The sequence below is a fragment of the Rhynchophorus ferrugineus genome, unplaced genomic scaffold (assembly GCF_030347505.1).
Source record: "Rhynchophorus ferrugineus isolate W39M unplaced genomic scaffold, kcgeb_rfMv2 rfM9, whole genome shotgun sequence".
NCBI lineage: Eukaryota > Metazoa > Arthropoda > Insecta > Coleoptera > Curculionidae > Rhynchophorus > Rhynchophorus ferrugineus.
The window spans coordinates 5,500,643-5,572,731 of NW_027472588.1; the positions used below are offsets into that span (position 1 = coordinate 5,500,643).

At 32.1% G+C, this 72,089-nt stretch overlaps 1 protein-coding gene across 3 annotated transcripts; it reads right to left on the bottom strand.

Moving 5' to 3' along the window:
• Positions 1-6,334: 6,334 nt before the first annotated feature.
• Positions 6,335-33,337, bottom strand: LOC143203222 (uncharacterized). Of its 3 annotated transcripts, none has more exons than XM_076415364.1 (3): positions 33,049-33,337; positions 17,770-17,940; positions 6,335-7,097 (listed from the first exon to the last, which is right to left on the bottom strand). In XM_076415364.1, the coding sequence occupies exons 2-3, from the start codon at positions 17,933-17,935 to the stop codon at positions 6,910-6,912; spliced, it is 354 nt and encodes a 117-aa protein (XP_076271479.1). In that variant the 5' UTR covers positions 17,936-17,940; positions 33,049-33,337; the 3' UTR covers positions 6,335-6,909. The 3 variants fall into 3 exon arrangements, with proteins under 3 accessions (XP_076271479.1, XP_076271482.1, XP_076271480.1); XM_076415367.1 differs by lacking the exon at positions 33,049-33,337 and adding an exon at positions 31,297-31,697; XM_076415365.1 differs by lacking the exon at positions 33,049-33,337 and adding an exon at positions 26,117-26,250.
• Between the last annotated feature and the right edge of the window lie 38,752 nt (positions 33,338-72,089).

A 72,089-nucleotide genomic window follows, 5' to 3' on the forward strand; every position in this document is an offset into this window, starting at 1 on the left:
ACATTCCCTCATAAAATCACCCTTCAATCATCAATTACAAAGTTACCTGATTCTCACGCTGCATAATAATATATTCCTTGAAACCCTATTCAAGTCCACAAGAACAAATGGTTAATGATATTTCTCGCCATGATAACGCAAAAAAATGCTTACTCCCAAGCTACAAAAAGCATCCAAAAACCTTAACACAAATAAAAGAAATAATGTTCATATTCCTTGACATTTCAGGCGGCTAAAGTTTCACTTAATTTAGAAGACAAGAGAGTAGTAAATCTCATCATCATAGAAGTAAACATATAGGGTTTTTTAATGTTTACGTCTGGATTCCTACATCAGGTAAGTAGTAAATTAAATATAAATAAAATGAGTGTTAAGATTATTTAAATTTTCATTTTGACCTGAAAAAAAAAGGAATTTCTTGTCTATTTTCAATTATTTCTTTTATAAAGTTACCTGTTAGTCATTATGCATAATAATATATTCCTTGAAGCCGTATTCAAGCCAAAAAGAACCAACAGTAAATGCTATTTCCAAGTATGGTAATACTAGATAAAATACTTACACCCAAGGTACATAAAGCTTCCGAAAAGCTTAACCCAAAGAAACGAAAAAATTTTTATATTCCTTGACATTTCGGGCGGCTCAAGTTTCACTTAATGTAGACAGTCTCAATACTGAAGAATAATACATTATTAACAATTCAGATTAATACAAAATGACACTGAGAATATGAGAGTAGTTTAAAACTAATTCATTATACTAGTTAAATAAACACATTTTGATATAAATAAATAGCTTTTACTTTGCAGTAGAAATTTTTAGGTAAGGCAATAAAATACTGTCTTTGTTACTACAAAATTAACATTCTCAATTAGGTCTAATTGATAAACGTCTAAATGTTTACGTCTAGATTCCCACATCGGGTAAGTAGTAAAATAAATATCCATAAAATTAGTATTAAGATGATTTAAATTTTCATTTTCGCCTAAAAAAAAAGGAAATTTTTTGCCTATTTTTATTTTAGTTATTTATTTTCTTTTCACCAACAAAATAACTAGGTGATAAATCTATCATATTAGCAAAACGTTGTAATAATCTCTGCTTTACTAAACATGAAGAACTACTGCTACAACAACTACATAAACAGTAACAACTAAAAATCCAAGATATTTGTTTTATTGATTGGAGGGCAATTTATCAGTAAAATTCCTTTCGTATGACATAATTGGTTTGGTTTTCACATTTTTCTTGGTCGATATTTTTATTGGTCGACGACGATCACAATGGTCACCCACGAAGACACACTTCTTAATCACAGTGACGAAAACAACTCATTATACCCAAAGAAATGCCTAGAGTTTTACCTAAATATATCATATTCGGTTCTTTTCACTCGCAGGCTGTTTAAACCATTTTTTTCAGTTCCGTAAATGTTTTAATAGTATGTAATTTTTCGTACTTTTAAGATTACTATTTATGTAATGACAGTCTGAAAGAGGACAGGAGGATGTTCGATAATGATTTAGGCGGATATAATCACTGGAAAAAATTGTTCATTTCTGATTTCAGAAGCATCAGAATTATCACCAAACATCTTCCTTGACCAGCAAAATATAACTACCAGCAGATAGTGAGGATTTCACTCTACAACATTATTGAAGAAAATGGCGGATGCAAATGGCAACATTACGTTGGAAACTATTCAGATGCTCTACGATTTATTCCTTGAAGAAATGCAGCTAAATTAAATAATAAATAGATATTTTGTATATATCAACGGTCATATCTTATCCCTCTCCTGTATATTCTGAATAATAATGCGTTTGTGACAATGTTATGAATAGTCACGTCCTTTTTACTTGGTTTTCTAACACATAATCCGTAAAGAAATGTTGTTGTTTGTTGAAAATTTTAAACAAGTGTTTTCAGAGGCATCTTTTTATAACAATATGATTGGATTGAGATATTTTTCAATAACCAAAAGCAAGTGATAGTCAGAAGAGACTACACATAAACTATAACATGCATGCCCAAGGTGTCGATTTTGATGTTTTCATTGTAAATAAAGTAAATTTTGAACTAATTCATGATAATATATTTTATACACAGTAGCCCATTTGCGAAATATCGGAAAAGCAGTATATAAAATATGGAGAAAAGATAACTTACGAGAAATTCTAAAAATATACGTACATCTTTTAAGTTTTCGTTATTTTTTATCGAAAGAAACCCGGTACCGGAACAAACGTCTTTGTAAACTCATAAGAATAAATGTTGAAAGGGCACTAAAAGCTCCAGTAAACTTTAGTAACTTTACGTTTACGATAAAGTTCAATTCTCCTGAAAATATTTAGTAAAAGCCTGCTTAAAGTACTTAAACAAACTGATACCGGACTTTTTGCCTGGATATTTTCTGTAAAAACAAGTAATAAAACAACTTTATATTGCTGAAGTACTTGACTAAATAGTTTACTTGACAATATATATGTAAGATAGACTCTAACATTGTATTAATATCTTTTATACTGTTAACATATACATTTGGTTTGGAAAAGGTTTTGATTCAAATTATTATTTATTTATTAATTAACAATTTTGATATTAATATTTGTTTTTTACTTTATTAATATATTATTGCTAGTAGTTGCCTACTAACTTCTTACAGTTCTTCTAGTTCTACAGTGATCCCAGTGGTCCTTATTTAGTTTTTAATAAAATTAAATAAAATTTAGTAGCATTTTTGCTGACATAAAAACTGAATGAGAATTTTCATTACATGTGCGTATATTACATGTGCATATGTTACATATACGAGATAGCTTCGTATCGTTAAATATACAGTATAAATCATAAGAATATATCGAATAAATCTTGCTTGCAATATTACTTGTATATGTTTTAGTACTTAGTCATTTTGATGTTGCACTCTCTAGTTCTTACTAGCATGCAGTTGAAAGATATTTATAGTTCTCAGTTTACAAACCGTCGTTTTCGAAGATTTTAATATGGGCTGAGCAGCTACTGATTCTATTATTTAACTTTTAGTCGTATTTACCTTTTCAATTTGTTAAGGGAATATACACATATTATGTAATTCATTTCAATTATCTGTAGATTTTAATGAAAGAGTTGCAGTTAAAATTACAATTAGTAATTGCACCTAAGAAATATGACCTGTTAGAAAATTTCGCATCTAAAAAAAAAGGAAATCTGTCATCATTTTACCTCCAACTCTCTAGTGATTCGGACGTGTAAAACATGGTTACGGATGTATCTATTTCAGTTCCATTCTATATTTAAATGTTTTGTGCATTTTTGATTTTTTAATTATTTAATTATTACATTGTTACTAGTCGTTTCCGACTAACCGACTAACCTACAATTTGTCTTTATGATAACTTAGATCTAGGTATGTATCTAGGAGGACCCATCCGCTATATGTTAGACTCTGGTGAATTAATGTTAATATACATATCACTGCTGTATTTTTATTAACCTCACCTCACTACACAACACTACACAAGATCACATGGTTTGATTCTTTTGAGCCTGTGTCCTCTGTACTCTGCTGGCACCCGAAGGTTACAATACTTCAATATTCTCATAAGAATGGAGTCTTTATACCCTCTTAAAATTCTCTTGATTTCTTGACTGACTGTGGGTATCTGAAGGTCTCGATGTATGTAGTCATTCCTGTAGTATTTGGGTGCGCCCACAATACACCTCAGCACTTTGTTCAAAAAAATTGTATTTTGTTTATGATACTCTTTGCTAAACATCCCCATAATTGAATATGTCCATATAGGCTTTAGTACATACATTTTCCTATATTCAATTTCAGTTCTTTTCTTTTATTCTTTATATGTTCCGAGATATTGAGCGTTGTTGCTATATGGAATGATAGTATTATTTAATGTTACATTTACGGGCTGATTGTATGTGAACTGCACATGTACAGATTTATTTTCACACGTGCTATACTTGCTTTAGCTTCTTTTGTTGTAGAGTGTGCTTCTTCTTGTTTAATTCTAAACATTCTGGCTGTAATGTACGATTTTAGTAGTTCGGTATGTTGTTTTCGTAACATTTTCTGTAGTTTATGAACAAGGCCTTCATGCTAAACCTTATCGAAAGCTTGTGTTACATCTAAGAATATAGCTGATCATACCCATTTACTTTCGTAGGCTTTTTCAATAACATCTGTTATTCTCTGGCCCTGGTCAATTTTTTTCTCTTTATGATCGGTTTTATTCTTTTCAACAGGAGTTTTTCAAAAAACTTAGATATACCTGGCAGCAGTAATATAGGTTTATAGGCTTTTATTTCGTTTGGATTTCGGGCATAATGCGCATATTGTGACACATGTTCAAACAGATATGCCGCGTCCAATTTTTCAAGCATCCTGCCTCGTATTTCTTATGTAAAACTTTCAATAATATGGATATTTTCTCAATAGACCCATATTTGCATAATATTTGTCTGTACAATTTTTAAACGATTATTTTCAATCGATCAAAGAGTTGGGATAAATATCTATTACAAATCTCATAAATTAACCTCACCGTCATCATTTTAAGAAGATAATTTACTTTTCCCCGGATGTTAAACGGGCACTTCGCCACAGTGAAACGGAACGCCCCGAAAAAGCAACACGAATGGAAATTTTATTATTTTTATGATCAAGTTACTGTGAAATTGCTTTTTGTAAAGGTCTTCAAATAAAATAAAATTTATGCCGCGCCGAATGGAACGCAATTCGCCGGAAAACGAACGGCGAAACTTAAAATTAAGATTTTCGTTTCGCCACGAGCGTTTCCCGCGGCCCGTGTTCCTCGGAAAAACGCAAAATAAACCTGGCGATGTTTATTTTTACTTACCTGCATCGGAATCAACAAGAACAGGAAACAAGACGGAAGTGCCTGGAATGAAACTTTCAATTGCCGATGGGATGTTATTTTCCCAATAAAACTACTGCTTTTAAATGATTTATTTAATTAATTTAGGAATGCTGAATATTTTGTCTTGATAAAAATCATCCATTATACAACTCTAAATAATTGGTTTCTGCCTTCATCCTAAAATGTACTTCATGATTCATTTAACTTCTTAGGGTAGATGATGTGGCTCGGTGAATGAAGGTAAAACGAAATGAAACAGTGGTGATTACATTATGTGGCCGTTATTTATTGTTAATTTAAAAAAATGTGAAAAATACAATTAGATAAAACGGATGGCAGCGGTGTTACCTGGAGACGAGGCTTGGGCAGTCGATGGTGGCACGTCTAAACCAAACGAGGTTTGAGCACTGAATGAATCAAAATACCCTTTAATAACATCCCAGACAAACGTCTCGGGGTTGCCAGTTATTCGTTATCGGGTTCTAGTTGGAGCTGCTGGCACCCCGCGCGTGTTCAACATCTGGTATTATATTTCTGGGTATTTTGTAGACCACGATGTAAATCGCCCTTTATTTATTAGTCTTCGTGGAAAAACGTCATTCAATAATTAAATTGTTGAACGAGCTGTGTGTGGTGTGGTCTAATTTTGTTGAAACGGCATATTTCAGCAAAAGCAATGTAGTTCATGCTCTTCCATTTTAGAAAATTTAGAATCATGTCTTGGTACGTTCAGCAGTAATAGTAACTGCAACACCTTGGTCATTTTCAAAATAATAGGCACCAATGATGTTTCCAGTATGAATACCACGCCATACAGTTGTTTTTAGTGGATGCAATGATGTTTCATGAATTAATTGAGGATTCTGTGTTCCCCAAAACCGACTGTTCTGTTTATTGATGTAATCACTGAGAAGAAAATATGCTTCATTGCTCATTGAACGAGACATGTCTGCTGTCGTGCCGTACTGTCGATTTTTGACACAACTTCCGCTGAGTGGCAATAATGGAATGATTATTTTCAACAAATATTGTTTGTCACTATTTCTGCTCGTTCTTGTGGCGTATATTTATCCATAATAAAATTTTTACGTCTACACAACACAACGGTTAAAGTGAAACTGAGCTTAACGTTACTTAACTAAGATGACGCGCAATCAAAATGGTAAAGGGACTTTTGCTCCAGTTTAATGTGAAATCAAAATAGCGGGTAGCGGGAATTCTGCCCCACTCTATATATGTCACTGAATTCCTGCTAAAGGATTGGACTAAATTTTATGTCATTTATGTGTTTATATACATTCCAGAATGGTTTAGATTCACAACCGGGTCCAACAGGTAGCTCAATGGAAACTGCATAAAAGGTAACGGGACTTTTGCCGCACGTTGTATAAGGACAGAAAAATTATATGTATAAAGGAGAAATAAAAAATAATGTCTACAAATAACAAGTGTTTATTTTACAACAAGAAATAAATGTACACATGAACAGCTCAGTCTCATATTCAATCAATAGAATTTATATAAGAAAATTTCGAGAAAATATGTTAACATCAAGATTTAAAATGTAAGATACTTTCACCTATACTAAAATTTATATATAGTTTATAGTCACGTATGTTATATCGTTGACTAAGAAAAATTTACATATAATAGAATAGTTTTCAATTAATACAATTATGGTTTCTTTCAAACCATATACTTTTGGGTTTATTTCCTATTGTGTTGCTATATTATTTTTGAACCGTTTCCGTCTATTGTAAACTATTTTATAAATTGTTCTTAGTCGAATTATTGAAAATACTAGTCTATTACTTGAACCATTTAGTTCTGTTCACGAAATAACGTAAATTGAATGTCACTCCACTGTGGCATATTACATAAATATAGTAAATCTTCCACCAAATCTATTCGATTGCAAATCGGTCGCACGATAACCGACAAACAACTTTCTCCCCATTATTCGAAAGGAAAGTTACGCAAATACCGCAATGTTCATCGCAGAATATAGTTTCTATGATACCGTCACCGCGTAATACTTCCAGTTTTGGGATTCCACACGTCTGAGCGCGTGCTTCGCAATCAGAAGAACTATGACGACAGCGAAGCAGAGGTTGCTACTGATGTTCAACAGGTACGTGGTTGTGTTGGAGAGGAAGGTCAACATTTTATCGGTCAGGCATTCTATGTTACGAATTATTTCTGAAAATAAAAAAAAGTGTTAGAAAAATGTAAGAACGACTTTTTTCTTCAGCTTTCCTTGAAAATGTTCTCCCTTAAGAAAGAACAAAAACAATAACCATGGAATAAAGAAATTTAGAAGTGAAAGTTATATGGAAAAATCGGGTCCCATGTTTAAGCTTTTCGGACTCCCCGTTACGCGGCCAAATGTAAATAAAAAATGCAACAGCTATATGTGTGTTTCTCTCTCGTTCGGCTTGGGTATTAATAATTCTAACCCAAGCAGTTAACGGCCATTTTTAGGTGATATTTTCGATATATTATTTTTATGTATATTTAATAATTACTTTATATTATTCTGTGTTTTTTAATTTATTAGTGTAATAAAAAAAACGTAAGGAGATCTCTTATGATCTCCTATGTAGGTCCAGGAAAGTTTGTAATCATTTTAAAGATGAAGACTGCAGACCAAAATGTGGAAAGCCATGGCTGAAACAAGATGTAATTCTTACTTGTAATTTAAATAGTAAATATTTTGTTAAATAGTAATGACTTATTTTATTGAAATAATTAAGCAATATTTATTGAGATTCTTTAGCTTTACTACAAGACAAGGAAAATATGCCCCCAAAGGCAATATTACAATCAAATAACTTTTAGGCTCAGGCCGATAGATATATAGGAAATTCTTCTACGCCAAGAAGACCCATAGTAAGTACATAATGAGAAACTTATGTTTACTATTAGAGAATGGAGGTTCTAACTTGAAATGTATATGTTCATTTACAGATAACCCAGCCTGTCCCATCAGCTTCATTTCAGGTTGGATGAAAAACTAATGGCCTTATCCTTATTGAAATGCAGTGACAGAGGATATAAACTGCTATCGAAGATATTCTGCTTGCCTTCTAGAAGAACATTAATGCAGATACTGAATAAGGTTCCTTTTTGTTGCTGGACTAACCTCTAATTTTGGTGGTAAGTTCAGAAACTTGACTGTACAGACCGAACTGCAGTTGTTATATTTGATAAAATATTCCTCAATTTAGGTAGGTTGTTAATTTAGTTGATTCTAAAAAATAATACAACAGAACCATTAATAGTTATATTATCTTATTTTAATGTTTGTTTGAGGTTTGTTTTAAATATTAGAGAGAAGATAATATCAGTGGATTACGTGTTTTGGGTAGTGGAGATATCTCTGTGATTATATCAATGTCTTTGTGGTCAAGGAAGGTCAAGGAAAGTTAATGTAATTGTGCGAAATTAAAAGATTGTTTTTTCATTTCCCGCTAAAATTTTTTACTTTACATTTTTAATTTCCCGCCATAACTAACTGTCATACTTAGAACCAATTTTTAACATAGGCGGTGCGCTTCTAAATTTCTTAATTCTATGACAATAACTAAGATTGTTATTAGCCATGGTTATTCTATCATAGTTATTGACCGCCATTGTCGTTGTTATTTATATTATCAATATCTGTCGAGACAATTATATATCGGTACTATTATTCATCAGTACTATGATATATTGTTGGGATAATTACAAATTCTTCTTATCTTTCATATGTATTTTTAATTTCACCCTTGTTAGTGTCAGCACAGGTACGTAAATTATCCATACATAAGTTGATGCTGTAGAAGAGAATACTGAAACTGTGAAACATTGGGCTGAGAAGCATTGTGGATGTACCCTGATACTATAAGAATGATTACCGGGACCTTGGATTTCCAACTGTCATATATGAGGAAAGTCCTCACTTCCATATAAACGGCGAAGTTCTCTAAATGATAAAAACACTATATAGTGTTGTTAAATTTTATTTTATTAGAGATTAAGTAAATACCAATAGGCCTTCCTAGATAACTACCTAGTTTTAAAATATTATAAAGACAAATTGTCAGTCAGTCGCTAACGACTAGTAATATTATATTAAGAAATAAAAATAACTAGTAAAACAAACTACTACAAACTATACATCGCGTGCGTTTTAAGACATGCCTCGACCTCACACGTGCCACCTAATTATATTTCAAATATTTATGTTGTTTTGTGATCATTCCCCTACGTATTATTTTATACCTTTTGTATATATTATTGAAAAATAATGTCAGGATTACTAATTAGCAATTCCCAGCATAATAATTATTTTCAATTAGTCAATAAGTAATTATTCTTGTTTAAGTGGAAAAGGATTGAAAACGTTTTGAAAAACTCTCATAAGAACAGCTAAAGGAAACCTGGATTTTATTACCAAGGACGGAAAATTCGAAAAAGAAATGATAAATACTGTAACACTTCTACCACTTCTTCAGAATATTGTAATTCACTGGTGGATGATCTAGTTCACGTGATTAAAATCGAGTAGGATTATAATATAAATATTTTGTTACACTTCTGATCATATAGAAGGTAGTAAAGATTGAATTATTGTAACGACATATATCTGTAATTGTATGTAACTGTACTTGTGTTACTATGAAGCTTCATTTAGAAAAATGTTTGAGTTCTTTGTAAGAAATAATGTACCAAATAATGAAAGAAACGATGTTTGGCAAACACGACCGATGTAGCTTTTCATTCAACCAATGTTTTAGATATTTCCACGGGCTTCAGAAAGATTTAGCCAGGCCCTCTGATGAACCTGTAATACTTCGTTTATTTTCTCCAATACTTATCTCAAACGCATCAATTTATGGCGCCCTTAAGGATCATCTATGATATATTATTATGGGGGATTAGAGTTATCGAATCGGTCTCATCACATATTTTCTTCAGATATGATTTTTATTTTTACAATTACTCCATACAACTTATAACCGTCTTTAGAGCTCACACGACTCAAGACTTGAATAGCAGAAAGGAGTTATATTGATACAAGATTGCTAATACTTGTATGTTACGTTTCCAGCGGATGTTCAATAATACGACAAGATTTTTGAAGTTTTAAATGAGACTGTATAATTGTATAGTATTTGAACTGACGGCAAGTTCTTTTAATATTAATGTATTGTATTATCAAGATTTTACGTTTCCAGACGTTTACATGCAAAAGTAAAGATCCAAAAAAGACTCAGAGTGTAAATGGCTACTACAACAATGGCATTTGGGACAATTTTATGTCATTGCTTATATTTAACAGACAAAACGAAAAGGTTTCTGTACCATATTGTGATTGGTATTGAAAAGTGGACCTACCTAACGACAATCTAAAGGGCAAAAACTTATGAATTAGTCCAGAAAAGCTATCCACATCAACATCAAAACGGTATATTCATGATCATAACCTCTTACTGTGAATATGTTAATCAGTTAATATGATAACAACATGATATAATGGTTTGATGAAGTATTGACCTGAAAGTACATAAAATATGTAATTAATTTTTTTCCAAACAAGCTCTTCAAAACATTCAATCTACTCAAAACAATGCGTCCGTTTTACAACGAAAATCCTTACAAAAACGACCCGTTTTAAAGTTTAATATCCATTTTTGAAACCCAACTGAACACAATGCCGCTTTGTCTCGATACGTTTGTATAAAATCTAGTTGAGTTACGAGCAACAGGTATTCTTTATTAAACTAGCGTGGCAGCGGCCTTTCGAGACCGCGGCAGCACTGAAATTACCTTTCTTTTTTTCCGTTGTTTCCATTCTCCTAACATACTATGTTTTATTAACCATTTCTAAATCACTAGTGGGTAATAATATATCCAATGAAACGAATGAGAAGTTAACATTTTTAATTAATTACATCTTACATTAGATATGTTTAGTAAAATCTTAATTTACAAATTAATTTATTACTACTGTTATGTTGTACTTGAATTAATACACAAGCAAGACGAGTACGGTGCTAATGAATCAGTAAAACCAGTCAACATCCTGTGAGACGTCCAGGAATATTGATTTCGACGTTTTAAAAATGGTGATTTCGACACCGAAGACAAAGAGCTTTCCGGGCAGCCAAAAAATGAAGACCAGGATTTGAAGGCTTTACTTGATGATGATCCGAGTAGAACACAAGAAGTATATGCAGAACTGTCGAAGGTAAAACAAGAAACAATGTCCAACTATCTGAAGAACATGGGAATGATACAAAAGCTTGGTTATTTTGTGCCGTATGAATTAATGCCAAGATACATTGAAACGTATTTGGTCATGTGTGAAATGCTCCTTCAACAGCAATATCGGAAAGATTTTTTGGATCGTATTGTTACTGGCGATGAAAACTATGATAAACACCATGGGAACCATATGGTTATGTATCAAAATCAACGGCAAAGTCGAATATCCATGGCTCCAAGATAATAAAACCAAACAAAACCACCACTGGGGATCGCTATCGACTACAATAGATGCGTTTGAGCCGAGCCCTCCGTGAAAAACGGCCTGAATACAAGCAAAGGAACAACAATGTTATTATTCAGCATGCTCGACCACATGTCACAAAACCGGTGGAAACATATTACCTTGCTCCTTCTGATTACCACGTGTTCCGACATATGAAGATATAGAGATAAAAACTAAGAAGCAACCAGGAAAATGTAACTCGCAAATAGTAATATTACTAAGTGGACCTAGATATGGAGAATAAAGAGTCTCGGCGCAAACTTGGTTGGAAGAAGCAGCTCAAGAAGTAAATAAAAGAACCTTAATTAAAATACAAAAAACTGTATTGGTTATTTTTAAGAAAATCTAAATTATCCCTATAAATAATTCTATGAGTTGCTGTTGTACAAGAATTCATTTGTGCATTTAAGAATAAAGTCTACTGGATGGACCCAGATACTATAACAACAATTACTTAAACCCAGGCCATCATTAGGAGAGATTACAACCGTCATAAAGCAAATTAAGAGATTAGAAACAAGATATAAGGACTCCATGAGACTCAACTTTTTCTTTTTGCTTCAACTGTATTTTTTCTCTTCAAAAAGTAGTATTTTATCAACACACGAAATTCCTTTTTATCCATTTTTTTCACAATAACAGAAGTTACTTCACTCAAATGCTGTAAAATTGATACACGTATCTTTTGAGGTTTAGGGCTAACCATAAAAACATATGGACATACTTCTAGTAGCGCCATCTATGTGTCAGGCCGGGGATTTCAGGTCAATTGAACCTGTTACAACAACTTATTTTGTACGGATAATTTAGACTTTCTTCCAATTAAGTTCCAATACATTTCTCTTTATTTCAGTGTTAAATTATGAATCATGTAATCTTATATCCTATAAGATACATCCTATATCGATTACAAGAGACTGTAACTTGATGTCCTTATTTCACTCCAACGTACATTCTTGATGACTTACAGCAAACGGCGTGATCGATTAGTAGCGGAGCGAAAACTAATTACGTCGTATCCTACAAACAGTGGTCCCGTTGTTTTTATTTATACGGTTTTTTTCTCGTTTTTGGCGTGATTTCCCAAAGGGTCGGTTTATAACGGCCTAGTTAATTGCTGTCTCCTCGCTGGTCGACGAACGCTACACATATCCGGACGGTTTTATTTTTGTTTACTTCATTCGCACTCTGATGAGAGAAATTCGAATAATAATCGGGCTAAAACCGTTTGATGACGCGGCGAGGGTTCGCAAAATGGGAAAAAGGTTACGTGGAAGGACTAATTTCGGATTGCTGATTGTTCGGCAATCGCTTTGTTGTGTCCGAATATAACGAGGACAAAACAAAGCTACAGGTCGTTAAACAAAAATGTTAATGAAAAACAGACGCGAACAATACGTTTTTTAAGGGTCCCGCAATTTATTATTTATGTTTTATATCTCAAAAGTTTAACTAAAGTAAATCAATACATGTATAGTAAAACCTTACTCTGAAACCTTTCCAATATTTCCATATTGTTTTGCTCCATAATTGAATATTGTACATCTAAATTAGCCTGATGATAGATCTGTATACTATAATTTCGCTCTAATTGCTTAAATGGGACTGACGTCCTGTTAACCGATTTATACTATAGATACCACCTGTTAAGTTGTTTCTGTTTGCTCCAAATGTGATTCTGCCAAGTTAACACATGGTCCAAGCAAAAGCTCAGGTATTTTGCATGTTCCTCTTGTAGTCTGTTTTCATCACAATATTTTACCGACAAAGAGTTATTTTCCATTGGTTAAGCTATTTCTTGATTTTAATGACATTATATTAGGTTAGGGACTAGTATGTCTTGTATTGTAAACTGTAAATTGTAAATATTTAAAATATTACAAAATATTCAATATAAAGGGAATGACTAAAACAGACAATTCTAAGAAATCAAGAATTGAGGGTATTGTAACATTTGTAGTCATAATACACGAGTATCTGCAATACCAACATGTTTATTTAAAATCATTTAAAACCAATTAATTTAAAAAAATTATTAATTAAGATTTATTGTAGAACTTCTTTGCCAATTAAAAATATGATGATTCCAAACTTTTCAAGGGTAGTATATATGTTAGTTGTTTATGTTCACTCCTATTTATCTAATGAGAAAGAAAAAGGCAATTTTAATTGATCTTCAACTATTCTAGCTAGTAGAAAATCGCCGTTAATTATTATACGCCTCCATTAAAGAACTATGACTGGTTATTATGCCGAAGTGTTAAGCGATGGGCCGATAAGAGGGTGGTAGGAAAATAGTTGACGACGGTGTTAATTTGAATTTCACGGTTGCCCGCTAGGTGGATTAATTGTATGAATCTGTTGAAGTTAATAGCGAAACAGGTAGGTGTGTCTAAAAATCATTTTACACTAGAGGGTAATTGGATTTGATTAAAATGACTCTGTTACTGATAATGGGCTTTATGGTGTGAAAAAACAGATTAGTTTGAAAGTTATTCATTTAACGTAAATGACATTGTTTTAGCCACTGAAAAAAAATCATTCTGGCTATTAAAAATACCTTCCCTCTAGAGTCATACAATTAACACAAAGCTTCTCTGACATTGTTGAACCCTTTTTATTTTCCTATAACAAATGCAACAAATAGTGAAAATAAATGATTCTGCAATAATACCAATACAAGAATTTGTTAAATTGAACATCCAGGTTTTTCGAACTTTACTGTCTGATTTCACCGAAATGCTAAATCAGTAAAAAAGTTCATATTTTCATGATTTATTTTTTGTTTGATGAGCAGCCCACATACCTTGCATTGTTATATATATCAAATATCTATAATGGGATTCACGAGCGCAAAATTTCCTTTAAAGTGTTTCAGTCATCTAGCTTATCTAGTAGTTATCATTCTTCAATCTTAATTCCCTGATAGTTTAGCTTTCTACTATTAGGGAAAACGAAACAAATTAAAAAAATAAAACAAAATGAAGAAAATATAACATTTACGGTCTCAACTCAAGAAAATATGTTAGCAATTTTTCACAATGTTTTATTGAGAAATAGTAATAGTTAGAAGTGCTAATTATAATATTATTAGTATTAATTAGAAATATTAACAAACGTGTGCAACAAAATGAATACGTTCCATCAAGAGCAAAAGAGAAGGAATAAAAGGAACAAATATAGTTAGAAATGCAAAATTAAAACAAGCTACATCAAACTATCATCAAAGTTATTACTACTACTATTATTTAACTCTTTCTTCTTATTTACGAATAACCCTTTTGGCTTTTCTTTGTAGTCAGGATGTTTTTGTTCCAAATGCCGCCGCAACTTTGAAGATTTTGATTCGTTTGAGCGTTTGACATGGAAAATTACACATAATGGTTGGTTATCTGTGCCCATAAAGCCGGATTGAATGTAACATTTGTTTTTGAGAGAGAATTTCAGATAAGCTGATCTTTCGTACGCATCGTACCTGTAAAGGCAAAATACTCAATTGTTAAATTTATTAAGGCTGGATAATTTTGTTAATAACTTCTTAAATTGGTACTTAATTTCAAAGGTTTGGTTTATTTTAGTAATTAATTTTAATAGTTTTGTGTAATTTTGGTGAAAAAATATCTTGTATAATTGCATAAAATATATAAAATTGAATATTTTTTCTTGTACAGATACGATTCGCACTGGTAAATGAAACCCCTGCCATATGGGCTGTGGTGCTGACCGAGAGAGTGAAGGACATAAAATACCAAAAGACTTTTTTATATTTTACAGTCTCCTTTTGCCTACGAGGGTTTATCTGGACTGGACCTACAGTTTAACGTGTGCTCCGAACAGTCCTCGGCATTAAGACTACAGACTGCCGAGTGACCAACTTAGAAATCATCCCAGAAGACATCCGGTCTTACCCAGCCTGGTTACTGGCGTGACTTTAAAGTCTTCTTTTACCAACTAGAAGTTTATTTGGACTGGACCTACAGTTTAACGTGGGCTCCAAACAATGGTCCTCAGCATTAAGTCTACCGACTGGCCGGTGACCAACATAGAAATCATCCCAGAAGACATCCGGTCTTACCCAACCTGGTTACTGGCGTGACTAGGATCATTTTTCTTGTCGGATTGTGCACTCTTGCCTAAGGGCAATGACAAACATAAATTTACGATCATGTCCCAGCAGGAGTCGAACTCGCGACTATCGCAACAGTAGGAGGACCATGCTGTCGCCTTTACTACTCTATCACTCAAACCGGCTTGTTAAGGATTAGCTTACCTGAATTTTTTTTATTTCGTTTTCTCTACGTTGCTAGCTCAAGTACTATCAACTGTTGCTGCAAGCTGGTATTTATTTTAACGGCCCGATACCGGGTCGCAACCCGTCAAATGGAAAACACTGTTGAATACTATTTTATTTATCCCTTGTATGAGATAAAGGGTAAAAAAGGTGTAAATTATCTGCTAGCTTTTCTTAAACTCGAAAAATTCGTGGTTCTAACAACAGATGCGTCAGGACAGATAAACAACGGGGTTCCATCAATTCATCGACCTACACGTTCGCATACACGACCGTCAACCACACAGAAAAACGTATTTTTCCAATTTCCCAAAAAGCTTTTTTTATTAATACTTTCGGTCGCTCATATTTGCATTCTCCTAAACATATCTGGAACCTGTTTATTTAACTTATGTTTATTTAACCATAAAAAAAAAGTTTATTTATTGGCGTACTTTTTTCCGGGACCCGTTCTCTTTATCCCGATATATTCATTCGTGTTCTAGCATCGTGTTTATTCAACAAAATGGAAAATAAAAATACGCGATTTTCTGGGCATTCTCGAGTTTGGTCTGGTCAATTAATTGCAGGATTTACCGTCATTTCATGGTTAGACGGGCATGATCATAATAGTGCCCTATTCCAACAGATCCAAAGGTGAACATGAGATACCAAGTGTACCGGAAAATCATTACGGCTTTTTGTATCAGAAGTATGCAATGATATGATTTGACACATATAGTCTATTCAAAACAGTAGTGTCACACGTGATCAATATGTGTCTGTCAAAAGTTTCGCCGCGGTTTCTATTGAAAATATTATAGCTGCACTGAATATTAGTACGGAAACGGTCACTAAGATATCTCAAAATATAAAAAACTATATAGTCTTAAATTCACCAAAAAGAAACCGTGTTTATGCGAAACAAGTGACGAATCAAGATCAGCTTGATGTTAACTGTATCAGACATCAAATATACGAAATGTATAAAAACAGTAAGTAGTTTTTCCAATCAAAACATAACTTAGTACAATTATTTCAGAGAAAATTTTTAGTCTGGAAACTATCCATAAAAAGCCAAAATATATATAGCCATAAAATATATATAGCAAGTGGTGTAAAGATATCCCACGAAGGGATTTAATGGAACTTCCAGAGATTTCCTTTAAAATAATACAATTTTTAAAAACATATAACAAAATCAAGGCACAATTATTATATCAATTTATATATTTAAATGAGACATGAATAACTATCGATTAGGTTTTGTTAGTCATAACATTTATTAATAGTTCATTGCATACATATAGTTCTTCATGCTGGAAACAGGAATGGTTGTATTCCTGGTGCAGAATTAGTATTTTCCTCTGAAGCTAAGGGTGATTACCATGGATAAATGAACAATAACTTGTTTTTGCAGTATTTTGAAAACCAGCTTTTAAAGAACTTCGAAGAACCATCAGCTATTATTATGTACAATGCGCCATATCTACCATATATATAGTAAACTGGTGGGGAAAATCCCAACAAGTGCATCAACAAAGGCTGCAATTAAGGAATGGCTTAAAGCACATAAAATAAGTTTAGAGGAAACCATGTTAAAGAGTGAACTATTTCAAATTGTTACTCGGTAAATATAAATTAATTATTAAATTGCGTTTTATGTAATTTACTTTATTAATAGGCCTGAGAAAATATATAGACTAGATTAGATTATTGAACGTTATGGCCTCAGAGTATTACGTCTCCTCCCTATCACTGCATATTTAATTCAATTGAGCGGATATGGGGTATTGCAAAGAATTAATACAATAAACATTCAGGTCAGGGAGGATATTCAAACCAGAACTGTCTGGATTTATGGAAAGAAGCATTGTCGAAAATAACACCTTCGGTTTGTGTGAGCTCGATCAGACATATTGAAGAAGAAATTGACAAATTATTATTTATTAATTATTATTTTGTGTAGACATATGCCAAAAAAGTCGAACTTAACAAGTTAGTAACAGAAAAAAACAATAATAAACGAACAATAAATGAAAAATTGTCAGTAATTAATAGCCTACCTTCCTGGGAAAATTTATTGGACACTAGCTTGGAAGCAACGACTTTCGCCAGGTTAGAAATCCTATAAACTATTCTGCTTGCTGTCGCTGAGTAATACTTAATAAAGGTCATCAGGATCCCCAAGTACACCCATGTCATATAAGCAACAGGCTCTTCTTTTTCCATTGTATCTGAAATAATGGAAACAACGTTTATTTTAGGGACTAGTTCAAATAAATAACTTTAACAATAATGTGCGTCCATTGCGTATATACATTACAAAAACAATTTCAAGTCAAAAATATCTGAAAAATAACTACTACCCATCTACAGGATACATTCCATAAAAAATATCTCCGGATTTGGCACATGCGCACTATCCCGCATAGAAAACCAATCCAAAACTTGTCGACTCTACCGGTACAGTCGATGAAGTCAATGCAATAAAAAAATCTTGAATATTTAGATTTTGTGTTACATTAATAATTTTATAGTAATAATAATTAAATTTTTGTGTTATTCTTGGTGGTTTAACATACATTGGTTTTAAAATACGGAAGAACAAGGGTAAGTGTAGAAAATAAGGTTAAACCTTTGATAGTTATACGATCCAAACAGCATCAATTTTATTTGTAGTGGGAATATTAGCTGCCAAATTTACAACATATCATTTTTATCAACCAATCATTATTATCAACTAAAATTTCATCCTAAAGAGAACAGAGAAGAAAATGATTCTATATATTCTATATTTGATTCAACTGGTGTAAAGATATCCCACGAAGGGGCTTAAAGGAACTTGCAAAGATGTATAAAATAATACAATTTTTAAAAACATATAACAAAATCAAGGAAAAATTATCATATCTATTTATATATTTAAATGAGACATGAGTGACTATCGATTAGTCATAACATTTATTAATAGTTCATTGCAGACAAATAGTTCTTCATGCTGGAAACAGGAATGGTTGTATTCCTGATGCAGAATTAGTATTTTCCTCTGAAGCTAAGGGTGATTACAATGGATTTTTGAAAAATAACTTGTTTTTGCAGTAGTTTGAAAACCAGCTTTTAAAGAACTTGGAGGAACCATCAGTTATGTACAATGCACCATATCTACCATATACATATAGTACACTGATGGAGAAAATCCTAACAAGTACAAAAAAGCCTTCGAGGCTGCAACTAAGGAATAGCTTAAAGTACATAAAATAAATTTCGAGGAAACCATGTTAAAGAATGAACTATTTCAATATCATTTAAATATAAATGATGATATTTATATATTATTATCAACCAAACTTTAATGCTAAAAAGAACAGAGAAGAAAATGATTCTTGTTGTGATGGAATTAGTCAAGTCATTAATGAGGTTTTTCCATCAAAAATAGTAGCAAAAATTACAGTAACGGCTAATAATTGGACATTAATTATAAACATACTATATTTTATCAATGATTGAATATTTATGTTATAGGTGAGATGTAGCTAGAATGAGAAAATAGCGTTGAGGGTGAAAGACGAGGAATGTAAAATTCAGAGAATCAGAGAAGAAGAAATTAGACAGCATTTTGCTAAGGTGTAAGAAAGTGTACAGTGATACTATGAAATAATTAAATTTGCCAATAAAAGTAGACCTGGATCAAATAAACAATATATAAAACTATCAACGACACCCTAATGACCTAATGACAATGAAAATACAATGCATTAATATACAAGAGTATAGGTAAATAAATGACTGTTTTGTAAAAATATTGGTGTATTGACTGAGATATAGTTCAGCTTAAAAGTACGATCATCCATTCGTTTTAGGCTAGTAAATATACAATATCTTAATCGAAAGTTCGAGGTAGTCAATTCATTAATGGGGTTTATGGATCAAAAATAGTAGCGATCATAGCTGATCATATTTGCAGATTTTTATGAGAAATTCATTGCTTTCATATATAGTAGTGGCTTTTTCGTTTGGGTTTAACTATATTGCCTGGGTTTGATCTAAACGATTTTGGTCTTTTTTGAGGTAATGTTTATTTATATGGCTCTTGCAGTTCTTGTTAATTGTTCAAATATGAAGTTAATTTAATATCGTGTTTTTATAAAACTAGAGAGTTATATAGGCATTATTTTTATTACTTCATTTTATACAATAATTTTTCAAATAAAATGTGTTATTTTAAAAAATGTTTATTTCCTTCCATATATATAGTTTCAACATTAAATCAATTATTTACCAACACTGTGTATATCTATAAAAAAGTAATTTAGATGTAAAAAAAGACTAAGTAAAGGAAGCTGTATATACCCATGCCCCAAACTTTTATTATCCTCTGTGTCAAAAATCAATGGAGCCCAGTAAGCGTACGCGCCAAATCCAGAGACATTTGTTGAGTAAGATATACTCCTATCTACTATGGCTGTTGCATTAGTGTCTTGCACTCAAATGCTGATACATGATAAAAAATGTAAGCTTAAAGCAGTGTTCACAATTCAAAGTCAACTCACTTAATTCCCACTATCAGTTGTTCTGGTCATTGGGTCACATAAACTGACTGAATGACATCATTTTTAAATTTGTTTTTTAGTATGGAAACGAAAACCACCAGAAAATAGTGAGAAATTAAAAAAAAATAACAATAATTTAAAATAAAACTTCCATTTCAAATAAAACACTCAAAAAGTCACGACAGTCTATCTCTTTAATACTAAATATTTATATTATATCAATGTTCTGATAGTGTTGTATCATTTTAACCTATATTAACGGATTTAAAGCTTTACCTTTTTCTAAATTTTACAAAGAAAAACATATAGCTATTTATTTTTCGATCAATAAATTTGATAAGCTTCAAAGGATTCACCCAAATCGATGTGTAATTTATTAAGAGTTTTACGTATTTTTTTCGATATCGCATTAACTGAAATATTAATGTAGGAGTTATTTTTGTAATTTTCGACGAACATTTCAATCAATCATTATTGGGACGAAATATTATTTATTATCTGAAACATGGAATGAATAATAGATTAACTTTCGGTGAATGAAATGTTTTTTACATAGTAATTTTCACGTATCTAATTGGCCGAAAGTTGGGTTCCTTTACATTTCGATAAGTTTTAAGATAATATTTGCAGGAGACCAACACTATGGACTGGCAACTTAAATTTTTCATCAAAAATTTAACACATCACCCAATAATATCACGTATCACCCCAGCCGTCTTATTTTACTGATTTAAGTTCATCGGACCAAAACTGAAACCCGATAAAATTGAAAGGAGCGATTTCAAATAAGATTATTACAACGTGGGGCAAAAGTCCCGCTATCATTTTTATTGCCTGTAATTTTGCTCAAAGAAAAAATAAGTCAGTTTGGTTTTCATAAAAAGTTTATTTGATCTTTACGTTTTTTTTTTTTCGTTATTATTGAGAAATTATTTCGGCTAAATGATGACCGCGATTCGCTATGCAACTTTCGTCTCTTTTTAAGGTATTTTTCATGACATCCTGCAACATCTGAGGCAGACTTTCTTCAGTTTCGTGACGAATAATGTCTTTAAGATGTTGGTGATGTTGATAGTTTGGTGATTATTCACATCAAATTTTGATTTAAAAAAAAAATAAGAAAATGTATAGTGTTGTTAAATTCGAAGATCTGGCTGGCCATGCTAAATCGACACTTCGCGAAGTTAGTCTTCCTGGAAAAAACGTCATTCAATAATTGAATTATTGAACGAGCTATATGTGTTGTGGCCATATCTTGCTGAAACCACATGTCCTCTAGTCCTTGCTCTTCCATTTCAGACACAAGAACATTTCGAATCTTGACTTGGTACAGTTCAGTAGCAACAGTAACTGCAACACCTTGGTAATTTTCAAAAAAATAGGGACCAATGATGTTTCCAGCACGAATACCACATTATACGGTTGTTTTTAGTGAATGCAATGTTGTTTCATGAATTAATTAAGGATTCTCTGTTTCCCAAAACCGTTGTTCTGTTTATTGACCTGAGAATGAACTTCATCATTCATTATCAATTTAGACAAAAATATTCAGTTTCACCAGACAGCCTTAGGATTGCATTACTGTACTCAACTCGTCGATCAGGATCTCTCGGTAGCATTTTTTGGACTAATTGAATTTTTATTACGGCAAAATTTTCAAATTAGTTTTCAAAATTCACCTTAAACTATGTGCAGAAATGTGTAACTGGGAAACGCGTCTTCGAATTGATGTTTCTGGAGATTCTAGAACACTATCGCGCACCAGAGCCACATTTTCAGCGTTACGAGATGTCCGTTGTCTGCCAGAGCGAGGCCTCTCTGCTGTCGTTTTGTACTGTCAAAAATTCGCATGTGAACGATAAATCGTGGTCTTGTGAGGCACTGGACGATTAGGATATTTTTGACGCATTTCCGCTCAGTGGCAATAATGGAACGATTATTTTCAATAAATATTGTCACTATTTCCACTCGTTCTTGTGGCGTATATTTATCCATAATAAAATATGGTAGCGGGACTTTTGCTCCACCTGTTATTTTATATGTATTATTATTAATCATTAATAAATATTGAACACATATTTGTCATTCAACCTGTGTCATTCATAATCCCGCCAGTTTTTCCCACTCTGGCTCAAATTTGTTGACCCGATTGGTGGCTTCTCCCTTCGTCGTACTGAAGGTCATGCGGCAAACATTGAAAATTCTGTGTAAATTCGCCCGAAATGCCCAGCTCTATACTCATCATTAAATGAATAGTGCTATAACTTATTGAACAATTTAATATAGAAAACTATAATGATATATAATATTTATTGAGACGACAACTTGTAGATTTTTTTCCAATTAATATAAATCATATGTTTATATTAAATTTTTCTCATTATTATTATCACCTTATTGTTATTATGTGTCAAGCCAATCAAACGCCATTTCCAGGAAGTCTCTGTTGTTATAGTACGACCTATTTTATCTTGACGGTTGATCCACTTGCGGCCGCAGAAATATCGACATCATACTTCGCCATCATTTCGTCAGTCCGACATTATTTTATCTGAACGATATCTTACTCGAATGCCTGTAAAAAACAGATAAAAAGAATCTGCCGCTGGGAAAAAAAGAAAACCATCAATAAATTTCTTTGTTAGCGGCGGCCCTTCCAGAAATTGAAAACCGGAGGCTTTTTTCCGAACTCGGGCATTTATCAGTTCCATGTGATATCGGAGCTTTTTTATTCTCTTTGATGGCGACAATTTAGAAAAATTGATATTTTCTTGTAGGGCAACTCCACAAGGGCCAATATAAAAATCCGCCATCAATCAAACGTTTAAATCCCGCGACATTATCAATTTTAAGTAATCGAATTTTCGCTTAAAAATCGTTCCAATATTGCGCTGCATTTTTCTTTTTTCGAATGTATAATGATCTTTTAGAATCCCTATGTTAAAACCGCAATAACTTCAGGCTGAGGAAGAAATGACAGCAGTCCCACCACCAGAAATAACAATTTTGCATTTATAATGTTCTACCGACGAACGTTTATCTTTCAACATACCTCATTGAACAAGTATTACTAGAGATATGCTACTCTAAAGCCATCTAATAAGAGAAACCGAAACTAGCTTTTCCTCAACCTTAAACATATTAGGCCCTTGCATGTATTGTGGTTATTTTATCACTTTAAGGTAGTTATACCGAAAAAATATCAATATATCGATAAATAAAATAAATAAAAATAAAAATAGTCAAAAAGTCAAAACAGTAGGAAGACCGTCCTGTCGTCTTTACCACTAAGCCAACTGAGCCGGCTTTCTTTTCTATTGATCGAACGACTTTTCAATGTTTCTGGAAACATAGCGTTACCGTGCAGAAATAACGATGTTAGTTCGATAGAGACAAAATGATTGAACTATTTTCGCGTTTTTTGAGAATTTTGAAACAGTTCTGCATAGAACTGAACTAGTAGAATCCGTTCAGAAGGCGGTATACCTAGTCAGTTCGCTGGTTTTAGAAGAAATTTCAATTTTTAGAAAAAAACAACCGTTTCTTCTTTTGTCTTTTGTAAAAATAAAATATCAAAAAAGTTAGGTTAACATTGTTTAAGTTGTCATTTTCATCAATATATAATGTAAATAATAATATATAAATAATAACAGCAAATGAAAATACAGCAAGTACTTAATATCACAGAGAACTGTACAGTTTATGTGATCAGAAACCACAAGAATCTATAAACTAATATAAATCTAAAGATGTTGACAATGATGTAAGTCATATTTTTAATTGTTCTTCATTCTTCATTTTATTGCTTCACATTTCTGTACTTTCTCTTTACATTAACTGTTCCTTAAACTCAGCTCATTTAGGACTTTAACAACCAACAGTGGAAAAAATATTGAGTTAAATTTATTGTTTCTAAACTTAGAGTGCCAGACAAATTTAATTTTACAACCTCTGATTATATTTTGTTTAAAAAAATCTTATTATTATAATTTTTATCACAGTAATATTTATTCTATTTTATATTTAGCTTAAATATTGGTTTCTAAAAGAAAATAAAGAAAGGTAAATGGATAATTTCCTTCAACGTCTATCTGAAACAACTAATTCTATCACGTCTGGTGACACGTTTCCATCTTTTGGTTTAACACAAGTAATTTTAGGCCTTAATGGAAAAATCTTGTCGGATAGAGCCATATAAACGACGAAATAAAAGATAAGCAAAAGCAAAGACGTGCCTCGGCGGAAACCTTTTGGAAAACTCACAGTCACCGACACGATTTTCTCCCTTTATAGATAGAAAATATTTTAAGGCATTTTGGTGGGTATTTTTACTGATGGAAGTTCATTAAAATATTAAAATTGTTTGGGCGCTAGATTTGTTTTAGTCGACCTAATAAGATGACCATATTATTATTTTTATCACACAGTTTTACCAATCTGAACCACAGTTCTTAACAAGTAACAAACTGAGAATATAAAGCCAATTTTTTAGGTTCAGTTATGTTGTTATTCCGTTTCTCAAACCGCTGCCTATTATACTAAATCATGTCTATTATCCTGGTCATGTTTTTATTGTAAATAAAGAGACTGTAAATATATTGTTTAATAGACGTATTCATAATAATATAGCCTGTATAAAACTAGAATGTTTCATAACTGACGCAGTGTATAGAATTTTGGTGAGATTTTAGGCTCTGATTTTTTAATTCATTCGATTAGTCGATGTTAAATTGAAAATGGTTGAGGGCTCAATAGAGTTCTGGCAAAAAACATTCGCAGTTCATGCTATAAGTTGCCCTGAAGTTGCTTTAAGTCACCTAGCTATGAAATATTGAAACCGCTTTGTCAACTAAATACTTGATACTAAAGCTTCTAATTCCGGGCATAGAAAATATATATATAAAATATATATATAAAATATATATATAAATATATATATATATATATATATATATATATTAAAAATATTAAAAACTTATAGCTAACCAGAGATGACAACCACTTAACTGATTCATGTTTTCATAGATAATAAGTTATACTGCTACAATAAGTTATTACACTTTATTTATCTGATAAATTCAAGTATTATTATACATAAATTTAAAAAAACCATACGGTATAAATACTCATATTTTGCTCATATTTATATTCATTTCAGAAAATCGCCAACAAAATAAAACGTTCCGAATAGATTCGCCAATTCGGAAAACGTTTTATTCTTCTTATTTATTTGTTTTTCGTAGGTTCTACATAAGATACTCTCTTTGTATATTTTATAGCAAAAAATGTCACAATAATTACAATAATCAAATGGATATAATGACTCTTTTCCATCACGAATCTTAATATTCTTCTATCAATTCCTTCAGCCAAATCAAACTCTTAATAGAAAATATAATTTCGCCCATTTCAAGGGACCAACTCTACGGGCTGATCATTCATATCATATCATATAGTTCCCCAACCGCCCCATTTTCCTGATTTGCGTCCCTCGGACCAAAACTGAAAACCCGACAAAATTGAAGGGACTGTCTTACTATTTTTTGATCACCGTAATTTAGCACTAAATACAAAACAAGACCCATTGTTTTAACGCTTTAATAAACTAACGAATATACGATTAACATAATATTTTTCAAACAATAGCTAATTTACATTTCAATTATACAAAAACGTAGGCGAAATGTCAACGAGTAAAATAATTAAATAAAATATGAAGCCTAATCACAGGGATGATTAATTTGGCTGTTGAATCGTCGAAGAAACAAAATTTAGTAGGATTTTTTAACAACTTAACACGAAATTATGATGTGTCAATGTAAATTGTCGAGTATCTCGCTGCAATTAAAACAGAACTCACCTTTGTCACTGAATGACTGGTAGAACGCGACACCGTTACAGAAAATAGTGACTCGATTCGACGTCTGGCGTCGAAGTAACGTCGAATACTGTGTGTCTAAACCGTCGAGTCAAGCTCAAGGTTTGGCGCTATATTTCGCGATTATTTCGTTATCAGCACTTTAGCAGCGAGCTAATTTATATTGTTATCTTGATGTTCATATCGGTCAAACAAATATTACGGAAATGTGCGATTACGAATTAAATCACCTGATTCGTATACATATTTCTTATATAATTTATATTTATTGTTATTATTTGTACATTCTGTTACGAAGGTTGCTCGAAACGTGCAAACATAACAAAACTTGAGATTGAAAGATTCAAAAACTTAAGTAAAACATATTTTTATATTGGCTGCCACATTTTGTAAATTCGTAAATAGACTCAGGCAATATTTTCCTTCTCATTTTATTCTAGTTAAAAAGAGATACAATGCTATCTGATGTTGTCCGGTTGCCAAATGTCCGCAAAATTCTTCAAAATATTAATATTACAGGTTTTCAACCGGCCAACGTTCTTTTAACGTTTTCCTTTTTTAATTTTAACGTTAAAAAGTGACATAATGCTGTCTGATTAGTTCGAACGCGTAAACGAACGAGCCTGTCAAGGTCGTCCGATTATCAGACGTATGCAAAATTCTTGAAAGCAATGGTAATACGAAGTTATAACTCTAATCTATAAACTACTATGGGTGTATAAATAATTGTAGTTTTTTGATTTACTATAATGTTAAGATAAATTATATTTGATAACATTTTTGTTCAATTATTTTATTTAAATTTGAATTTTGTTCTATGTCAATGCCAACTAAACTAAAACTCAGAGATGATCAGACAACATTGCAACGATTAGATGTATGTCACAAATTTAAATGACGTATGTACAAAATAACTTTAAACCAAGTATATGGTGTATTTTAATACCGATTTATTCAATGTTTATTTACATAATATTGATGTATGATATGTATATGATGATGTATTGATACATAAATGTATCTTATATAACTAGATTCTTCTTTCTTTATATACCTCTGATCTTTATATTTTGTAGGCTCCAAACATATACACTATTATCTGCAACAGTGTCTAATCAGACGTATATATCTACACATTTAGTTTTTAATAAACACCATAAATAATGATACTAATGTTGATACATACAACTTTAACATACCTTACCAAACAGTGTTAAATAACTAGTTACATTTTAAATTATCTGTCATTACGTGAGTTTTAAGAATTACACTGTGCTTCTAATTTTATTTATATTACACATTACAACTTTATAATTTTTAGTCAGATTTTAGTTATGTTCTCGAATATATTTTTCTTATCTTATTCACTTTCCTGTAATCTGTGAAGCGACCTATAGGGCAAAAAGTATCCAGCTTTATTACATGATTATTGCATTAGTAGTTATTGTACCTTTCTATATTGGATATAGTAAAAAATACTTATATCTACGACTATTTAATAGTATAATATTCTAAAATTTCCTTCTGATTATATATCCTGCGGTGATAAATATTTAATTGAAAAATTCTTCATGATCTTGATATTTTTCCAACTCATATTAGGTGACAGGAAGAATAAAACCTCAATATTTGTTAAAACATGTCGCGTCACCTGTAAAGTTTCCGGTTTCGCCAATAAATGAACTTGATTTTATTGTATACTTTTATATAAGCCGTATATGACTTCATAGAATATCTTTCTTATCTTATTCACTTTCCTGTAATTTGTGAAGCGACCTATAGGGCAAAAAGTATCCAGCTTTATTACATGATTATTGCATTAGTAGTTATTGTACCTTTCTATATTGGATATAGTAAAAAAATACTTATATGTACGACTATTTAATAGTATAATATTCTAAAATTTCTTTCTGATTATATATCCTGCGGTGATAAATATTTAATTGACATTGATATTTTTCTAACTCATATTAGGTGACAGGAAGAATAAAACCTCAATATTTGTTAAAACATGTCGCGTTACCTGTAAAGTTTCCGGTTTCGCCAATAAATTAACTTGATTTTGTTGTATACTTTTATATAAGCCGTATATGACTTCATAGAAAATCTTAAATTTATTCAGTATACATCTTTTCAGGTTTGTTAATAAATAATGATCAATGGATGATTGATGCAGCAGGTATCTCAACATTGCGATCGAAATCGAACATTTTTATTAATGAAAATATGCATTAATGATGACGTGACTTTTACTTTGAATATAAATTTTATTCTAGTTATATATAATATAAGACATGTAAAAAATTGATAATTTTTTTATTTTATACCGGTAGGAAATTACAGAATTTCAGAGCATTGATGTTATTTAAATGTATAATGCTTGTTTCTTATATTTCGGGATTTTCTAGATTCATGCGTCAATATGAATGTAGCAATGGAGAAAGCTAATTAAAACGTGCTCAGAATATTCTGTTTGTGCTTGAATGATTTTAAAAGCAAAAAATGATGCAGAACGATATCTACATTTTGAATTTCATAATTGTTTGTTCATATTTTATCGATAAAACTAAAAAAAATGGTGCATTTTTATAAAAATAATTGAAATGATAACGTTTGTTTGATTATTTCATATGGTGTGATCCTTAGGCTCTTTAGATAAAGTTGAAATAGCTTTCGATAAAAATGCCTCATTCAGTTTTTTTATGATACAAGTATTTATAATTTTAAAAATTCAATCTAATTAGATAATATTTATTTTATTAAATTTCGCGGTATTTTATGTGTAACAATCATCAGGAATATGTATAACAAATATTAACACGAATTGTTTCATAATGTTTTAAACTATCCAAGAATAATAATTATGTCACAAATGCATGTATTTAAATTGTATAACTAATTCACAGTAAACCTAGAAGTTGTACTTGACTTGTTCTTTTATCATTTTTTCGATGTGAAACATGATGGTCAAATGGATATGAGTCTGAATTTCTTCATAAGAGATATGTAAGTACTTGATAATAGATGGATACTGTGTTTTTATCATGTTTTATGTACAAATTATATCAACATATCCGACAGAGTAGTCATATTTCATTTTATGTATAAAACAAAAAAAAAAAATATATATATATATATATATTTATATATATTACTCAGACTTCTAATATATGTTGATGAATAACTGTAGAATCATTTTAAATTCAGAGAATTCAGATTATTAATCAACCCATTCAAATAAAAATTACAAAAGTGTATTATTCTATTTATCATACTTTATAAAAGATGAGAGAAATTCTGAAACAGATATGATGTCAACATATTAAAATACAAGTAAAATTCATAGGTTATGTTATAAGAAAAAATGTAATAATATTTTCATTGTATTTTTAATTAAGTTATAAGTATTGCTAAAACTAAATTATTAAGTTATACTATTATGTGTTAGGTGTGGAGAGTGCAATCCATATTTTAATGTCTAAACATAATAATTAATATTCTTTCAATAAACTTTTCAGTAAAAAGAAGTGGACATATATATTAAATCTTACAAGGCCAGACTCGGCAGTTAATGTTAATGCATTATTTTCATATTAATTTCAAGCAGTTTTGTTCAAGATTTTGTATTATTTTTGGTTATTCTCCTATTGTTGAAACAATTAAATATTGTTGGAGTTGTGGTAAGGTGGGATAAAAAATTGCTTAAGAAAAGTATGAACAAATAATGTTACATTGTAGGCACATTTGTAGAGATAACAAATTAACGTCTTCTATATATCTCAATATCTTTAACATATCCCCCCGGTATATATCAACAAAATTCGAAAACATCAAAAATCGTCCCTCGTCTACAAGATATTTAGAATTTCGAAATTATTTTATGTTTTTGTGATCATTATTTTCTTTTTTATCACTATTGATCACTATTTTCTGCTTGATGTCTGGTGATCAGAGTATAGTTAAGAAAAATTGTTCTTGCTTAACTGAAATTGAACTGATTGTAATTGGTATATTTCTGAATACATAATATATCATCATTCTAGAGCCAATTCTAAAGCTCATTAAGATTGTTTTGTACGTTTTAGTGGTATTAATTTTTGCCCTAACTGCATATTGCAGGTTATAAATAGGTTAAATTTTGCATCATATAAAATAGCTTCTCAGAAGTTTACTTTCTCATTTTTTTGGTGAGCTGTCATGCCCCATGCGGGATACAATAACAAATACAAAACAGTAGATAAACGAAAGCCATAAAAGCAAACTAAAAATGAGCTATTTTTAAAGCAATTTCCTTTAGAATTTTAAGTAAAGAAATTATCAGCAGGGTGTATCTATTGTTTTTGTAATATATATTGTAAGTGAGAAATATGGATAAAAGAGATGAATATGAATACATAAATGAAGTAGTGAAAATATCCATCAGTTAAAATGAAACTAACTACATAATTTGCCTAGATGGACCACATGGGACAAACAGAAGGAATTAGGAATTATTAACAGTAAATTTGTAAACATTTTAAAGCATTCATAAAAATTAAGTTGTGTAACGATTAATGTAATAAGATATATATGACTATATAATATTTTTTGATCTTTGTATCAATATCTTGATTATTTACTTTATTGACCTAAGTTTTGAAAAAAATATATTTTAGTTCCATATTTATATTTAGAACATAAAAGTAAAGAAGGATCATGTATACTTATATATGATGCTCTGAAGTTGTTACAGTTCTGAAAATAGTTTAGTGGCCTAGTAATTTAAACTTAAGATATAATTAAATTAAATTAAATAATTATAATTAAATTAATTATAATTAAATTAATTAAATCAATACTTAATTATTGAAATGTAATAATTAAAGAAATTATATTTAATTAAATGCCATTTAAAAAAGGATAGTGTGTGTTAGTTCTTGATATAGTAGTTTTAATGTGTTTTAATATAGGGACATTTACTCTGTTATAAGAGAAACATCATTAACTTAATTATTTAATTGTGATCGAATTTCGATCGCAATTCAACGATCAATATATGGTTTAACAAAATATATGCAAACTGAGCAACTTTATATCACTTAATTATTATATGTTTGTTAGTCATAGTTAAAAACAAAATAATTTAATACAAAATAAAATACGTGGATTACATTTTCACTCACCGAATATACTGCCAGCAAGTACTTAAATAACAAAATAATACTGTGCACGAAAATAATACGGAACCATATTAAAATGTTCAATTGTTATTCAACGATATACAATGAATATGTAAACACATTCCTTTCGAATTGGCTTACTCACGCTTTCCTTTATAACAATTTAATCATTTTTGGAATACCTTGAGAACGGACGTGATACACAACGAACTTGACGCATTCTTGTCTCCGAAACGATCGATTAACACATGGCTCGCACCATAATCAAGAAGGCTTTGCTCACAATTGTTTTACGTTGAGACCGAAAATGAATGGGAACACGTTTTATCGACTTTTTTGCGAGAATAATGGCAGCGTAAATACAGGCATTTGTTTTAGTACCTTTTTCTTTGGCCGAAATAAACCGGGCGACTAATGACGCGGCTCTGCGGCCACTGAATGAAAGTGCGATGTTAAAAACGCCGCTATTACCAGCTAAATACTTTCTTTTTTCTATTCGCGAAAAAATATCGGGGTTAGGTAACCGAATAAATGTGTTTTTTTGCGTGTTATGTAACGCAATCTGGCTGGGTTTATGTATATGTGTCGATTACTTAATGTTTGTGGTTTTATGAGATGATTTGTATTTGCATTTATATTAGCTGATCATATATAACGCTGACATTTAAAATCAGATACAGATATTTATTAATTGTTTGCGTGTATTTCATTTTAAACAGGCATTAAAATAATCTAGTATCTAATAACTACTTAAATACAGTTTCATTAGTTTTCTCTAATTTTTATATATCAGAAAAATAGATAAATATCGGTATTCGGCAATTTCTAGGACACTAACAAAATTAAAATGTAAACACGCTTCGCAAAACAAGGATATATTCCCTCGGGAGAGACGATAAGGAATATACCTATTAAAAAAACGACTATATATAACAACTACTTCAAAACAGTTTCATTATTTTTGTGTTATTCAGAGAAATATATATATATATATATATATATATATATATATATATATATATATATATATATATATATATATATATTATATATAAGTATAAGTATTCGACAATTACTAGGATACTAACAAAATTAAAATATAAACAGGCTTCCCACAAGGAAATATTCCCTCAGGAGATACAATAAGGAATATATTTATAAAATAGAATATATCTATCAACTACTTAAAAAGAGTTTCATTAGTCTGATTTCTATATATCAGAGAAATAGATACATATCAGTATTCGACAATTGCTAGGATACTAACAAAATTAAAATATAAAAAGGCTTCCCACAAGGAAATATTCCTTCAGGAGAGATAATGAGGTATACATCCATAAAAAAGAAGAATATTTCCATCAACTACTTAAAATCAGTATCATTATTTTCTCTTATTTTTATATATCATAAAAATAGATAAATATAAGTTTTCGACAATTACTGGTACACTAACAAGAAAAACTTTTACACACGCTTAGAGATACTAGATATTAGAGAATATTTCCATCAACTACTTAAAATCGTATCATTATTCTCTCTTATTTTTATATATCATAAGAGATATATTTATAAAAAAGAATATATCTATGAACTACTTAAAAACAAATTCATTCATTTTCCCTTATTTTAATATATCATAAAAATAGAAGATGAACATTAGTATCCGATAATTACTACTATACTAACAAGAAATTTTTTAACACGCTTCCCACAACAACAATTTTCCCTCGGGATAACGACACCGATTATACTTACATCGACTTTAACAGGATCGCGAACACGATCAAGTTAAATGCAACGAGGCGAGGATCCTTCCGAATAGCACATTACAACGGCTTTTTAAACACCGTCTTCATCTAGATGACTAGGCTTTGTCGTCGACAGGATTTTTACCAACGCCTATTCTCCTTTTCGCTGTGACGGGATTCCAGGATGACGTACGGAACGATACGCGATTGTCGTTAAAAAGTTGAAAGCGAATCGGGTACCCACCCGTTATTCACTGGGTTGGTTTGTGTTGCGAACGCGAGACAACAGTCTAGCGCACAATTGCGTGCGAAATAATCGATGACGTACCTACTCCTTCTTACTGTCAAGGTTTTCCTTTTTAAATCTGTATCGTTAACGGTTTAATAGAATGGTAGCGTTTAAGGCAAGGTTATTTTACAGTTCCTACTTATTTTGCATCTATTAATCTAATAATTTTTGTATAGAGAGTTACTTATTGAGTTTTTGTAATAATAATATTTTAACAGCAACTGCACATAATTTTTTTATTATTTTTTACAGCAATCTATTAAATTAATACTAAGAACCTATTTGTTTTATCCTAATTTGCTACGATAGTGAATTGAAAAGGCGCCGGCCGCATAGATGGCGCAACTAGAATTAAATCCATATGTTTTTTAGTTAGCCCTAATCATCAAAAGATACGTGTATATGTTGGATAGCGGTCGGATCATTAGTTTGTGAATTATAGCATTTTGAGTGAAGCAACTTTTGTTAGTATTGAAAAAATGGATAAAAAGGAATTTCGCCTGTTGACAAAATATTGCATTTTAAAGGGAAAAAATACAGTTAAAGCAAAAACTTGGTTTGATGCCGAGTTGCCGGACACTGCTCCAGTAAAATCCACCATCAAGGATTGGTATGCTAGTTTAGACGTGCTGAAATGAGCACCGAAGACGGTGAACGCAGTGGACGCCCAAAAGAGGTTGTTACCGACGAAAACATAAAATTCACAAAATGATCTTGAATTACTGTAAATTGAAATTGAATGAAATAGCAGACACTCTAAAAATATCAACTGAACGTGTACATCATATTATTCACGAATATTTGGGTATGAGAAAGCTCTGTGCAAAGTGAGCGCAGGGCAAGCTCACTTTTGACCAAAACTAACGACGAATTGATGATTCGAAGCAGTGTTTGAAGATGGTCATGCGTAATAAACCTGAATTTTTGTGTCGATATGTGACAACGAATAAAGCATGGCTCCATCATTTCACTCCGAAGTCCAATCGACAGTCATTCGTGTGGACTGTCACTATGAACCCGCTCCAAAGCTTGGGAAAACGCAACAGTCGACTGGCAAGGTTATGGCGTCTGTATTTTCAGATGCGCATGGAATAATTTTCATTGACTACCTTGAAAAGAAGGGCCATCAACAGCGACTATTGCATAGCGTTATTTCACCGTTTGAAGTACAAAATCGCCAAAAAAACGGCCGCATTTGAACAAAAAGAAAGTGCTGCTTCACCAAGACAATGCACCATGTCACAAGTCAGTGGAAACGATGGCAAAATCCATGTTTTACTCTCTTTAATCTTTTGATTAAGCCATCATTATCTAGTAGGTGAAGAACCTCTACATTGATGTGCTAATTAAGCTTGAACTCCGTATGCAGATTATCACTACGAATGAACCATGGAGCATTAACAATATCTCGCAGTACGTTGTTTTGGAATATTTTAATGATATTTCTATTGATTTTGCTGATAAAACTACAGCGTTAAAACCATAAATCCAAACAGGTTTCAAGCATTGTTGGTGAAGCAGCAGCAGGTCTGAATATCAAATTAATAAGCGGTAAATTTTTATTGTACCTCAGCTTGAGTTCTTCATATATATTCTTAATATGAAGCCTCCATCTGAGTTTAACAACAATGGTCATGTCAAGACGTTTGGCTGTATTTCCATACGGGATTACTTGTTGATTTATATATCCTGGATTGTGCTTGATTCTTTTGTTGATCAAATCAATATGTATTGATTTATTTTAATTCATCTTGATCTGCGATTTTCCTAGCCAGCTTTCTACTTCAGTAGTAACTGTTTGTAACATTTTCATTGAATATAAGCAAGTCCGGAGAATACAGTAGATAAAGAAGTGGTTCCAATATACTTCTCTTTATAACACCAGGTTTTATTTTCTGAAGTCAGTCAGGATGCCAACCTCTTATTCGGCACGGAGAAGTATTTTAATCTCATATCTTAAACCCTCATGCCAAACTTTATAGGAAGCTTGAGCAACCTCTAAAAATATCGCAGAACAAACTTTATTTTCTTCTAGTGATTTTGTATGACATGCATTGATTGTTGATATTACATATTTAAATTATGTTTTAGTTTTTATTTATAGTTTGATTTTAGTTACATTCTCGAATTTATTTTGTATCAGTTTCATTCTCGAATTTATATTTAATACACTCAATCTGTCTCAGTTGCGCCATAAATTGTTCATATCCTAGATTATCAATAAAAAAGTAGTGTTTTATTTTTTTCTGAATTGTATTAAATTATCAAAACCTTGTATAAGAAATCACGTGAAAACATAAACACAGAATTAACAAATAGTGAACACAACCAGAAGTAGATTATCAAATAGGGCATGCTTATTGATAATTGATGAGCGAAATCGTAATTGTTATTGAGAAAAATTAACAGAAACGATAGCAAAACTAATAGGGGCCGGCTAGATTGGCGCAGTGGTAAGGGGGACAGAACGGACCATCTACTGTTGTAATAGTCGAATCCTGCTGAGGCATTTATGTAAAAGTAAATTTATGTTTATGATTGTTTAATATTTGTTATTGTCCTAGGCAATAGTGTAAAATCCGACAAAGAAAATGATGTCAGTCACGCCAATAACCAAGCTGGGGAAGACCAGATGTCTTCTGGAATGATTTTTAAATAGGTCGTTCGCCAGTCGGTAGGTTTAATGCAGAGGACCATGGTTCGGAGGCCACGTTAAACAGTGTATGTATATATATATATATATATATATATATATATATATATATATATATATATATATATATATATATACATATATATATATATATGTATATATATATATATATATATATATATATATATATATATATATATATATATATATGTATATATATATATATATATATATATATATATATATATATATATATATATATATATATATATATATACATATATATATATATATATATGTATATATATATATATATATATATATATATATATATATGTATATATATATATATATATATATATATATATATATGTATATATATATATATATATATATATATATATATATGTATATATATATATATATATATATATATATATATATATATATATATATATATATATATAAAACTAATAGGATTGATATTATTACCGCACTATTAATTCTAACTTCATACGAAATAAACAAACATTTCTATCGACCTAAAAAGAATCGGTCCTACCGCCCCCCATAACCGTAAGCCTAAATATTAAACGTCCCCACCTAAAACAACGACAGTCTTATCAAAATAGCTTAACAAGCTCGAAACATAAACTCCCTCCTCGCCTCCTTATCGGCGACAGATATCGTCCCGCTCGTAAAAACAAAAGGCCGACGTTACTTAACAGGAAATTTCTTTTCGGCGAAGGTGCTACTAAAAAAATATGTTTTAAAACGTACCCGTGAAATCCAACGTGAGTAAGAGACCGAAAAGGGCATAAAGGGTCCTCGGGCTTTTTTTGTGTATGCTGCTGAACGAGGAGGGATTTTTCCGAGGAATAAGGGGCGAAATACTGATGGGCAGGTGGATAATTACTTACTGGGTCGTTTGGTTTACGAGTGGGTGTGAAGATAAGCACTTGAACACGGTGTAATTAATTTAAAAATTCGCTGCCGCACTGATACGTATGGTAATCATGAAATAATAAAATAAGTGAGGTGTATCTTGTCATGTAAAAAATACCTTCTGTAAACCAATCTGATAATCTTCATCAATAAGCAGGTCAAAGATCATAAAATGGGAACAGAAAAACCCTTATTTTACCGTTTGTTTTTGTTGAAAAATATTTTTATTTTTTAAATTTTTTATTTAAATATATTTCAAAGCCTCCTTTTAAGAACTAGAGGTTTATCTGGACTGGACCAATAGTATAACGTGGGCTCCGAACCACGATCCTCGGCATTAAGCCTACCGACTGGCGAGTGACCAACTTAGAAATCATCCCAGAAGATATCTGGTTTTAGCCAGCCTGGTTATTGGCGTGACTGGGATCATTTTCCTTGTCGGATTTTACATTCTTGCCTAGGAAAAGCAGCAGGATTCGAACCCGCGACTATCGCAAGAGTAGGTGAACTGTCCTGTCGCCTTTACCACTGTGCCACCAAGCCAAGCATTAAGTTATTATTTACTGCTAAATCATTATTTTTACAGTCGGGACATAAAAATGTTTTAGTTTCGTCTTGGACTTTGCAAATGGGGTTTTTACATGTATTGCACAATATTTTAGTCTTTCTATCCCGTGATCTGGCAAAAGCTGCATCTTCGATTTGCTAAATGTTGAATCTCTAGCATGATTTTCTCGAATAGTGACATTGCTGTTCGCAAGAAATAAACCTGTTGCAGTTGTTTGCGAAAAGTATTGCTATTTTGCTACTTGTTCAGAACGTTTGGGAGTGCCAGAAGTTCTTGTGCCAAGGTTTTCGGTCATTACATTTCCGATTCGGAAAATTTTTAGTGTATATGATTCAGGCGTTGAATGCAGCCATATCAATAATTTTCATAAAACTCCCAAATCGCCATCTTCTAATTGAACGAACACATTGACGTAGTGGCGCGTAGGATTTCGATACGCTGCAGGCCGTGTGGGGAAACAAAGGTACCCCATGTAATTAAATTCAGTTATTCGTCGCAAATTCCAACTAAATTAAATAAATTGTTTAAAAATTGGCTTAGTCATATATTTTCTAAGACTATCTGGAAGGATAAATCAACGAAACATTTGGAGATTGAAGTTATTAAAAAAAAACCGTATCTGGGGTACCTAAAATACACAGCACGATCACGGAAAGGTTAATAGAGAGAAAGAGCGACTCAGTGAAGGGCGATACGAAGCGAAACTGGGGGTCATTATAATAAAAATATATTATAAAATATAAATTATAAAAATAGTTAAAAGTCATCCCTATATATATCTGAGAATTTACAACAAGCGCCATTTTATTGTCGTCTTCTTTCCATTGAAAAAGATCTGCAGGTAAAGCCCTTATTATTACTTACATTTGCTTTTAGAAGAGCTGCATTTTTTCGCGGAATATTGCAACTAGCTTCCAATTGTATATGGTCCCATACTTACATCAAAATATTCTCCAATTCCTCTAATTATATTACAGATTGAAATCTATACGATGTCAAGATCATCAACGATATCAATATGTTTGATGTTATTCTGTTGTTTATTAAACCAAACCCAAACTTTTTTGAATATGTGTATGGGTACATTATTGTCTGAGAACGTGGCAGTATCTGAGGGTAATAATAGTAGAAAGAATTTTATTGTTGAGGAGTTTAAGATATTCATTCACAATAATCCAATCATTGATGCGAATGAGTGGACCAACTGAATGCGATATTGCCGCTCAAATCGTAGCAAAACCTTCCCCATGTTTAGTAGTAGGGAGGAAACAATCGGGATGGCAGGTTTCTTTAGGTATTCTCCATTCAAAAATCTGACTGTTCGAAAAAAAAAAGGAAACAATGATTCCTCGTATTATACCACATTCTTCTAATCATCAAGTATTCAAGTTTTATGATCATTGCAGCACTTCTTTCTTAGTACATAGTGCCAAGTGTATTAGTGAAGTATCAGTTTCAGATATCCCAGAAGACAAACAGCATCCAGGAGCAGTAAAATATATTGTAGACGTGGAATTACAGGGGCTGGTGGACGAAGATTCTTAACAAAATCAGAAAGAACTTGCCCACTCATTATAGATTCGATCGACCTTGAAAATGGTTGAAGAAAAATAACATTGGCTACCGAGAGGGACTACGGTTTTTTTCTCACGTCAGTAGCTGCTTCTATAACATAAGAATAAGGGTGTTACTTAACTTATCAACAAAACTACTTAAATTATATCATTATATCCGCTCAATAGTTCAAAACTTATCTTGGAACCCCATGATGGACCATTTTGTCCCCTCCGCCGCAATCACCAAATATTGCTCTTTTGGATTATCAACTCTTTCGATCAACGGTATACGATCTTGCTGAACAGCAGCTTTGTTCTTCTCAATATATTAGGAATTTAATCTTGGACCTCCACTAAAAAAGATGAATTTTATGTAGTTTCCTAAAGGTATGGAGAAAGCAGACTATAAAAAACTTTAAATAAACATTAGTTAATTACAATAAACAATATATTTATCCACAAAATTGACAGAACTGAACGTAAAACCGATATTTTAATCATCTCTCGTAATTTTGAGCAAACCAATGGTTTTCATTCTAAAATCCATTGTTCACTGCATTGTACGGTATGGGTGAAATGTTTATGATTAAGTTTTTGTGTCGTTAAAATGAAATTCTCTTTGCATCTATTATTAAGTGTGAAATATATCCTGCCGGCTTGGTTGGCGCAGCGGTAAAAGCGAAAGCGGTCCTCCTGCTGTTGATGTAGCCGTGGGTTCGAATCCTGCTGGGAATGAGGCATGGTCGTAAATCTATGTTTGTCATTGTTTAACATTTGTGATTGCCCTTAGTTTAGAGTGCAAAATCGGACAAGGAAAAATGTCAGTCACGCCAGTATCCAGGCTGGGTAAGACCGGATATCTTCTGGGATGATCTCCAAGTTGGTCACTCGCCACTCGGAAAGTTTAATGCCGAGGCCCGATGTTCGTTATCCACATTAAACGGTAGATCCAGTCCAGATAAACCATCGTTGGTAAAAAGTAGACTCTAAAATATTAACATATATATTAACAACATATTATTTATTATGTATCCTATCTGTGCGAATTCGTGAACAAATTCATGTTTAACTGGGAGTTCCTTTAAACCAATGCTTCATTAAAGAGATTTTACTGGATCATTTAACATGATGCTTTGTTTTCCACTGCATTAATTAAATTTTAATTATGTATATTTAATCTCAAACATTAATTAAACTTCTCTTATATTATTGACAGCCTTACATGAGTTTTAAAATAAGACAATTTCGTCGAACAGAAGAGACTTTTTAGATCTATTAAACTACAATTTTGTTACTATTGCTACAAAGAAATTCGAGACTAAAATAATAATAACCCCAACTCTTGTCATCTAGAAATCTAAGTCTTCTTGCCGTATTTGATTAAATTTTATTTTATTAAAACCAACTCGGAGAATAATTGTTATCGATTGAGAGAAATCACAAATAATACCATACCATTCATTCGATACAATACGATGAATAAGAATAAATAAAGCTTCGAGCTCTTTATTATATTCTATTATTTCTGAAATAATGCGTTGAGTAAATACCAATATCGATTTTGAAATTGTTATAGCCGTCAGAGTTTATATAATATATTAAAGTCAGTGCATTCGATATTCATATACGAATTGTATTAAATCATATACAATATAATGTTAAAATGATTTTATCGATTTTTTAATATACATTATATAAAAGTCCTTGACAGGCATGTTTATAATATTAAAAATGTTCAAATAACGGTGCGGTACTTAATATTTTATATAGGATGTTTCTCAGGTTCAATCTTAATTTTAAAGAAGCTGAAAAGAGACTTATTATGGGATTACTTTATTTATTATGAGACAGGTCTTAATATTTTAATAAATTATGACTAAGATTCTTACTATTTTCTGATTGAAGTAGTATAAGGATTTGTCATTAACAATTAGGTCAATATTTTAAAAAAATATTGCTTAATAAAATATAGCTAATAATAAAACAGATTCAGACAAGACACACAACAAACAACCAGGTCCATAGAATGCTGGGTATTATTAAAAGTTATTTAGAGGACGAAAAAAATATTTAAAAAATATTTAATTATTAAAAGTTTAGCGCAAGTGAATGATATACTGATATAACAGGTCAATCGACTTGACACATATATTGCGCTATTATAATTAAATCCATATGTTTTTTAGTTTGCCCTGACCCTCAAAAGACAAGCGTGTATAAAGTTGACAGCTGTCGTATCATTAGTTTGTGAATTATAGCATTTTGAGTGAAGCAACTTTTGTTATTGTGAAAAAAATGGATAAAAAGAATTTCGCGTGTTGATAAAATATTGCTTTTTGAAAGGAAAAAATACAGCTGAAGCAAAAGCTTGGCTTGATGCCTAGTTTCCGGACACTCCTCAAGGAATGGTATGCTATGTTTAGACGTGGTGAAATGAGTACCGAAGACGGTGAACGCAGTGGATGTCCAAAAGAGGTTGTTACCGACGAAAACATTTAAAAAATCCACAAAATGATTTTGAATGAGCGTAAATTGAAATTGAATGAAATAGCAGACACTCCAAAGATATCAACTGAATGCGTACATCATATTATTCACGAATATTTGGGTGTGAGAAAGCTCTGTGCAAAGTGGATGCTGCGCGAGCTCACTTTAAAAAAAAACGACGAGTTGATGATTCGGAGCAGTGTTTCAAGATGATCAAACGTAATAAATCCGAGTTTTTGCGTCGATATGTGACAATGGATGAAACATGACTCCATCAATTCACTCCGAAGTCCAATCGACAGTCATCCAAGTGGACTGTACACGATGAACACGTTCCAAAGCGTGGGAAAGCACAACAGTCGGCTCGCAAAGTTATGGCGTCTGTAATTTGGGATGCGCATGGAATTATTTTCATTGACTACCTTGAAAAAGGAAGGACCATCCACAGCGACTATTACAGAGCGTTTTTTGGAGCGTTTGAAGGACGAAATCGCCGAGAAACGGCTGCATTGGAAGGAGAAGAAAGTGCTGCTTCACCAAGACATTGCACCGTGTCGAATTGCTTCCTCATCCACCGTATTCTCCAGATATCGCTCCCAGCGATTATTTCCTGTTCTCAAACCTCAAAAGAATGCTCGCTGGGAACATATTTTAATCGAATGAAGAGATCATCGCCGAAACTGAGGCCTATTTTGAAGCAAAGGACAAATCGTACTTCGAAAATGCTATCGAAAAGTTGGAGGGTCGCTACAATCAGTGTATCACACTTGAAAGGAATTATGTTGAATAAAAAAATTAATTTTGGCAAAAAATGTGTTTTACAGTGGTAGGTCGGGGACTTTTCGACTAACCTATTATTATATGTATGGATGTGTATAGCTCTACGAGTTATGGGGTTGAATATTGGGTAACAACATTAGGAAATTTCAAAAAATTCAGAACAGCTGTGAATCTTTACTACTAAAGAAGATGAATTAAAATCTAGACGCTCTGCAATTTCTAGTTAGACAAACACATCACCCGCAAACTAAAATAGAATAAACGTTGGGAAACTTGTGTAACAAAGTGTGAATGAAATATGTAAAACAAGAAGATAGAATTAGAAGTTATCGTTTTATTAGCTTTACAAACCCTTATATGTTAGGAAAAAATAAATGGTAGGCCTTAGGCTCATTATCACAATTTTACTACGATATCGTACTGAATAGTTTAAATCATAACGCTTTAATATTGTACATAATCTGGAGTAATTACACAACGATCGCTCGAAAGTAATTATTAAACAATTTAGTTTACCCACTAATGCAACTGAAAATGAAATACTCTAATACGAAACTAAATTATTTATGGTGAAATTGGAGACCTATGTAATATACGTTGAAAATTGTATTATGCTTTCTGTTACAATTATCGCAAATGCAAATGGAATCAAGCTCGGATAACGTTACTTTGAAATAATTATTATACAATTTACATTTAGAATAGTTAAAAATAAAAGAGAAATTATTAGCTTAAAAAGTTTTGAGTTTTATTTTGTATACGGGTATTTAGTCTGACAAAATGGTACAATATATTTTATTTACCGATTATAGAAAGAAAAAACCTATTACATACATACCGCTTTTAGTTTATTAACAAACATTAAACAATTGACTAGTTGCATAGAATAATAAAGGTAATTGAAAAAGCCTATGAAGGTAAAAAGCTACGTTCAGCTATATTCTTAGATGTAGCAGAAAGTTTCGATAAGGTATGTCATGACAAATTTGTTCATAAGCTACAGAAAATATTACTGAAACAACGCACTGAGCTATTAAATTCTTACAGCCAGAAAGTTTAGAGTGAAACAAGAGAAAGCCTACTCCACAATAATAGAAGCTATAGTAGGTGTACCACAAAAAGGTCTATTGGGGTCAATTCTTTACCTACTCTACACATTTCATGTACCACAAGTGGAAAATATTACGATGGCTACATTTGCTGATGATTCTGAACTTCTTGCCAATAGAGAAGAAGCCACATGAATATTACAACAGGTAAGTGACAATGTAAATAATTGGACCTAAACCTTAAAAACAGAAATCAACGAAACTAAATATGTGCAAGTGCAGTTAAGGTGTAACCAAACCATAGAAGCACCAATAATAATAAATAATGTATCATTCCATATAGCATCAACGCTAAGTATCTCGGAATGAATCTTGAGGTAACACTTCGCTGGAAGAAATATGTAAAAAAGAAAAGGAAATAATTAATTACAGTTAACATACAGGAAAATATAATGGTTAATTGGAAAAAATCACCATGGGCATGGTCGTAAATTTATGTTTGTGATTGTTTAATATTTGTGATTGTCCTAGGCGAGAGTGCAAAATCCCACAAGGAAAATGAAAGTTGGCCCCTCGCCAGTCTGTAGCCTTAATGTCGAGGTCCGTAGTTCGAAGCCCACGTTAAACTGTAGGTCCTGTTCAGATAAACCCTCGTTAGCAAAAAGAAGACTTTAAATATATAAAAAGAGTAATATTGGGAAAAACGTGTTTAATGTTTGCTCACTAAAACAGCTCTCTATCCCAATATAGTTTAAATCTTGAAAAATGGTCTTTAAGTTTAAGTTTAAGAAATTAGTTTTGCAAATGCAAAAAGAAACAAAAACAACATTATCGATAATTATACAATTCATTGTTGCATTTTTTGTGAAACATGGAATGCAATTCTATCGGGTCCGGATGGTTTGCGTAAATTGACATATATCGAGTTTTGTGAACCCGTCAAACGCGGCGTAATTAAAATATTAAGTCCTGCATAATCATTAATTTGCATATTTAGTCCGGTGATGTAGTAACTGGCACGATAATTAACCAAATTTGAATAAATAAATTTAATGTTTTTACATTAAACAATAAATGATTATCATTGAATTAAAAAAAAAACGTCACGTTATTATTAATGTTAATCATATATATATATATATATATATATATATATATATATATATATATATATATATATATATATATATATATATATATATATATATATATATATATATATATATATATATATATATATATATATATATATACATAATATATTATTATATTAATTAATGATTTTGTTATATATATATAACAAAATGACAAAACAAATAGTTGAGCTGCGAATATATTTTTGTTGTTTTTCATAGTAATCACCACGATGATCGATATACTTTTGCATACGCTTAAACAAATTTTCAAAGCATTTATTCCATTCCGAATGAGGTGTCTTTAAAACATGATTTTTGAACGCTTCAGTAGCTTGTTCGAGCAATGAAAATCGTTGACTACGCTGTTTATTCTCCATGGAGAAGAAATCATTGGGTGCCAAATCAGGGCTGTACAGTGGATGACCCATCAATTCGATGTTTCGAGTGCTCAAATAGTCTCTTGCTTGAGCCGATGTGTGAGCGCTCGCATTGCCACGATGAAGAATAATCCGGCGTCTCTTGTTTGTTTTCCTTATTTCACCGAAGACTTCCGGCAAACAAATGCTTGTGTACCAATCAGAATGTACTGTTCTACGATCCTCTATAGGCACTTTTGCATTATGACCAGTTCTCCCGAAGAAACAGGCCATCATTTTCTTAGAAGTGCTTCGTGCGCGAGCAACTTTTGATGGATTTGGTTCATCTTGGAACACCCATAAGTTCGACTGCTGCTTACTTTCGGGCTCATACGAATATATCCATGATTTGTCACATGTCACGATTTTATAAACGTCTTTCGAAGCACCTCGATAGAATTTCTTAAGCATTTCTTTGCAACAATCGACACCAGCCTTTTTTTGAGCGATTGTCAAATTGTGTGGGATCCAACGCGAACATAACTTTCGCACAGCTAAGTGTTCATGTAAAATCGCATATATGTTAGTGTAATTAATGCTTAGAGATGCCTCAATCTCACAATAGGTGAGATGACGATTTTGCTTAATCATTTCGCACACAGCATCGAAGATTTCTGGCACAACAGCCAATTTTGGAAGACCCTTACGAAACTCGTCGGACAACGAACTACGAAAATCAAATTAAGTTGATTGATGCACTCTTGTTTTGATAATCCATGTCGAAAATCGTAAAAAATCATCGCACGAAAATGTTCACGATTCAATTCCATTTTTTGCCGAGACGAACCTTTCAACTAAATATAAAATAAACAAATAGCGTCCATCCGACAAAATGTTCTGAATACGTATATCATCAAAAATGTCAAACTTTACCATGGAACCGTCGATGGGCTCATATGACAACAGTGTTGCCAATTCCCGAAATATAAATAGTGACCATCGTATATAAAGTTTGGCTGGAACCGAGTTAAGGTCCGGATTATACGGAGGAAGCATCAAAACGTCATAACCAATCTCTGAGATAAGACTCTCCAATTATTCAATCTTGCTCGTTTTCCTTTATCTCTAAACTTCAGATTCAGATCAGATTAGTTGATGTGAGTATAATAAACAATTTCTTTCCAATAGTCAACTTCATTAGTGTTAATTAATTATTTTTACTATAATATACTTCCATGTGTAAATATTACTAATGAGGTTCGCTTTTTTTTTTGGAAAAACAAACAATCTTCATACAAAAGATGTACCAGGCATACTTATCTCATCTCATTTTACTGACCTTAACCTCATCTAAAATTATACAAGTTACCTACTTCCAGATATAATAGCCTAATAGATTTATATTTACAAACGCTAAGCATTCACCAAACAAAAAATGTGAAGCACGGTTTCGATAATTCTGTGTGTAAGGCAAAGTCTAGTATGTCTTGTCAGTGAAATTATGTTTCAAATGTTCGAAAGGAAGTCATTTCTGCATCGAAAAGTAACAGGTGATGAAAAATAGATCCGTTTCGAAAATCCCAAGCGAAAAATATCATAGAAACAGTTAAAACTAATCGATGCCGACAAAAAATTATCAATTTTAACTGTGCATTGATCGAAAAACGTCCGCATAATGCTCAAAAACATGATTAGGTGATTTGTGACAAAACCACTCAAAGAAGTGTTCAAATCACTTGTATGAAAAAGCATCCCCAGTTTTTTCCAGAGCTGGCTCCATCAGACACACGCTTGCAGAGCAACACTTCCCTAATTTCGAAGAAGTTAAAGAATAGCTCGATCAATAGTTTACCTGAAAGGATAAACCGAGACCATTCATACATTTTCCTGACAGATGAGCAAAAGATATACAATTAAAAGGCGATATATTTTGAATTAATGATTTTTAACCAACCATCCTAAGTAACGTTAGTAAAAAAACGAAAAAGAATTACCGACACGCTGAGTAATTAATGATACCAATAGAACTTCAGATAATACATAATACAAGAAAATAGATATGGGAATTATTATCGCTATTTCTACCGTTCTTTCTCTTAAATAAACGATTCTTAAGGAAAAACATTGTGTTTGTAGAAAAAAGGACCCGAACAGGAAAAAAAAGAAAACTTCGATTATATTTCAATAAAGCCATAAATAAGTTGTTTTAAATAATATATTTGTTCTGTCCGGACCCTTATCACTCACTTTTCCAACCTTGACTTGACCGGGTGTATTTTCTTGGTCGTCTCGGAAATCCTCCAACTATAAAATTCCACCAAATAGGTAAATAAATAACTGGCGTGTGCTGATAGCTATTAAGGCCAGTTCCTTTATTAGACAGTTGTAGGCATCCAAATAAGTTCTCTTCCGTCTTTTGTTTCTGAATGTTTTAACATAAATTGAGACCGGAATTCATTTTCTTTACGCACACGTACGTGATGCTTCGTTCCAAAATGATAATAAATACAAGTTTAAAAGTTTGAAAGCAAATTAATTGTCGTTTTCTCTGCACGTAAAGTTATTACTTTGTTCGCTTAGAAATCTATTATTCATAATCCATGAATGCGGTGTCAATGGGTCCGTGAATCCTAAACACACCTGTTGATAATATTCGACTATAAAAAATATTGTCATCATTCAAAAATATCTTTTATATTTACAAATGCCCGCGTGTATTTTGACCAGTAATCTATATTGGTGAAAATGTAAAGTATTATATAAAAATACAAATTAAAGTTAAATTACCTAACATATATGTTAAATTCAATTATATATACATTTCTACACGTAAAATCACATTTTTCCATTGAGTATTATTGAGTTATTCAGTGTAAACTCATGCTAATCATGGAAGGCCCAAAATTACGTTTTCCTTTTGCTGTTTGTCCAGCGAACATTTTTGGAAACTCAAAAACTATATATTCCAGTTGTAGGTTTTTTCAAATTATTAACAAAGAACGACCTGGATAACCGCAAAAGTTCGAAGATAATGAATTGCAACACTTGTTGGATGAAAATCTTGATCAAATTCTCGAAAAACTGTCAGTCAAATTATAAGTCGATTGGTTGTAGATAGAATTGATTGAAAATTCCCTTTCGAAGCATTTCAACATCGCGGTTTCATTCCTTGCCAGGCAAAATAAGTTGTAACTCCAATAAGAAGTCCTGTCTCACTCTGCGTACTCACCCTACGTAGCGCCTTCTGATTACTACCTGTTCAGATTGATGGAGCGTGGTTTTGGCTGTTTCCAAATGCTAAAGAAGTGCTAAATTGGATCGATGATTGGATGCCAAACCATGTTCTTTGGACATATCACAGACATATTGCTGATTATCACAAGCAATTGTCAAATTAAGAATATTAGAGGTGCCAAAAACATCAATATTGTTTGGATAAATATAATAAATCAAATAATAATTCTTTTAGGTTTATTTGACAATGATAATTACAAAAAATTACAGGATAAACGTTGATTGAAATCTAGATAGAAAATATGAACAAAATGCTTCATTTCGGAATAGAGAGGGTGAATACAAAGAGAAATACAATACAAAGCGGGTGACGAATCACCTTAAGGTTAGCGAGCAAATTTCCGAAATGTATAAAAATATTGAGTAGTTCTTTCAATACAAACATAATTTAACACTATTATTTCAAAGAAAGATGTTAGTTTGGAAAGCATTCGTAGAACTTAGCGGTATGTAGTTTCTGAAGAATGTAAGACATTCTTTCATACAGTGTTAATATAAGATTGCAGTGGTGTAAAGATAACCCTCGAAGAAATCTAATGGGATGGTCTAATGGAATTGACAAAACCCTTATAAAGAGTGCAAAGGTGATGCCCTAAAGCAATAGTTAGAATAACGTTTTATTAGGTTTTGTTAGTCATAATATTTTCTAATAAATCATTGCAGATATATAATATATTGTTAATAATGGAAACAGGTATGACTATATTCCTGGATATCAGTTAGTGTTTAGACACTACGTAAATATATATTAAATGTTTGTATTTTATGTAATTTACTTTATTTAGAAACAAGCAAGGTATAATACAAAGACAAAGAAGCATTACTAACAATAATAGCTTCGGTTTAACTAAACACCATCAGATAGATAGAAGAAGAAATTGACATATGGTGGAATTGTGAACAGGATATCGATATCATTAATAATCGATAGATATTACAAAATACTCAGTGATAAGGGAGGCAACAAATAAATATGAGTGTATAATTTATATATGCAAACTGTAAAAAATAGTATTTTGTAGTGTGAAAGATTTATGCGCATAAATATATGTGTAATAGTTCAAAATACACATGAGCATTAGGTTAGAATTTATGAGAAGATAATTAATGACAACTAACTCTTTTGCAGATATGGCGAATGGATTAGAGAGAACGAAATTTTATTCCAAATTTTAGTTTTAGGGAGATATAAATGTATACAGGTTGCAGCAATAGAATCTAAGGAGAAATACGATGACATCAAAATTAGTTGACACGGGAGCAAAGGAACGAAGGAAACAAAAACTATACATAAGAAGATAAATATACTCTCTAATGAAAGTAAAATGCATTATTTTGATACACGATTAATAAGTTAATAGGCCTCCAGAGAATACCACTACATAAAAGGTGCCTGGAACTCTAACTCACAGGTGGTATGACAAGGTGTTCAATGTAAATATAAGGAAACATAACTATATGCATTAGATGCACTATAATGTTAAAATAAATTATATTTTATAATGTTGTTTTTGGTTTATTCACATTAATGTTTTGTTACCAGTCAAAATAAACGAAATCTTAAATTTGATGGGACAACGTTATACTATATATTTTGATGACGTACATTGGCTGTTCTATAGGAAGGACTATATTTATATGTGAATCTGACAGAAACTAAAGAGAATTTATTGAGAATTACGAATTGACTTGAATGTTTGAATAAGAAAAGTCAGAATTAAAATAAATAAAAAATTGTTGAGGATTAATGGCTCAAATGTAAAGCCTGTCAAAATATATATTAAATATTGCTTGTAGAAAGTTGCGTACATCACTACATAGTATAAAACAAAGTCGCCTTTTCTGTCCCTATATCCCTATGTGCGCTTAAATCTTTAAAACTACGCAACGGATTTTGATGCGGTTTTTTTCAATAGATAGAGTGATTCAAGAGGAAGGTTTATATGTATAATACATGCATAATATACTAAGGCAACATTGCTAATTTTAGAGGTTTCTAACGTGATGTCGTAAATTAACCTATTTTTTTAGGCTTATTTAGCAATTAGCAAAAACGCTGCCTAACCCTACGAGTTAGATCAAATTAATGTACTACAGTATTGTACACCATAAAAAGGTCTACAAAAAAGTCCGCGATGGTATATGTTTATCTTTTAGGGATAACCCACATTAACCATTTTTATTGTTTACCTTTTACATGAGAAAATGGCTTATTTACGAAGCTATTTTAAGCAATACGGCATTAATCCTTATCGAATTAAGTACCTTAAATACAGTGTGCAATTAATATAGATCAATATGGTTCCTTACAGCATGTAAATTAAACAAATATTTTCGGAGATATTACAAATTTAAAATTTGCTTTTAAAAATGTGTAATGTAATAAAAATTGCATGAATTTAGATATTCCAAAGATAGCAGGAAATCTTCATAGTAAGTATAGGGGAAGAGGAATTGTTTTACTCCAAATTTAATGCGTGCAGGCCAAGGGCAGTAATGAATGAACCAAAAATACTGGATCGATTTTAATCATGTTTTCATTGAGTGACATAGGCATATATATTTTATGCCCGTGCAAAGTCGGAGCGGGCCGCTATGTTTTTATATACAACGTTCATATTTTTTCTGTAGTGTATTTAATTTAGTATCAGCATTGCACCCGTGCGAAGCCGGGGCGGGTAACTAGTAATGGATATAACTAAAATATGGAGGTCCACTACAGGGAAAACTAGTACCTTTTTAACCGACTTCGAAAAAGGAGGAGGTTATGTATGTATCTATGTTCGGTGGTATATATTTTTTGTAAATGTATGTTCTCCGATCTCTCCGTCAATTATGGACCGATTTTCAAAATTATTTTTTATTCGAAAGAGTACACTTTCGAGTCTCATTGGAACCAAGTCAGTATCGGATCGGGGGAAGGGGGGAAAATCGAGGGGAACCCTCAAATTTCAAAGGCACGTACAAAGTCTTCACATATATTTTATCTAATCATTTTTTAAGTTACCGATTTCAAACTAATCAGGTGGTAGTAGTTAAAATAATATTGTAAATAGATAAATAGGTTTAGGTAAGCATTAAGCTAAATTGACTGTATACATTAGAATATAATGTACGTGTAGTCGATAGGTTAAATAAGTTTTTTAATTATTTTTTCTTACTTATTATAACGAATATTAGGTACACATTTTAATTTAAAACTTTTTACTGCGTTAAAAATGTAAGTTTGATTATTTTTTTAATTTTTAGTGAATTCCTAATTTATTTTTTAAAGTCGGTTCACAACGATGCATTTCTGGTAAATAAAGGTCAAAGACTCGACGAACCGAATACAGCATAGCGTCATTGAACGAAACAAAAACTGTCTTATTAGCCGTTGGATAAGACCCGAACGAAATATATAAAAATCGAAAACAAACAAGAATTTTTCCGATTTCCTCGACCAGCTTTTCGACACCCCCGTCCCGTTTTATCCCCCTGTCGGAGAAACCGCAAATTTTTTAGTTCCCCCGAATCGGTTTTCGATTTCCAACTCCGTTCTCCCGTTCCCCGTCGCTTTTATTTCATCTAAAATGCCGTGATATTCCATTAGCGTGGAAAGTGGACCGAAATTCTTTAACACGAACAGGACCGAAGCCAAATTCCCACCATTTTACCCTTGCAAATCGCAAAAAATTTATATATAAATATTGTTTTATCGATAAACGGTTCTATTTTAAAGGGGAACAGCGAAATGGATTGTGAATTAGTTTTAAAGGAGGTTTTCGTACATAAATTTATCGAGAAGCTGGACAAAATCAGGGAGGAAAATGAAAGACCGGTAATTAGGCAACTAAGGTGAAAATAAGAAAACAAGATTCAATGTATATGTTCAAAGGTGGGTTGTAAGGACGGAAAATGGAGATGATTTGAAACATGATATTCAAAGTTTCACGCAACGCAGCCTAGGTAGTATTCGTAAAAATCCAGAAAATTCAGGATCTTTCCAATTGATATTAAAGATACTGAAAATAAACAGCCAACCATGAGGAATAAAAAAAACTAGTTAAACTGAAAAAAGTATATACGGTAAATACAGGAAAAAGCAAATAAAATGGAAAGTTGTAAAGATAGGAATTGGTAATTTGGCACTATCGTGAGATATGTGGACATGAAAATAGAGAAAATAATGAAAATCGAGAAATGGCATTCCCTATTGTAAGATATCAATATATAGTAAGTATATAGTAATATATCTGTAAGATAACAATATTCTTTTATCGCAACCAAATGTGGTTTATATCATTCTCTCTATTTTGTTTTAATTATTGATAGATGATTTGTTCGACATAAAATTGGGAAAATACTACCATAAGGAAAGACAAAGACTTGTGGAGTGCATATATATAAGACATATATATAGACATTAAAATAACTATAAAAATATTACTTAAATTACTTTTCATTAAATTTAAATTCCATAGTTTCAGTACTCAAAATTCAAAAAAAAATAATTCAATATTCAACGTGATAGGTCTTAATTACTACACAACTGAATATAATGATAAAATACCGGAGTATAGACGTATATGAATGTTCGTATATGAAAACAACGAATTATTCAAATAAAATAGGTTTGAATTTAATATTTGGCTTAGCATGTATATTCAAACAATAACGAACCCAATTAGATTATGCATCTACGAATTTAAATTTTAAGCCGTCATTTTGCGGTACAACGTTGCCAGATTTTTATTTAAAAAATTACGTGTCCTTAGTTAGTTTGCCTTTAGGCAGAGTGCTGGCCAGGTCCAATGAAAATATAACCTAAATATTTGTGTATATATTTTGTATGACCGATATGATCACCATCAAATCAAGCATATTTTATATTATAGGAATGAATTTCTGTAACGCATATTATACAAAAATTTTAGGCTACATGTACCCTCGTTTTCTTAAGAAGGGTGGCAAAACTTTCGCAAAGCTTACTACTATAATTCCTTTAAAATTAATTCACAGTTTTCAAGTATTTCCATATCAAAACATTCTTCCTTAAATATGATTACCTTTAGGACACCAGAGACACCAGAGAAAACAATCAAAAACACCATTTAACTATATCAGAAGAACTGCAGTCATTTTCCTAAACAATCCCCTTAAGGGGCGACTTTAACGTCCGCCTCCCTAGCAGGAAACGGTCGTATTTCCTCGAACTATCCCAACTTCCAGAATAGCGTTCCAATTTAAATCCCTATCCCATCCCTCGCTTTTATTTCATCGATAATGCCGTCGTGTTCCATTAGGCCGGAAAGTGGACCGAAATTTCTTAAACTAAACAGAACTGAATACCATTTACCGCCCTCCATCATTCCCTCTCCTCATTCTAAACGCCCGGCCGAAAAAAAACTTTCCTCAAAAACGCCGGTGAAGGGGAAGGGATCGAAACTTCGGCGAGCAGACGTCGTTGTCGAATTTATCGGATTCCCGTTTAACCTGAACGGACAAAACGGATGAATTAATGTACAATGAGGCAGTAAAACTGACGATGGCGATATAAATAAGGCCGAATGGTTTTTGCCGCCTCCATAAGACCGATCTGGTTCGGTTTCGAGGTATTGCCGTTGCGTTATTGTTCGAAGGAAGCCATTAAATATTCGGCAAGGTTATATTTTATATGGATTCGGGGAAGTTTATTTCAAAATTGGCTGAAAAGTTAATACTTAATCGCGACAGAGTTGAATGTTGAAACAATTAGAGTTTGGGTCCTTAAGATAGTGAACTAATTATCTGAGGATATAAGAGACTATTCTTTATTATTGTTAAGGAAGCTGAGCTTCTAGTAAGCACAATAATAAAGTAATTAACTGAAATTCTTTCTACGTATAAATTTCTGGAAGATATCGATATTTTCATTATTGCAAGGATGTATCCAAATTCTTGTAAGGACGTTTATCTATAATATCGATCTAGTAATATACAGGATATGGACCTGACATATACACAATATTTACTTCTAAAACAGCTGCATTCCTTCGCGAGATAGTGTCTAAATTTCTAATGAAACGTTATTCCATTCTTAAACCAAAAAATCAACCACCTGCTTCAATGATCATGGAGATGGAAATCTACTCATCTCTGTCCACTCTAAAACTCCCCATAAAGCTTCAATTATATTGTGGTCTGGCGATTCTGTCAACTAGGGAAGATGTATGATGATGTTTTGTTGCCCATCGAACACCACCTTGGATCATTGCAGAGTTTGACTGCATTATACTAGTCACAGAAAGAACTTTATAATTGAGAACGTCAAGTTACTCATTCATAGTAATGCGGTGATTGATGTGAATAAGAAAACCAGTTGTATACAATGATATTGTCGCTGAAATCATAATAAAACCTGTTCGGTTTCTAGTCTTCTTTTGTGGTTCTTTATACATAAAACCATTTGTAGAAAACAATATGAACGATGATTCATCGAACCATACCAGATTCTTCCAGTCATCGAGTGTCCCGATTTTATGACAGTTTGTGAGCTTATTGTGCACTAAAATATAGTATACAAAACTTGGAAAGTTATCTTAGCAATACAAACGCTTAAAGATTTTTGCCAAAATAGAACAAGATCTACTATATTGCATAGTATTGACCTAATTTGGTCTATTCCACATCAGGATTGTAAAATAATTATAAGGGATTCAATTATTTGAATATTTTTTATACTATTGGCAAATAAATAGAAATATGAGTAAGAACAACACACAAGTCGATGAAAATGATGGCTAAATTGAATAAATTGTACTTCTAACTGATATGCAAACCAGAGCTGATGGAGACCTATAGTAACTATTAACAGTTTTCAGGCCTCAAGAAAAAGGTTTCGGTCAAATAAACAAATGATTATCTATTTATATAGGCGATGAAAAGTGCTGAACTCTATACATCACTTTTGAAAAAAAGCATCCAAATATAAATTTTGCTTAATCTTTATTATTTTATAAAGTAAAATAAGTCCAATATTACTTGAAAAAACTATTTAAAACTGTTCTAGTGCAGCTTAAATCCACTGAGATGTTTGTGGTGGATATATTCGTATGACAGAATTTATTGGCAGTGAATTAATATAATAATCAAAACTACCTTTCACCCAAAATATTTATGATTTCAAATTTAATTTAAATGGGTTCTATTAAACTTCAAATTTCTGTCATTGGAAAAATACACTTTAAATATACACATTAACAGTCAGTAACTGGGTTAACAATTCGGTCAATAACATTACTTTTGTATAAAAAAAAACAGGGGAAGTTTGATTTGAATTTTGTTGCTGTTGTTGCTCTAGTGAAAACTGTTAAATGCAAATAAATAGAAAATTCTATTCCATCTAAGAACAAAAAAACATCATTTGGATGACCTCAAAATTAATGAGTAAAAACACTTTAAAAATAATAATATACCCAACTTGATAAAAACAAAAAAGTCAGAACTCACATGATGTGCTTCAGCTTCTACAAAAATATATTTAATTATTAAAATAAAAAAATAAAACATACAAGCTATCGGATAGCATCAGGAAATTATTACTTAGCAGGACTAAACTTAGATGACAGGACAGCTCCCACAACCTCAAAGCCGTTAAATCGCGCCCTGACCACGCATATGATTTAAGTGGAAACAGTAATCCAGGGCTCGATAATTACAGACTTAATTGATGTCATTAATGGTATTTTAACATTCATACAGGGCGAACTATATTTCGTTGTTGTTTAAAGAAGTATCTGAAACTGAAAAACCTGGAAAATATTTTTAGGCAAAACAGATTCGTCAAATAATTCTTACCAAAAAAATATGCAAAAAATTTAATTCACAAATACCATTAGTTGATAAAGAAGTTATCTGCGCTCTCAGTCTAGAGCGATAAATCATGAAATTTGAATCCCGATTCCTCACAGTCTCCTGAAACAATTCGTTTCATCTGTAAGTCGAAAATTAAAGCCGAGAATCCATTAAGTTTAATGCAGTAGATTTCTCTGGAGCAGTCCGCTAGTCAGCCATCATCTTACAGAACAAAACTCCATCGTTTTAGCGGCAAAAGTAGATGAATGATAAATGCTGCCAATTACAAACGGATGCCAGCTGGCCAACCGAATGCCAACGCATAAATTCAAAAACTAAATTTAATAAATCCGAAAAAACGGAACCGCTTGCGATTCATAAGCAATTAAACTGAGCTAAGAGTAATATGTCGTTTATTGCAGAACATTTGTAGAAGTTAGATAAATTTTTAGTAATATTTATCTTATTTTTATAATTAAGCTGAGTACTGTAAAATATCTCATTAATATTATTAGAATGATTATTAATAAATGAAATGAATTAATTATTGCAGGTTCTAGCAATAAAATTATTGTCATTCCAAACAAATATAGATCATAATATATAGTAGATTGAAACTAACAGTGAAATCAAGTCATCAAGATCTTTAACGTATTGCCTGCCCCAATTTGTAAATTCGTTTTAGAACCAGACAATATTTTCCTTCTCATATTATTTCAGTTCAAAAGAGATACAACGCCACGAGATAACGGAGGCTCCCTCTTGTCTTGTCTAAGGCATTTAGAGAGGTAAGTAAAATTTAATGTAAATATAATAAAATTTAACGTTAACCAACATATTTTTATGACTATATAATTAATTGTAACTATTTGCATTGTTACTTGTCATATTTTTTCACATGAAAATGAAGGATACTATTTATCTGGAAAATCGCTACAGCGGAAGAAAATTAGGGTTTTCTTTTATTATTCATTTATGACTTTTCTTAGTGAGACGAGTGGAGAACTACGGAAACTCGTCGGAGAGTTTGGTCGTTGCAAATATTATCGCTAAAGTTTCAGTCTATATATAGTTTTCTCGAAAAAAAATACAAATAAAACTATAAGGAAATATATAAATTTCAATAACTTTATTTAGTATTATCTTTTCAAAATAAAGGCGAAATCATATTTGTATTGTAGTACAAGGAACCAGTCAATTTCCATACCTATTACGCTAATATAATGTTATTTATCAAATCGTTTCATAATGTCACCGTTTATGAGTAGCACTTTATAATTTATATTACAACGTGGTCATCATAAACAAGTAAATTATGCCAATATATTTTCCAAAAATTAATTTAGTCATTAAATCTAAATATCAGTCTAGTATAATGTATATCATTATTACGTTGTTCCGAAATACCATCATCATACCATATATATATTTAGATGATTACTATTATTAGCACTTGAAAGTTGTGCTTTAGTATCTGTCGGTCATTTCCGGCTGGAAAAGCACTCCAAGTGTTGGAACTCGCTCAGTGAAAATTAAGGCCTTTCTTTATTGTTCATTTAAGAACCTTCAGTGCCAGATAACTTTGGTCAGCTCGGAAAATCCCAAAGGAATCTACTCGGGATTGTTCTGGATAGTTTGGAGGAAGTTTGCCTCTATAAGGGACTTTTCTATTGTTAAGAGAATCGTTTTGATATATATATATATATATATATATATATATATATATATATATATATATGTATATAATATTCTCTTCTATTATTGTAGTATTTCTTATTGAAATGACTAGCAAATTTATGTTTATTCTGCTCAAACTAGTTTGTGTTCTTCTTGTTGTTGTCAGGACTATGTAAGCAATACTGTTTAAAATGTACTCCTTTACCCTTGTTTCAAATATTATATTCGTCTGTAACATTATATTAATTCATTTATATCTAAAAAAAACCTTAATTGAAGTTGTGTGATAGTAAATTTATTTAAAATGATATAAATGTTATGTATTAACATCACTGAAATGAACTGATATAATAAAAAAAAGTAAAATTAAGTTATACTTAACTTTTAGGGTAACAGAATTTGAAACAAAAATCACACAACCTAAGTTAACTTGAAGTAACTCAAGATTTAAGTTGCTTAAATTAATTTAAAATGTTTCTTTATGATTATTGCGTTAATTTTGAGGCATCATATATAGGGAATGGATAAGACAATTTGCTTTTAAAACAGCTGCAATTGTTCGCAAAATTGATTTACAGAGTATCTGAATTTTCCAATCTGAAGTTTCCAATATATGTCTCATTTTTTTGTGCAAAGATATCCGCAATTTGCTTCAGTGATGGGAGATAGAAATCTACTTTTCACTCTTTGCTCTAAAACTCCCTATAATGATTCAATTATGTTGAGGACTTAGGTTTGATCATATTATTTGATGATGCTGCTCAAACCAAGAATTAATCCTTATGGCTGTGTGTATCCATGCATTATTATTTTATAATATGGCAGTATTTGGCAGTCACTTTCTAGATATCCCAAGATTAATTTCCAGTAATCTGGCTAGTAAAGTGTATGACAGGACCAAGATATACTAAGTTTGTGTGCTCAAACTAGTTTGTGTTCTTCTTGTTGTTGTCAGGACTATGTAAGCAATACTGTTTAAAAGGTACTCTTTTACCCTTGTTTCAGATATTATGTTCGTCTGTAAAATTTTATTAATTCATTTATATCTGAAAAAACCCTCATTGAAGCTATGTGATAACAAATTTATCTAAATTGATATAAATGTTATGTATTAACATCACTGAAATGAACTGATATAATAAAAAAAAGTAAAATTAAGTTATACTTAACTTTTAGGGTAACAGAATTTGAAACAAAAATCACATAACCTAAGTTAACTTGAAGTAAATGGTGTTGATTAAGAATTAAAATATTCGAAAGAAGGTATTTTATTTCAAGATTTAAGTTGTTTAAATTAATTTAAAATGTTTTTTTTTAAATGATTATTGCGTTAATTTTGAGGCATCATATATAGGGAATGGATAGGACAATTTGCTTTTAAAACAGCTGCAATTATTCGCAAAATTGATTTTCAGAGTATCTGAATAGTTTCCAATATATGTCTCATTTTTTTGTGCAAATATATCCGCAAATTGCTTCAGTGATGGGAAATGGAAATCTACTTTTCACTCTTTGCTCTAAAACTCCCTATAATGATTCAATTATGGTGAGGACTTAGGTTTGATCATATTGTTTGATGATGCTGCTCAAACTAAGAATTAATCTTTATGGCTGTGTGTATCGGTGCATTATTATTTTATAATATTGCAGTATTTGGCAGTCACTTTCTAAATATTCCAAGATCAATTTCCAGTAATCTGGCTAGTAAAGTGTATGACAGGACCAAGATATACCAAGCTAAATATACCGTGTTAAATACCAAGATATAGCCGCTTAAATCAAAACGGAACCTTCCCCATGCTTTAGTGTAGGAAGCAGGCAATCCGGATCGTCTTCTGTTGGGGTTATCCATCCATAAACTCGGTTATTTGTCGAAAATAATACAAACGATGATTCGTCTGATTACACCACATGGTTCGATTCATCATGGGTCTAGATTTTATGGTCATGACATCACTTATTTCTCGCAACTTAGCGTTGGTTCCCGTAATAAAGAATTTCGCAATTTCAGCTCTTCCATGAATGTTAGCTCTATGGAGCTCTCCCCATACTGTTGTTATCAAAACGGTATTACTTAAGTAATTTTGAGTTCTATTGTTACTTTTGTCTGGTAAACTATTTCTATTAATTTATGAAATAACAATATTAAATACAATATCAATAAAACAATTTGCCTCGGTATAAATAAAAAATATGTTTAAAATTAATATATTAGGGCAATATAAAGTTAAGACAACGACAAATCAGACCATTTTATAGACGCCATAAAACTACAGACTTTCAAAAATGTAATATTTAGATTAGTTGGCGAGCCCGAACCCAACCTATCCAGTCGCCAGTCGGGATAAAGATCCACCCGACATTAACATTCACAAAATAAATAATCCAGATTGGCAGCCGCTCGTGAAAGTTTCAACAACCGCCTTTATTACATAATTCCATTTTATATGTTTTCGTTCTGATCTCTTAAGCTAACATTATGAATTATTTCTGCGGGGGGACTGGGTGGCGCGAGGTTTCTAGAGAGGAGTTCTTGAATGTTCTCAGTTAATTTGGTTCTGTATTTATTTTTAATTTTATCTAGTCGGCAGATTGGATCCCTCCAGGTCGCGATGGGAGGTCGAGATCCGAAATTAGTAGACCGGATTAATTAATGGCGTTAATTTTTAATTTGTTATGATGTGTAAAATTTCCGCGAATCGTTTTAATTCATCTCCAAAACAAAATACAAGCAAATACATTATTTTTCTGTGTCTTAATCTCCTCTTTACGAAGTTTTAACTAATGATCGCCCTGTGGTCGAAATTCGACCACAATTTGTTATGTTATCCATTACTTTATACAATATTCAGTTAGTTCTTTATTAACAAATGCAATGTCTGTTTACCACTCATCAAACTATATCAAAATCTGATTTCTAAATTCTAAATAGCCTGTTAACCTAGAGGACACGCGATTCTTGTTATTCTCGAATTTTGTTAATTTATATTAACAGGTCAATTGAAACGTCCCCAGCCTGACACATAGATGGCGCTATTAAAATTAATTCCATATTTTTTTAGTTAGCCCTAACCCTCAAAAGATGCATGTATAAATTTGACAGCTGTCGGATCATTAGATTGTGAATTATGGCATTTTGAGTGAAGCAACTTTTGTTATTGTGAAAAATGTGGATAAAAAGGAATTTTGCGTGTTGAGAAAATATTGCTTTTGATGCCGATTTTCCAGACACTGCCCCAGGAAAATCAATCATCAACGATTGGTATGCTAAGTTTAGACGTGGTGAAATGAGCACGGAAGACGATGAACGCAGTGGATGCCCAAAAGAGGTTGTCAACGACGGAAATATTTAAAAGATCCACAAAATGATTTTGAATGACCGTAAGTTGAAATTGAATGAAATAGCAGACACTCTAAAGATATCAACTGAACGTGTACATTATGTTATTCACGAATATTTGGGTATGAGAAAGTTTTGTGCAGAATGGGTGCCGCGCGAGCTCACTTTTGACCCAAAACAACGATGAATTGACGATTAGGGGCAGTGTTTGAAAATGATTTAAGTGTAATAAACCCCAGTTTATACGTTGATATGTGACGATGGATGAAACGTGGCACCATCATGTCACTCCGAAGTCTAATAGACAATCATCCGAGTAGACTGCGCACGATGAACCCGCTCCAAAGCGTGGAAAACACAACAGTCGGTTAGCAAGGTTATAGGGTCTGTATTTTGGGATGCGCATAGGATAATTTTCATTAACTATCTTGAGAAAGGAAACACCATCAACAGTGATTATTACATAACGTCACTGGACCGTTTGAAGGACGAAATCGCCGAAGTCAGTGAAAACGATAGGAATGATCCATGAATTGGGCTTCGAATTGCTTTCTCATCCAACGTATTCTCCAGATCTGGCCCCAGTGACTATTTCCTGTTCTCAGATCTCAAAAGGATGCTCGCTATGAAGAAATATTCGTCGGATGAAGAGGTGATCGCCGAAACTGAGGCCTATTTTGAGGCAAAGGATAAATCGTACTACAAAAATGGTATCGAAAAGTTGGAGGGTCTCTGTAATCAGTGTATCACCCCTGAAGGGAATTGCGTTGAATAAAAAAGACAAATTTTGACAAAAAAATGTGTTTTATTATGGTAATCCAGAGACTTTTCAATTGGCCGGTTATAATGAAATTTTCACATATAACAGGTGTTTCTTTCACCGCTGCATATACTTTCCGATAAACTGAACATACTCATATTATTCTTAATAGGCTTTGTCACACTCGATTTAAGCTTTATTATCGTTGCAAATGCAAAATTTAGGGATTTGCCTTCCAATTCAAAATTATTGGACGGCATTTTGTGGTACAACGTTAACAGATTTAGATTTTAGAAAACTACACGTCCGTAGTTGATTTCGTATAACAAAAACGACGAATAATCTACAGTATAAAAGTTTTGAGTTGGCAGCGCGACGGCCAGATCCCATGAAAATACAGCCTAAATTATTTGTTAATATATTTGTCAACAATCTGACTGCTATTCCTGGTTGCATGATTTGGGCGTATTTAATATTATTGGAATTTATTTATTTGTAGCGTATACTGAACTAATTTCTAGACCCAAAAATTTTTCCTCGATATAAGGTTTAACCGTGCCAAATTTCACGCGTCCATATTTTTGTTACTTTTTATCTGAACTGGACCTACTGTTTAACATGGGCTCCAAATCACGGTCCTCGACATTAAGCCTACCAACTGAGAAGTGGCCAACTTTAGCGACTAACTCAAAAGGCCTTTGGTCCTACTGGAGCGGATTGGATTTCCTTTTCCGAATTTTTCACCCTTTTCGTCCGGATTATCACAACTGTAAACACTCATAAATATAAATTTACCACACCCATGCCCCATCAGGATTCAAATCATCAGGCCTTTTGAGTTGGTTGCTAAAGTTGGCCACTCCCCAGTTGGTAGGCTTAATTTTGAGGACCGTGATTTCGCCTATCACAACACTAGGAGGACCGTCATTTCGCATTAACCATTGTATCAACCAAACCGGCAACTGTAGTATTTATTCACAATACTTATACATCGTATCCACTAGAAATATATTCATTTATACTCTTTTACACTCTGAACTAAAATTCTAATGAAAATGGGCTTCGCCACTGCAGATTTCATAGGTTTTTCTTTAAACTTAAAATTGAATCTTGAAAAGATGAATACGTATGCTTTTCTTCAAAAATAAGTGAATTGGATCTGTAATAATTATAATCTGTAAGATCCATTATATTCTGAGAAGGGGAAAGAAAATCCTCGTCATGTGCCTTCATAATTTATTTGAAAAGTATCAAAAATATTTCGAATATGCCAAGAATCTTTTCACATGTTGATTGTGTTTTCCTTGATTTTTTTTAATCAGTATATGGTTACTTATTTTATTACAAAATACATAAAGCATAAATAGAGTATTGAACTTTAAGTTGCAAATTAAAATAAAGATATTAATTTTTACACGACGAATTTTTATTTTGAGATTGAAATTTTAAAATGGGATTGGGGCGCAAAATGATCGGTACGAAAAGTTATAGTTTATGAAGTAGTGTATCCACTTTTTTTGGGATCTCCTGGTCATCATAAACACCTAACGTACAAAAAGAATTTCGGCGAAGAAATATCGATACTGTTAAAAATAAGTATTGTTATATCTTGCGCGCCGATATGTAAAAATATTGACAGTTCGCGTCCAATATCTCTACTCTGGCATCCGCTTAATAATTTAATAGATATACGTTAAAAGACCACCGTTCACAATTGAAATTACGTGGATGACTAAAAAATTTAAATTACTTCCTGCCAACTCAATATAATTTATCATCATCAGAGTATAACAGCAGTTACTCGCTTTCGGTAACTTTTCCGCTTCTAATCCGAACATCTATCGGGGAAGTGACATTTTACCCATTCCTGTCGTCGCCCGGTCCTTTAATATAACGGGCCAGGCGCCGTCGAATCCCTGTTTCCCGACGGGAGAGCGCGGAACTAACGTTCTAGGCCGCGGTAATCGAAACGTATGCACAAGCAGCGACGAACAAACTATGGGGATAGTAGCAAGTTTATTGGCGCGTTATCTAGGGGAACGTTTCCTCTAATATTTTTAGGTGTCTCTTGAGGATTGCCGATTTTCTCCGTTAAGTATGCGCCGCGAACTCTTAGAAGTTTAATGGGTAAAAATTAGAGAGGTTTCAGACCCGGTGTTAGAGGAAACCTAGATCAAGTTTTACTGTTACGCTAACAAGATGTAATTAACAATATTCTGATATTTTAGTGTAATAATTTTAGCTACAAACCTTGTACATTAATGCTTTATTCGCATAGTTTTTCACAATACGTCATTACAATAAGGTAACATATCTAGAACACAAATACAACCAGTGTAATAATAATTGTAACGAGGTCCAGTTATAGGTTAGATGACTTTTAAAAAACTACTTTATAACAATTCGACCTACTTACTTTATTCGAATTAAAAGTTATTTCAGCAAAAAATGGACTTGAAAGAAAAGTTGATGCTTGAAATAATATGATTTTAAATGCGCGCTAAATCAATCTGCGCGGGATGAAGTTGTTTTGGTCATACTGAACTGTTTGTATTGATACAACTCTTATTTATATATCCTTTTAATAATTTGGTGTTGTTATTAGATATTCTAACGTATATTAAGGGTATAAGAATCCTTAATGTTCTTGCTGTGTCCCAAACTTTCAAGAGAGAAAATAAGGTGTACAAAACATTCTTGTATCGTTTGCTATTTTGCTAATATATATTGAAGGACACACAAAAAATGTTACAAATCAACTATCAAAATCAATTCACTCAAATTTTACAATTAGATACATTGAAAGTATATCAAAATAAGACCGAACGATAGAAAATCCTAAATCTCTAACTCCTAAATCAAACAGATCTTATCCAAAAGAATATGACCTAAAAAATAGAAGATTTGAAAAACTATAGAAAAGTAAAACTGATAGAAATATCAAAAAAATAATATCAAAGAAAAATTAGACTAAAGAAAATAAAAAACGACTTTTTAGTCAGTTTGTATTTGAAATTTGAAAAGCATCCCAACTGATAACATAAAAACGAAATTTCCATATATCAGTTTCAGAAATGTTATTATAGTTTTGAGACTTAATTAAAAGAATAATAATACAATAATTTAATATTACCTCGACTTAAAATTAAAAATTTATCATAATGTACAAGGTAAGATGAAGGTATTTAACAGTTTCTTTGCTACGAAAACGTTAGTCTAAAAATATAATTCATTTCTAAATATAATCATCTTCATGCCAAAAGAATTGTCATAATTTCTGTACATAGCTGAATATATCTGGCGTTGGATTTGTACCTATGCTGGCTAATAATATTACTGTTTCATTTAGTCCTAATTCTTTACTTGTTCTTATTTGAGATTGTGTACATATATTAAGTTAGTCTGGAATGCTGTAGTTTGCATGAGTCCTGTGCATTTTTTCATGAAAGTGAACAGTGAAAGGTTAACAAGTAATTGAAAGGCTTATAGTTAGCATCAAAAATAGTTACTTTTATGCGATTAAATGCATGTTTATTTAATTGCTACTCCTTTTGTGCTCCCCTATCGTTTTAATATATTTTCTCAGTGACTTAAAGTGTTTAAAATATTGTTCAATTTGTCTATTTATATATTCTATGATATTTTGTTTTTAATATAATGTGAACCGCTTCTTTTTATAAATTTGCTTCCCATAAATAGTCGGAAATTGCGCTCTAATGAATACTGAAACTAAATAAATCTTTTAAAAATATTATATCTAGAGATATTGCTATGAAACTCTGAAACACAAAATAATAAGATATAAAAATCATTGTTTCCTTTGTTATGATCACTTCTCTAAAACTAAAAGTCAACAGCGAGTACGAACGCACTGTTATAACAAAATAATTCTTGTTTTTAATCACGCTAGTGTATATTTTCATATAACATTATTTCTACGAGGCTCTCTCAAGGAAACTTCAATTCATATCATTCGGAATATAGCCTATATCCCTGATATAGTGTCACTGGAGCACTGGCTAATAACCTAATAATAATTAGCTCAAAAAGTCGATTCAAGCACAATATCTTTTCAGTCAATAAAGTATCGAAAAAGGTCCACCCATAAATATATTATATCCAAAAGATAGTGCTTAAAAAGCGAAATATATTTACTAACATAAAACACACTTACGTACACAATTACGGTGTTTTTTTTTAGAATCTTAAACTATTTTTTGTGACATCATGTATTTAATCGATTTAAAATATTATAAACAAAATGAAATTCTCAACTATATCAATAGGATTAAAAGAAAATCATTAATATTGATTGAAATATGTATCGTTTCGTAACCAACGAACAGTTGCACGATGCACCTCGAAATCAAATGGATATACGAAGTGATCCAAGATTTCTCCTTAAAACATGTAATAAGGTAGCTAAATCACATCAACGAGGAAGCAATTGATCTACCGAACAACGCGCTAGAAATCCAATGATTGAAACGAACCAAACCACACGAACTTGTTTAGTGTATAAGTGTATTCTTAATTGTATGTATTAATGCAAGTACAAGAGAGACAAGTAGAGCATATTTAATGTAAGATGTAATTAATTAAAAAAAGTTCGAGTACAATTTTGATAAAAATCCCTAAATTATTTTACATGGAAATCCGAAGTTTTTGAACGGTATTTTCAAGATTGCTGACCGTTATTCAGGCATTCGCATGTGGCGAGGACGGATATCAAGGTCGGCATAGTATTGTCCAATAAATCGAGTCTATTTGGTGTCCCACCTGTCACGATAAAAGAGATTTATGGCAAAGCCGGAGCGTGCGGATAAAGCCTTATCTGGATAATTCAATGTTCCGACATGCAAAACAGCTTTTTTATTATCGAAAAAGAATGCCGTCAGATAATTTGTTAGTTTCCGTTTGGAATACGTGAAGAACACCTCCTCTTCGACCCCCTGTTTATTTGGGTTTATTATTCGAATAAAGGTTAATCCTCTATAAAACCGAGACACTACGGCACCGAATTTAATACATCCGACCTTTTAACACTTTCTAATAGAGCTACTATGTTAGATGAGTCACGATATTTCGAAAGAAATTCATACAACCATTATGGCTTGGAAAAAGCAGTTTCTATACAGATTATTAATAAAAAAAAAGTAATTTTCTACTATTAGATAGTACCAGAATTAGTTAATGATGATATTATTTTACGAAGGAAGCCTTATATTATTATTCTTATTTAATAAAAATCTATAGAATATACGTACATGTACTGTTAATCTCACTAGTTACGCATTTTGTCCACCTCTCCAGAATTCCTTGGGCAACTCGGACAGCCATGTGCTCACAAACTCCTCTACCTCGTCGTCGGTGTTGAATCTTTGACCTTCGAGGGCTTCTTTCAGTGGTCCAAACATGTGGTAGTCGCAGGGTGATAAATCTAGGCTGTTCCAGTACCTCCCACTCTAATTCCGATGTATCGAGCGTGAGACACGCGATATGAGGACGCGCTATCCTGGAGAAAAATATGGTTATCCTGGAGGAGAATCGCAATTCGTGCTGGGATGCTCCTCCCACGCTAAAAAAACGAATGACAATACGTTGCACTATGGCGATCGGCACTTGATTCTGTATCTGTAATTCAGATGCAGCTTACTTCAGAGAAATATGCCACTATCCTCTCCTGTTTTACTGATCTTAAGTATCTGAACTACTGCACTTTCTCTAACTAGATCTCGTTGAGATAGTACCAGGCAATGTATCAGTTTGCAATATTATATCATGGAGAATGCTAGGAGCCTCAATATCTGTATCAACGAATATAACGATATTATACATCGTGTACATTAGATCGATGAAGATGTTTATTGTGTATTTTTAAAAACCTTTCGCATAAATGCTATATATGGTAATGTTGTTATTATATGTTTTACCGATAGTTCTGTGTTACTAAAATCACAAATAGAAGGGATTCGACTTTTAATAAAGACTGAAACGTCATTTTTGTTCATTATGCCCACAATACTGTACTTTTATAGGCTTTTTAATGTCGAGTTTCTTAAATTTAGGCAAATACAACGTATATTTTCAAAAAAGATTAGTCAAAGTCGTTGAATTTAAATATAAAACTAAATCACGCTTATTTATAGCGCTAAAACTGTTACAAGTTAAACAGAGTCGTCCTTTGATGTAAATATATGTCGACCACAATGTGCAATAGCTGCAGATTTTATCTTTCTTTCAGCGTTTACATCTTTTACGAGCGTGATTTATATTGAACATGCACAGTCTTTTAGCTTGATAATAAATATTTCGTAAACATTATTGATGACATTACGATTTCGATATTCAATTGTTACATCAATAAATCCTATCATACATATTGAGTTAAATTCAACCATTTCTATTTCCAGCATGAATAACTGTGTATCTGTGATGAGTATTTAAATTTTTGAAATAACCACGTCTCATCTAAATACATAAATGATGAAAATAGTAAGTCTTCCTTGATTTTATTATACACATTTTAAAATTGTATGCTTTTAAAAGCAGTGTCTAAGTTTCATTAAACTTCTTCAAAGGTCATTTTTACACCATTTAAATCCTATATTATCCAACAGTCTATGAATGGATATTCTATATCCCTTAATGAGCTGCAGATCCCCAAGTTTTCTATGGAAACCTTCCTTACTAAAATTTTCCTCTGAAATAATTGTGTTAATTAGGTTTATATTGAAAATACTCACACACTCACGTGATTTTCATTCATCATCCGGTTCGTATGAAGATGGCTTCTTTTCCGTGAATTCAAGATTATATTGTTTTTCGTCTTTTCAGATATTTTTGGCGACTCTGCATATACTAATTTTCAGTACAGCTGCAGCATGCTAAAATATATATAAGAATAATAAAAGTTTCGAACGTAAAGTAGTATTAAGTTATTAAACATTCGATAGTCGTTTTCATAAGAGAGTTTTCAACACGTTGTTGGATGAAGACTATGGAGCCCAGGTGTTCAAATAATACAAATGATGTCAACGTAAAATGAGCAGACAGTAATCTTCATGGTTCCATACTCCTGTGCATTCTCAAATATTTACAAATTTCCTGTATTCCTGCCTGGAAAGGAAAGTCATCAGCAACCAGGTGGCAATGGAAATTGACAAGGGATGTCCGCAAGAATCTGGGCGTGACAATCGTTAGGAAACAGCTGTATATACAACATATACAGCTATTAAGGAGAAAAACTGAAAAGGTCATGAGCCGGCTCTGGGGAACATTGCCCAGAAGAAGCAACCCCAGGACACCAGAGGTTATACGTCAAATATACGACAGGGTTATAAAACTCGCAGAATTATATGGCGCAGAAATATGGAAATACAGGGCCTCGATGGGAAGGGCTAAGACAGCGCTAGCAGCAGCACAAAGAACTGCACTGTTAACAATCACAGGCGCTGGAAGCCGAGATACAGGGGTGGGCTGTAGAAAAATACCTAAAGGATACCTAACGGGTCAAAAGGATTAGAACCGAAGGAAATGCCACGGCCATGGGAGGAACCGTGGGAAAATCGGATGAACAGCGTCGAAACCACCAAGATATGGACGGACGTTAGTGCCAAAGAAGGGAAAGCAGGTATAGGAATAGTGATACATACAGGAACAGACGCCAAGGAAAAGATGAGTCTTAGAATAAAAGACGAATTGAGCTTCAGAGCGGCCGAATTCGTGGCGATACAGAAAGCCATAGAACTGATACGGGACAGAAGCCTTCCGGGACCAATCACCATATGAACGGACAGTAGGTTGTCCATGTGGTAAGCCGAGTACGCAAACACACGAAAAAAGGACATAATGCAAATCAAAAACTTGCTAGATTTGCAGAAAACCGGCAGTGAAATATCACTAAGATGGTGCCGGAGGATGACAACGGAGGAAATGGTAACCACGGACAGACTCGCGAGAGAAGCCACCGAAAAGGAAGAAATAGGGCTGGAAAACCACGAATGCATCCTTTTATTATTTTTAATAATATTTAGATTGAAGGAGACCGATGGACTCTGCGAATGTCCCACAGGACCAGAAGACACTACGCATATCTTGGAGACATGCGTAATTGCAAAAAGGGTAGAGGCCCGAAACAGGCATCGACAGCCGACGGGAACTACCAGTTAAGAAACGAAGACGGGCTAAACGGTGATCGATTTTGAAAAAAGGGATACCCAGAACAGCAGCCAAGAGATGTGTCTCCTCTTGGCTGCAAGAAAGCGGCCAAGCTAGAGATCAGGGCGTGAACATGAGAGGAAACTAAGGGAATAAAAAGCGCTGTAACATCGCGATGGTACCGAACAGGCGCTCGGAGACTCATTCGTGAATGTTGCGGAGATTTTATGTAGGAGTGACCAGCTCAAAACTTTAACAAGCACCAGAGCCAATGACAAATGATCTACAATTCAAATAGTATTCCTGCCTATTATTTCAGTACCTAGTGCCCACGCAGTCTTGTTTATTTATTTTTATATTATTGCTATATTAATTCATGTTGTCCATGTATTTATAAAAATAGCAGCTCTACCACAGTTAAAACAACAAAAATATGAAGTGGAATTGGTGAAGATTACTGTATGCTGGTAAAATATATACCATATAAATCAATAAAGATTGGATATTTAAAATATCGATACCCATTTAAAAACATCAACCCTCACGTAATCTATTTGAATAAGTGGGTGAAAAACCAGAACAAATTTTACTTAACCGTTCGAATTATGCCACGTGTTTCTCCCCAGACGATCGTTGGAGAGTTCTATCTCTCGGACTGTTGCTTGCTAAAATACTTTAAACTTTTAAATATGAGCGTAACTGTTCCCCGGTTACCGTTTAGATAAAACTGGCAAGATTCACCGTCGAAATAAAAGTTTTACTGGGCTGCGTGTTGTGGGTCCGAGGCGTCGCCGGAGAACTTGAACTTTTAATAAAGTTCCCGGCTAAATAAGACGCTTTCGGCGACCATCCGAAGACCTAATGCCGCAATAATGAACGGCCGCTATTGTCTCGAGTTATTAATTTTGTGGGATCGCTTCAAGCAGGTTAAAAGCTCGCTCACGATGAGGTCGTATATAAATATATATAGTCCATCCAAAGTAGTACTGAACTCACGTCAACTCAAATATCAAAACGTCGCAATGTTGACGCATTTAACTTCGACGTTTTAGCTTTGGTATATAAGGACATTCTAATATAAATAAAATAATGAAATAAAAATGGTATAATATTAACATTATACTATATTTAATACATATACTATCGAAATACTAAAATTAATTAAACAGTCACAGTAGTTTGTAGGTTAGAGTTATTTTATTATATTTACACTGAATTCTTAGTCACCTATGGTGTCACCTGGGGCTTTATCCACCTAATTAATAATGGTACAACAAAGTAATGTATTTTATTTTCACTACAGAACATATTTAACTTTTTATGTTTAGTTTTTGTTCCCTTGGCTCATCTTTTCTAGTCAAATCATTCTGATATCACTGTCATTTCTCCTTAGTTTCTTCTGTTACTACCTTTTTAAATTGTTCTCAATAAAATTAGGTTTAATCTACGTATTTAGCGTATCTGCAAAAAAGTTAGCATTAATTATCACCTCGCAAACATCACTATGTTTTGGTATTGTCAGCAGTGATTCATAATCCCACTTCCAAAAAGTTTCATTCTGTTAATTTCCAATCTAACACTAGTGTATAGTTCCACCATTTGTCTATTTATTCTTTTATGTCCTTTCCAGACATTTTTGTCGGTGAGCCTCCATATCCCACTTGAATTTTATTGCATTAAATATTTTAATTTCAGGGATATAGCTTCTTATATCTAAGACACGAAGACAAAAAGAAAAAATTATGAATGATTCGATTACAATTCGATAAGTTCAAGTAAGAGTTTAGAAGTGCTTTTTCCATAATAATGTTCTTAACTATTAATTTTAAATCATGTCAGTTAAACAGTTACCAGTTGTGAATAAATCGTCACGTCTTATTTTGAAAAATCGTGATAGAAATCCAATATAAACGGTAATTTTAAAAAAATAATTTATTGATCAATGGTATAAACAAACTAACGATTTAACATTTTTCAATGTAATCAACTCAGTGCTCTACATACTTGTCATACCAATTTGGAAGCTTGAATATTCCTTCTTCATAAAAAGTTTGAGGGCGAGTTCACAGCTAATTGCGCACATACTACCAAGTGATTATTTCAAAGGCGCAAATAAAATATAATCACAAGGTGATAAGTCGGTGTTTCCCAGCGCTTTTTTTTTTCAATTAATTTCTTATTCA

Bases quoted from the DNA above. Each gene is read 5' to 3' on its own strand.
- LOC143203222 (XM_076415364.1), bottom strand. From the start codon at position 17,935: ATGGAAAAAGAAGAGCCTGTTGCTTATATGACATGGGTGTACTTGGGG. The intron at 7,098-17,769 runs GTAGGCTATTAA...TTTTATTTTCAG, and splicing joins CAATAAATTTTCCCAGGAAG to AAATAATTCGTAACATAGAA.